Raw genomic sequence first — 72,089 nt, 5'->3', positions numbered from 1 at the left:
AGTTAAAAAGAGAGAAAGACCTCAATGGATGACTGAAGAAACTCTTAAAATGTTTCACGAGAGAAGGAAAGCAAAAGCAAAAGGAGATAGAAACACCGTCAGAACCCTAAATGCAATGATACAGTGACTAGTACATAGGGACAAAGAGAACTATTACAACAGTTGTTGTACAGAAATAGAAGAGGACAACAAAAAGGGAAGAACAAGAGCCCTATTCCAAAAGATTAGAGAAATTAAAGGGAATTTTAAAACAAGGATAGGGATGTTGAATAATCAACAGGGGAATACACTGACTGACAGAGAATTTTAGAATGTGAGGTGAAAGCTGCTCTTAAAATACTTGGAAGAAACAAATCACCAGGAACAGATGGCATACCAATAGAGCTGCTGCAAGCTACTGAGACTGAATCTGTATCTGTCCAAATTTTGACAAACATTTGTCAGCAAATATGGAAAACTAAACAATGGCCCACAGACTGGAAGCTTTCAATATATTTCCCATTTCCAAAGAAAGGTGAATGCAGTAATTATTGAACTATTGCCTTAATATCCCATGCAAGTAAAGTAATGCTCAAGATTCTGCAACAAAGTCTCTTACCATATATGGAGCGGGAAATGCCAGATGTCCAAGCTGGATTTAGAAGGGGAAGAGGCACCAGAGATCATATTGCAAACATACGTTGGATAATAGAATGGACCAAGGAATTTCAGAAGAGAATCACCCTGTGCTTTATAGATTACAGCAAAGCCTTTGATTGTGTAGATCATGAAAAACTATGGAATGCCTTAAAATAAATGGGGGTGCCACAGCATCTGATTGTTCTGATGGGCAACCTATACTCTGGACAAGAGGCTACTGTAAGGACAGAATACGGAGAAATCGATTGGTTCCCAATTGGAAAAGGCATGAGACGGGTGTATTTTATCACCCTATCTGTTTAATCTATATGCAGAACATATACGGAAAGCAGGATTGGACCAAGATGAAGGAGGTGTGAGAATTGGAGGGAGAAATATCAATTTAAGATATGCAGATGATACCATACTCTTAGCAGAAACCAGTAATGATTTCAAACGAATGCTGATGAAAGTTAGAGAAGAAAACAGAAAAGCAGGACTACAGCTCAACGTCAAGAAGACTAAAGTAATGACAACAGAAGATTTATGTAACTTTAAAGTTGGCAAAGAGGACACTGAACTTGTCAAGGATTATCAATACAGTCCTTAACCAAAAGGGAGACAATGATCAAGAAATCAGAAGAAGTCTAGGATTGGGGAGGGCAGCTGTGAGAGAACTAGAAAAGGTCCTCAAATGCAAAGATGTAACACTGAACACTAAAGTCAGGATCATTTAGACCATGGTATTCCCGATCTCTATGTATGGATTTGAAAGTCTGACAGTGAAAAAAAGCGGATAAGAGAAAAATAAACTCATTTGAAATGTGGTGTTGGAGGAGAGCTTTGCGCATACTATGGACTAAAAAAGACAAATAATTGGGTGTTAGAACAAATTAAATCAGAGCTATCACTAGAATGTTGAAATTGAGGTTATCAAACTTTGGACACATAATGAGAAGACATGATTAACTAGAAAAGACAATAATGCTGGGAAAAACAGAAAGAAGTAGAAAAAGGGGAAGGCCAAACAAGAGATGGATTGATTCCATAAAGGAAGCCATAGACCTGAATTTACAAGATCTGAACAGGATGGTTCACGACAGATTCTTTTGGAGGTAGCTGATTCATAGGGTCGCCATAAGTCATTACAACAACAACATACTTTCTATTATATGTGAAGGGAATTTTGTGTATGTTCAGAGTGCAGGCCTTAATTCCTAAGAAATGTGTTAGGGGTCAAACATTTAAAGCTGTGTGAAGACCATGCCATCTGCCCTGGAAACCCTGTTGCTTAATTGGATCTAATGTATAGATCTATGGCTATTTATTGGGGGTGCTGGCCTCAGAATATGCTTAGAGGGTCCAAAGTAGGGTTGCCAGGTATCCGGTTTCCCCCAGATACTCCTTTTTTTGTGGTTATCTCCGGGTCTCCGGATGAGTCACCTTAATCTCTGGATTCTTAGCTTTCATTTAAAAAAAATAAGTTCCTAGGTAGTCTGCTTCAAAGGATATAAAGCAAAATGTCAGCCGCTCTCCTCCGCAACTTCTTTTTGTACCGGCTGCTCTAAAACCTGTCCCTTTCCGGTTTTTAGTAAATAAATGAAGTCAAGGTTGTGATTGACAATAACAATAGCAAAACTCCACTTCAGCTTCTGAGAACAGTTTCCTTTTCCTGCTTGTCTCACATCAGGAATTCAGTAAATATATAGCTTTCAGCAGCATGAAGAGTACTTTCTCTGTACAGGATTGGGACTTGCTTCTCAGTAAACATGCATAGGATTGCACTCCAACAGACAATCACAGCAGGATCTTGGTAGGCATAAGTATACATGCAGGGTTTTTTTTTTTTTTGCAAAAAATGGCATATTATACATTTTATCTTCCAAATAATTTTTGAACAGAAGTTTAAAAAAGTGTACATGCTGCAGTTATACTTTTCTAATTAAGGAGTCAAACAAGTTTAAATTTTACTGGACTGTTGAAGAGGGCAGTTTATTTGTTTTATTCATAACCTGTTTTGAAAACCTTCCCAACATTAATTAATTAATTATATCCTGCCCTTTCTCCCAGTAGGAGCCCAAGGTTCCCATTGTTTTTGGGAGTAAAGCTGCAGTACTAATCCCACGTACCTGGGAGTTAACCCCATTGAATTCAGTAGGACTTACTTTTGAGTAGACATCGTTAGGATTGTGCTGAAAATCAGTGGGACTTCTGAGTGAACATAGGAAAGAATTGAGTTGTAAATCTTTCTCTCCCCCTCCAATCTTTTTTTTTGAACAGTTAGGCAGGGCTTAGTTAAATGCCACTGCTTTTATTGGGCAGGAAACTAATACTTTAAAAAAATGTTCTGCAATGGCCAACTGGTTTTGACAATAAACTATTATATGAGGTGTATGTATTTTTACATCTCGAGTGTGTGTGTATATGGAATATTTCCAACAACCCTGTGAGGTAGGGTTGGAAACCAAGGCAGTTCACAACAAGAAATAAAGCCATTTAAAATCCAATAACCATAAAACAAATATAAAACAGATGCAAAACAGGTTAAAGTGGCATGATTCTGAAATTTGTATTGGGTGAGTGAAGTTCCTTATCATTGAATTGCAGTCCTGTGCATGCTTCCCTGTCTGTGTAAGCCCCATTGAATACACTGGGACTTGCTTCTCAGTAAACATGCATAGGATTGCACTATAAATATCTTTATAGGTTGTGTAAATAATAAATATCTCTGGCAGTCCTGTTTATATAAATATTTCACACTACAGTTGTAAATTATTATTTCCTTTACATTTTAAGGGTGCCCTTCTTCCTTGGAGTGGTCATGGTCCCCCTCTGTTGTTTTCACCCTGAGGGGCAGATTAGGTTGAGAGATGGTGCGTAGCCCATGGTCATCCAGAAAACCTTGTAGCTTATTTCCATTTTAAAATTTAATTAAAATGATTTATACACAGGCAAAGTTTATGAAGTAATGCAGATCCATATAATACATTTAAAGCACATCCAATTCACATTTAATGTGCATGACTTCCCCCAAAGAATCCTGGGAAGTGTAGTTTCCCCCTCACAGTTAGAGTTCCCACCATCGTTAACCAACTACAGTTCCCATAATTCTGTGATGGGATTTATGTGCTTCAAATGTATGTTGAATATACTTTAAATGCATGGTGTGGATCTGCCCTAGTATGCTGTGCATTAATTAGAGAGCTGAAAAGAACAATTTTAAAAGATACTTTTTAAAACAGGGCTGTAGCTCAGTGGTAGGGCACATGCTTTGCATGCAAAGGTGCAAAATTAAATATATGGAAAAGACTATTGCCTGGAATCCTGGAGAGCCAATGCTAGTCCATGTCATCATCAGTACTGAGCTAGATGGTACCAAATGGCCTGACTTGGTATAAAAGAGGAAAGTGACCCAAGGGCCACAGTGACTCCGAAATTCATTTATGTATTTTATTTACAACATTTATATACCGCTTTATTGAAAATAAAAACCTCAAAGCAATTTACAGAAGGAATTAAAACAATAAAATTATTGGCAAAAACAGTTAAAGACAGGTATTTAAAAACATTCCAAATAATAAAACCAACAATGAGTTAAAAACAGATATAAAAAACATAATAGCTTCTACATGCTGAGGTAGGCTTGCCTAAATAAAAATGTTTTTAGCAGGTGCCAAAATGAGTACAATGTAAATAGGCAGGGAGTTCCAAAGTGTAGGTACTGCTACATAAAGGACTGGTTTCTTACAAGAGCAGAACAAGTACTATGTGGAACCCAAAACATGGAAAGAACACCTTGAACTTGGCCTGGTAGCAAATCGGCAACCAGTTCAGATTTAAGAGCACAGACATTATGTGCTGATAGGGTCTCACTCATGTCAACTATCATGCCGCAGTGTTCTGCACTAACTGCAGGGCTGGGTCAGGTTGTGCTGCATGGGGATTTCTGTGACCTTGGCTGAATGGCTACCAGGATTTTTTTAGTTTTAATTAGGAACCCTGACTGGTTGTGGATGCTGTGTTTTCTGTCTTACTCATAGGAATCTTGTTGTGGTTGGTATGGCATTGCATTTACAATATCATCACTGTCTTTTCTTTTTCTTTTTTTGTTTGCATTTCATTTACCTCTGACCTTACTCCCTTACATCCATAGAAACAACAACAGTGGTTCCATGTGGTCAGCTCAGCCCCCTTAAACCCACTGATGATGCACCTTGTTGGTTTCATGACAGTTTGCTCCTTGCCCAATAGTGGTGAAAGAGAATTCACATACTGGGAAGTGTGGCTTCAATTACTGTTCCCAGTCTACTGTCTGTGAAGGTAGACCAACCCGTGTGTGTTTTCTCTCTGTCAATTATTACTCGCTGGGCTTGGGTTGGCTGTCAAAGTGAGTTTATAGTCAAGCCTTACCAACAGCACAATCCTAACTATTTACTCAGAAGTAAGTCCTATTGAGTTCTATGGAGCTTAGTCCTTTAGTAAATGTGTTTAGAATTGCAACCTTCAGGGACATCCATCTTTACTCCTGAGTGCTCCCATCTAACACCTCCACAACATTAGGTTCCCTTCTTTCTACAATGGCCTTCTGGTGACTGGCCTGGCCTGAGGGCAGTTCAGCCTTCTTAGAAGAAGCAAGTAGGCTAGATTAAATGTTCCTTACCCAAGCTCTCTAAGCAGGTCAGAAGAAATGATCCCGTCACTTCAGCTGGACCTAGAAACACCCTCATTTAGCTAAGATTTCTATCTTAATTTCCAATCAGAGAAATTTTTTTGTTTGAATGGTGTGCTCCAAGCAACTGTGGCTGATGCTTAATGTATAATGCTTAATGACATCACTAGGGCATGCCCTCATGACATCACTAGGACTCACCCCTGAAATCTCAGGGTTTGGGATGCTTCTGACCTGGCAACCCAAGTCCAGAGGGATTTTTTAATTAGTGACTCAATTTGGTGTTGAAAACACGTTGCTCCAGGACTGAAATCTAGCACAAATTAATCCCATATACGTTCTGAGAAAAATGATACTATGTGTGTGCGCGAGTGCTTGTGTACGTGTCCAGCTTCAACTGCATAGCCTTGCTCTTTATTTTCTTTTTAGCCCTGTCTAATTCCAGAACAATTCTGTGATCTTAAAGTTCTAGCATTAGAGGATTCAGTGTTTTTAATCTTTATTGTATGCAATGCAGTTTTTATATGCAGTTCTGAAATTAAGAGTTTTAGAGATTATTATGATTTTGCTTTTTAATTCATGTATTTACTGATGGGTGGGCAGGCTAGTATTAATTTTGCTAGGCTTGTAACTTGTGTAAATATATTTACAAGGCTGTATTCATTCCCTTTTTTATTTTTTAGTCTGAACTACTTTCGCCTCAATCCAAATGTCAGGGCTTGTACATGGTAAAGTAGTTTCCACATGCAAACAATTTGAATGAAAAAATGGACACCCAGTAACAATTCTTTTAAAAAGGCCCTGATGTCTTCCCTTTTCTCTCTCCAGTGCTCTACACTGTTCTTTTCTACTTTGCCTCCAACTGTCCTTTTCTATGCTGTTTCTGTCCTAATTCCTTTGCCTTGTGTGGCCCATCTCCACCACTACATAAACTCAGAACAATAATCACATTCCCATCTAGCCTGTGTCTTTGCACATGTAACTTTAGTAAGAAAAACAGAAACTGAAAGTGCAGAACTTCCGAGAAGCAAGAGTTTGTCATTAGGCTGGGCAGAGCCATTTTAATGAGATGAAAAACTGAAAGGAATGGCCATATTTGATTGGTAGGTAACTCAACAAGTATGAGTATAATAGTCAATTAATTTTAATGAGTTTGTAAGTGTAGGTTTAGCATGTTTGTAATAAGATGGAATGGAATGAAATATAAATTTGGATTTTTTTAAAATGTTTTTTTAAAAATTGATTTAAATTACAAAAATCCATTTTTTAAAAATCACTGATTTTTATCCACCCTGGAATAAATATTTTCCAAGGCAATGTAGGTACAGTAAGGATTAACATGTAGCAGCAGAGCAGCTTTACATCTCAGTCCTAAATATAAACTTCTTAACTTCAATATGGTTTCTTCCAATTAAGAATACTTAAATAGTTGAAATTATTAAGATGACCCTATACAAGCATCTGTAGCAAATATTTTAGGTTTAGCGTATCTTGCCTAAGTATGGGCTTAGATTAGTCCCCCTCCCGTATATAAAGCATTTTTTTAAAAGTTGTTGATAACCCTACAGCCAATTCTCAGACTGTGGGATGGGACACTGCCAAGAGTGTAAGTGCAAGGCAGCTGAATGGATGGATGTAATACTCAATGGAGGCATAGGTTCCTGCCAGAAGCAAAGGTTCCCTCTCAGCAATGGAAGCTCAGTATTACAATCATCAAAATGGCTATGTTATCATGGAAGGTGCAGTGTCACAGCCAGGCCCGGCACCAGAGAATGGCCAGGTTGGGCCCTGAAGGGCCCCTCCTTAGAGTGGGAGCGTGGCACTCCCATCCTGCAACCCAATGCTGCTGCAGATTGCGGAGCGGGACCTCCCAGGCACCCACCCACACAGGCAGTACAAGCTTCAATAAGCCCACACGCATGCCCCACCTACCTCTCCCATCAGTGTGCATGCCATGTGTGCGTGCCTGTCATCACCCAAGATGGTGGCGGGGGCTTCTTTAAGAGGTTGATGCCCTGGCTGCCCTCTTGGTTAATGGCAGGCATGCCGTGCACACTGACTGAGAGGTAGATGGGGTGGGCGGGCTTATTAGGCCCACACTGCCTGCATCGGGAGGGGGTGTTGTGCTACGGTGCCATGGGCATGGGGCAGGCTGGTGCCCAAGGGCCCAGTCATGTCAGGTGCTGGCCCTGGTCACAGCAGCTCCTCCCTGTTTCTGTCTTCTTCTCTGGCTGTTCTAGCACCCCAGTCAATAGATTCTTACACACAGAAGTCAGTAGAGTGTGAAGATTTTGTGTGATCACACACTAAAGACATAGCTGCCTTCCAGCAAGTTGCTGCCAGCATATACTGCATCCCTGGACAACCAGTAGGACCCTATGACTCAGATATATGTGTGTGTATTACTACCATTCCCAAGAGTGTTTATTGAATTACACTCCTTGTGTGTCTATGTACTCCCTTGTGACTCAGGCAGCAGAGTAATTATTTTCCCTTTTCTGCTAATAAAAAATCAATTTGTTTGGTTCCATTACCTGGGTGGAGAGTTTAGAGGGCTATCAAAAAACCATTTCACACCTGGATCTTTGGCTGCTACGCCTGACATCATCTACACTTCATGTATAGGGAATAGTTTTGTTTGGTATGCATTTACATGATGCAAACGTATAGCTTGGCCTGTGTAGAACATGGGCCAAAGTAAGTCTGTATTAAATCACAGAACAAAATTCTGTACTAAAACACAAAACAAAAATCCCCAGAATTCTGCACCATTGTAACCAAAATTTTGTCAGGTAAAGCTGAGTTCTATAACTTTTATAAATTATGGACATCAAGCCCTTTTATATATAATTTATGTTATTTTACACAATATATTTTGTTTCAGCTACTCATGAGAAAGCGCAAAAACTAAGCAAGACACAGACATAACATAAGAAGAGCCCTTCTAGATCAAACCAAAAGCCCATGTAGCTCAGTATCCTGTTTTCCCAATGGCAGCCAAGTTCCTATAGGAAGCCTGCAAATGACATGACCACCATAGCACTCTCCCACTCATGGTCCCCAGCAACTGGTTTTCAGAGGCATACCACCTCTGATGCTGGAGGTGGTACACCACCATAATGACTAGTAGCCATTAATAGCCATTATCTCCATGAGTTTGTTTAATCACCGTTTGAAGCTGTCCAAGTTGGTAGCTATCACTACATCTTGTGCTATGCATCTTGTAGGCACATTACTCAGCTTCACATACAGCTTCTGAGATTTCATCAAGGATTGCCCATAAATTTCCAAGCCTCTTATTATAGCCTTAAGGACTACAACTTCAACTGTTCAGAAATATCAGTGGCAAACAGTCTAGCCTCCCTGCAGGCTTCTTTATGAGGTGCTGATTTTTGGATTCAGGTTCTTGATGCTGATCATGTTAGTTTGTGCTAACTATGACTATAATATTTTTCATTGTCAATCAGGTGACTGAATTAGAAATTGCACTTTTCACTTGGATTTATGGGATGTGGTATCTGTATGTCTTTGCTCTGATGTTCCTATATGCGTGCTCACACAAAAATATGGTGATATGAGATTTGATATAGCTGTGACTTAGTAGGAAATCAGTTACTATTAATTAAAAGTCTGGGGCTTCTGTATGTTTGAAGTCTTAAGAACCCTATCATTACAAGCCTAGTTGTGTTGAGCATGCAATTGTGAACAAGCTAATGAATGCTCTTATATTGAGTGTATCTGGGGAAGACTTATATTGTGGGTCTTTTGGATATTTCTATTTCCTATTCTAGTCATGCAGAGATATAGTGTAGGGTGAGCAGAAGGTAGCCTTGGAATATACTGGAAGATATCTGGGTGATGTGCAGTAGATCACTATTTCACTATTTTGTACCAGGCTTCAGTTAGTGGACCTCAAGTTTCTAGTAAAAAAAAGATTCCTTTAGCATGAATCCTCCTTACTCCTGCTGTAGCCAGTGTGTAGTACTTGGATTGATAATCCTGAACCAGATCAAGTATGTAAAGTCACCTGTTTGGATTGTACATTTATTGATCATCTGTGTTGCAATTGTTTTTAAGATGTTTTTAGTGTTTTGTCATTTGTTTGCCACCCTGGGCTCCTTATGGGAGGAAGGGTGGGATATAAATTTAATAAACAATAATAATAACTTTGGTTTGTTCTATTTTTTAAAAAAATGAAATAGAAGATTCTCAGGGTGATAAAGCCAGCATTTGCAGTATGACTGCAGAATGCACCCACCATGGCTGTGAGGCAATTTCAATCCCTCATATCTGCTTCTAATCACTAAGATGCATTAGAGATCCATTCCATGCCACACCACTTATAGCAGTAATGTTGGGATGCACAAAAAAGTAGGCTAGTTTCATAGTTACTGAACATTATGTGCAACTCTGTATACTGTATTGGGGTGGCTAACTTATTCTGAGATGAGAACATATTGACACATGCTCAACCTTCTGGGGGAGGGACACGTTAAAGTGGGTGTGATCAAAGTGTAAAAGTAGTTGTAGCTTTTTAAAAACACTTTTGAGAGGTCTTGGGAGAGTAAGAAATTATTTTGGGAATGGTCTGAATTTTTTTCCAGTTGACAATTTTGGGGGACCTTGGGTGGGGATGCATAAAGTATTTTGGTATCACAGCGTGGGGCCAGTTGGAGGGGAATTAAATTTTTTTTTAAAAAAAATTTACATTTAAATACAAAGTATTGTTTTTTAAAAAATTGGGGGGGCACAAAAAACATTTGGCGTTATGGTGTCATGGCAAGGGACGCATAGGCACTGTTAAAAAAAAAAAGACCAGTGGGGGGGTCTTTGGGGACCACAAAAACTTCTTTGGGGCCATATGTAGGCCACGGGTATATACAATAGCGTATACATAATACTAAGAGCCAAACTAGATGTGATGTTAAATGAATTTTTAACATCAGTTTGGGGGAGAAGGTCATTTTTGGAATTGTAGCAGGTGTGAAGCAGCTTCGCCAGAGGTGGTAGTCCAGGGTCACGGTGTGTGTGAATATGTTTGTGTGTCTTAGACCCCTTACTTTTTTGGGAGCTGAGCAGTATGTTAGCCGCTGAAAAGAGTCTTCTAACATGCTTCTTTATCCGTTGCTGCTGATTGGAGCCAATCAGAGTGAAAGGAGGTGAGTCAGCCACTGAGAAGACTCTTAGTAGCTAATACATTTATGCTGATTGGCTTCTTGGAATGTCCGTTGTTGTGAGAGAAGGTATTAATCTCATTCTCAACCCAGCAGCAAAATTAAAAGGGGGGGGAGGAGGAGAAAGGTGTGTGTTTTTTTTCCAGCCCGAAGCCAGGAGTACTGGAGGAAGAGACAAAGAAAGAAAAATGCTTGGGGGGGGGGAGGGAGGGAAGAAAGCGTGTTTCAGCTTCTAATGATGTGTGTGTGTGTGTGTGTGTGTGTGTGTGTGTGTATGTGTTATGCATGGTAAAGTGAAATGCAAATGAATATGCCTAAGAATGTGTGCGTATTGCAGCCAACACCAGAGGTAAGGATCAAAAATTTCCATGCTTAAGTTTCTCCTAAAACTCATAAGCTCTGCCCAAATGGAGCTACACTGAGGATAGAGACACACTTATTTATTTTTTATTTTATTTATTTATTTATTTCATTTTTAAACCGCCCATAGCGAGTAGCTCTCTGGGCGGTGAACAAAACAAGATTAAAATACAAAGTTTACAATAAAATTACAATAAAATCAGCAACAAGTTAAACGAAAAACATTAAATGAAACACATTGAACATTAAAATGCCTGGGAGTATAGCCAGGTCTTAACCTGGCGCCTAAAAGAAAGTACCGAAGGCGCCAGGCGTATCTCCTCAGGTAGGCTGTTCCACAGTTCGGGGGCCACCACAGAAAAGGCCCTAGATCTAATAACAATCCTCCGGGCATCCTGATGAGTTGGTACCCGGAGGAGGGCCTTGGATACTGAACCAAGTGAACGGGTAGGTTCATATCGGGAGAGGCGTTCCAGTTCCAGTGCTTCTCCACCTCTGTTTTCTGAAAATGGGGACACACAACGCTAGTCAAACTCCAACCCTTTTTACTCTAAAACTTGATTGGATCAACTTAAGTGCATTTAAAAAAAAAAAGTCAGGTTCAAACAGATTTCTCAACTGATTGGTAGATCAACCCATTGCCCTTACAAGTGTGGCCAATGGAAATGCTTTGCTGTAGACTCAGGCAGAGACAGTGGGCTCATCCAGATGACTGCAAAATGTGTGACACGCCCATTATGTGTGTTCATTATTTTTCAGTCGTCCAAATGACGTTTCGCGCTGTTACGCATTTTCGCGGGTTAAATCCGCTCCTTGCAATACCAGCAAAAATGCGATTTGCTGTTTAAAATCGGGAAACATCCGCTGTGCCTTCAGGAGTTAGGATGCAATACTGCAGACTTTACAGCTGATGGGTGGTTCTTGGGCGTTTCCCCTTGCCCCTTCTCCTCATTCCAGTCAATCACGTATCTGCACTTATGCGCATGTGCGAGAATAAGCCCGGGAAAATTGAACCAATCATCGCAATGGTGGGGTGTTGGGGGGGGGTCTGCAACTACTGCGCAGATGCATTTTAGTTTTTGCCAGCCTGCAAACTGGGCGGCCACTCTGGGTGAGATCTGCAATGCACAGCAAGCGAGAAAGGGGGGGTCGGTTTCAGCCTGCCTTGGGAAAGCTTTGTCAATTTCATTCTACTTGCTGGGGGTTTTGCTTCAAATCAGAAAAGCATACATTTGTTTAAGTGTAATATCACAAATACAAACAAGAAAAGGGCTGCTGGTCGGTTTCACACCTGCTCAGAAAGCTTTGTCAATTTCATTCTCGGTGGGAAGGAAAGGGAGAAGGAAGGGGGTTGACACGTTTCTTGCTTTTTTGGAGAAATAAGTGCAATTGCCAGCGTGTGTATCTCCTTAAATATCAATAAAGGCAGAAAAGCATACATTCATTTAAGCATAATATCGCAAATACAAACAAGGCAGGCGTGAAACCAACCAGCAGCCTTTCCTTCCGAGGCGAGAACTCCTTTACAGCCATATTGTGCTTCGTTGCAAAGGGGGAGAGGTGCATACGTAATTTTTTTGCTGACCAATTGGTTGATAGGGGGAGGTTTTAGAGGCGGAGCTTGGAAAAAGCGAAAAGAATGTAGGGGTCTTACCGCTGCATGTGCGGGTGCAAAAAAAGTGTTTTTTAATTGGGAAAGAGTGAACTAAAAGGCAAAATGAGGACTATCAGATGACAAACCGAATATGGAAACTGTGGATTATCCCGCTCCGTTTGGATAAGCCCAGTGATTGGCCCAACACTTTGCTGTGGGTAGTCCTGAAAGATCTGAAATCAGCAGTGGAGAAGTGAGGTATGTCCAGCCAACAGCAGAATTGCTTCAAATCGTTTTTGAAGTTATTAGTGTGCCCGCAGACTGAATCTTAGTTCAGCATCCAAGAAGGGAAACTCAGCAAAGGAAGTTTTTTACTTTACAGAATAATGATGATGATGAAAAACTTCCTGAATGAGCTAAAACCACTCTCTTTTTCTAACATTCTAGATATGTGTGGAAGGAGGAGGGGTGGAAAAATCTCTTCCTACCTTGCAGAAGGTGGCAAAGTTCAAAAGGTTACGAATTCCCATGCACAATGAGTGTACACTGCTTTGAGAATTTGAATTCCTTCATTTAGGAAAAACAGGCTTTGTTTTAACCCAGCAGCAAAAAAGCCCCCAGAGATGGGGGGGGGGAGCCTATGTATCTAGCAGTTTTTTAAAAGTTTGTGTTTTCCTTTATTGCTGTAGGGCTTTCCGAGTCAGTTATGTAGGCCCCATTGAGTTTCAATTGCCAGCAAGCCTTTATTAGTTCCTACTTCAAAAAGCCAAGACAAGTTGTGGAGAGTGAGAATTCTGAATAATTCTGTGTAATTGCAGAAGAGGCTGAATCCTGATGATAGCAGTATCATTAAGCAGTTTAGTAGCAGCAGGAGATAAACATATAGACACTGAATTCATTAATTCAAGCAATATCTCTGACAGTGAGAAAGGACAGTCAAATGGTGACTGTGATTGAGAAGCAGAAAGCAGTACTGAAGCCTGACCAGATTATTCCCTAATCTTAGAAGGCTGCATGTGATTATCATGAAGGGATCTTGCACTTCTGAATGTGCGCCTTTGCTCCTGTGCTTAGCGTCATTGGAGGATTCCCTCCTATAGTACAAATACTCACTTCAGAGAAAGGATTTTCCCCAGAACTGCAGCAAGGGTTAAATCACCTCTCCTTGTCTGCTGCAATTTATTCCCCAAGATGCTATTTGCATTTCTGAGAACCTGCACCTTAAAAGCAAAGGCACCAGCCTACTTTGGCCCTAAGGCTGCCTGTTTAGAGTAAGCATTCCCTAAATGGTTAGACGAAATTCTCTACCTGTGAATCGCTATGGCTGGCATAGTTAGCCATGCATAAAGGTCACTGGCAACTCATGGTTAGCGGCTGGCAAACTGTTCCCAGTGGCACAGTGCCAGCTCCTCACCATCTGTGGTTAGAGGTTAATGAACAGCCTACAGTACACAGCGTGAGGGTCATTAAACAGCAGCCTGACAAGCTAGGCCTGCCAAACAAAAGGGGCTGATTCACACAGTATTTGCCCAGCAATAATATTTGCTTGAGAGAGAAGGAATGTTTGTGAAGAGTAACTGTGGGGGAGGGAGGACTGTTGGGGACTGGGCAGTTATGGTGCTGAGTCCAGGTCAAAGAGGAAGTGAACCTAGGAGAGTGTGTGATTCTCCCACCTTCTGGGGTGCCCAGTCTGGGTTTCCATCCATTGAACAAGAAAATGGTTCCCAGGTTGATAGGAAGAACGAGTTCAGGAAAGTAACCCTACAGATCAAGTGTGCGTGTTGAGCTGGTACACTTAATATTGACAACTTTTTTTTTCTGGGAGAGTTTCTTTGTCTTTAGGAACACAGGATAGCTGCATATCAAGCAGAAGTACAACAGGTGCAGCATTTTCTGTCCTGCAGATGCAATGGTGGGGAAAACATTTTGCTTGTTGGATTTCTGCCTATCTTGCAGTTGTTAAAGGCACAGGAAAAAGTTGGTATTCCTAAATGCACTTATAGGTGGAACTATAGAGAGGTAAAATTGTCCTAGGAATGGAACAAGCTCAACAATAAAAAAATAGCTGAAATTCCATCTGCTTCACCCATTCAGACAGTTGCATATCAATTTGATAGAAGTGTACAGCTTTACAAATACTCCATGGGAGGGAGGGGGGCCCATTAGCCTAAGAGCTCCTTCTCCATAGGGTAGTCAGATGAAAAAGAGGACAGGGATTCTGTACATGTTATGAGGAAGAGGGACTGCATGATAGGTTACCTCAACTCATATTCCTTCTTTCTCACAAATATTAAAGGTGCAGGAGCCCTGACCCCTCTTTCATCCAGCCACTCTACTTAACCAGGAGATACAGGTGAGCCAAGGATATGCAGACTAATTTGAATCAAAAGCCCGATTAGCAAAAGCAAAAGCTTTTTCTGCTGTTTACTGAGGGTTGTTTCTGGATATTTTTATGAACTGATGTATTTTTATTATGTGTTTTTTGTTTATGTTTTATGCTCTTAAAAATTGTAAGTCACTTGGAGACCTTTTTTCGTGTAGCAACTGGCTAATAAGTTCAATTAATAATAATAAGTAGCCTACCTCCTTAACATGCTGGTGTGACAGCTCAAGGAAGGGTAGTGAGAGATGAGTGGCCTGTCCCCCCCCCCCATGTCTTATATGTTTAACAGGCAGAAATTAAACTGCTGCTCTTCGCATTATTCAGTAATGATTACTGGATCTCCATGTGCCATATCTTTTAAATTTCTACTTGTCATCCAGCTGAAAAAGCCACATTACCTCTCTCAGGCAAAAGGTGGCAAGCCTAGAAGAAATGGTCCCTTCCTGAGTCAAAGCTGAACCAGTGGTTTGATCCAGTAATATCAGGACAGACTTCCTTCTAGACTCTAAGGCTCATCAACAAGGGACAATTATGTAAGTCCTTGTATCCCTACCATTGCCATTACCTGGGACAGTTGATCTCGTAAATCTTTATGGATGTGCAGTGAGCATTTAAAGATACATCTCCCTTTCGTTTCTTTGTTTGGTTAAGATACATGAAAGTACTGTTCCTTCTTTATTATTGTTTCTAGAGTAACTGTTTCCATGTACAAATTCTGACAATTTTCTTTCAATCATGTTCAGGACAATCCTGTAGGGTGGGTTAGGCCAAGAGAGGGATGTGGTTGACAAGCATACCTTGATTTGGTCAACTGTTATTTTTATCCCATACTTCTACCAAGGAGCATAGGGCAATATATGTGGTTCTCCCATCTGCCCCCAATTATTTTATTATAACTCTGAAATAGGTGAAAAACAAAACTGTTAACTAAAAGAGGACAAAAGAGGGAGGACTACTGACTATCAGTAGTGTTTGTTTTCAGAGACAGAACAGAGATGTTCTTTCTAGCCAGCAGGGTCAAGGGTAATGGGAGCTGTAGTCCAACAACATCAGAAGGATCACAGGTTCCCTCTACCCTTAGTGATGCATTGAAACATTGTTCCATGCAGTTCCTAGTGAGACTAGGACATAGGTCTAGGGCTACGTAACACTTCATAGAACAGAACTGATAGTTGCACAGAATTCATCAGTTTTGATGGGTTCAGAAATGGCAGAAGTGGATTAAAGATCCCCTTATCAACTTTTGTTAGCTCAGCATACTGAAATGTTACAGGCCTGGTTCAGACATCACACTATACCAGGGATGGGGAATCTGTGACTCTCTAGATATAGTTGGATTGCAGCTGCCATCATTCCTGACCATTGATGATGCTGACTGGGGCTGATGGGACTTAGAGTCCAACATCATCTGGAGAACCACAGGTTTCCCACTCCTGCATTTAACCATAGTTTTAGGATGATGAGCTGCACTCTGCAATAAGCTTCAGTTTCACATGCTCCCCATCTCCTCTGTCATGGCCATGAGGAAGAGTTTAGAAGCTGCCACTTCCATATTTGCTTATCCACAGCTGGTCCTGTCATCTGAATTAACACACTTTGGTTATTACTAACTGTACTTGGCTTGCACTTAGTTTATTTCAGACAAACCATAGTTAAGATTAACCACAGTTTGTAAGTTCAAATGACTGGGCAAGTTGTGATTAAGCAAAAATTGGAGCAAAACTTTAGAACTACTCCTTGCAGCTGTGCTGAGACAAGAAGGAAGAACATGAGCCCATGGCTCTGGTTCCCATAATATTAAACCACAGTTTATTAAACTATGGTTTAATAAACCACGGGTTAGTGTTATGTGTGAACCTTGCCCAGTAGCTTAAATCATGAGGCAAGAGCAACAAAACAAAGTTGAGGGGACAGCCATGGTTTGTTCGATAATCTGTGGTAGTTAACTCATGGTTTGTTAAAAAAAACCATAGCTTAAGCAAACTATAGCTTTGCATTATGAACGAACCAGGACACTGTGGTGTGTTCTTGTCATGATAAATTTAGTATGACATCCAAATGCAGCCACAGATACCATGACTGTGATCTTTAAATCAAGAAAGCCTGCATTTAAACTACAGGTTTCATTTCCCCACAGGAGCCACAAACCTGTAACTTTGTCCCTTTTATGTCTTTCCATTTTTAGTGGGGTGGATTGCTGATGTGTTGGGAAATATTACAAGTCCTCCACTCCCCTCTTACCAACCGGGTCTTTCAGACACTTGGAGTTATAGAAACCCTATTATTACTAATGCAACATTTGCAAAATCATGAGTCATTATCTGCAACGCATGGGATGGGCTCAGAAGTTTTGAAAACAATTGAACGTTGATATAGTTTCTATTTGCCATTTAGTTTCTGACCCTAGAGCATGCTGCTTATTTCAAGCTTTCCCAAGCAAATATGGGGGGGGGGCAGGAAGTCCGGATCTTCTTACCTTAGAAAATGGGAAAAAGAAATTTTCAGGATTGTAAGGAATGCTGAGGAGAAGAGCCCATGGAAACAGGATTTTAAGGTGAATTACCAAATCCATTTGAATACAAAAGCATATATTTGAAATATGCTACCTGTTCCTAAATGCCTTTCCAGGTTTCCTGTGGAAGTTATTCCTGAAGGATAACAATGTTCACAAGCATCTGGGTTTTCAGAGGATTGTATGCATTTGTAGAAGATCTAACAATCGCTAGAAGGTATGAGCAAACAAAGGATAGTTATTATCAGGGCTGTGGAGTCGGTACACCAAACCTTCAACTCCAACTCCGACTCCTCTATTTTTCTACTGTCCGACTCCGACTCCACCCAAAATTGCTTCTTGTCAATCAAAATTTATTTGGGAGTCGGTACATTTCTACCGACACCGACTCCTCCCAAAATTGCTTCCGACTCCACCCAAAATTGCTCCCGACTCCACGACTCCGACTCTGACTCCCCAGCCCCGGTTATTATCACCAATATGCCCCATTTGTGAACTTTCCTGGGACGTTGACTAGCCTCATGGATAAAATGTTTGATGTGCAACTGGTGTGACCCATCATGGGATTCTTGCCTTCTGAAATTCATTGCCATTATAAAATCTATATAACTAGTAAATCCATCACTGGCTGCCTCTGTAAATAATCCTTTCCCAATCCAAGGAATTTTAAAGTATATGAAGAGAAATTACAACAACCCTACATTATGCTGTATGTGTTGCTTGTTTTGTCTTCAGACTGATTGCACATTCCAACCACATTCACATCATACATTTATTCCATTATTACTCCACTTTAAGCAATCATGGCTTCAGCCAAAGAATCCTCCGAAGTGCTACAATTCCCATGTTGTTTAACAGTCAGTCTCTCTTCCCAGAGAACTCTGGGAATTGTGGTTCTGTGAGGCAAATTGGGGTCTCCTAACAACTCTCAGCACCCTTCACAAACTGTAGTTCCCAGGATTCTTTGGGTGTAGTTATGACTGTTTAAAGTGGAACAATAGTGGAATAAATGTATGGTATGAATGTTGTGCCCTCTGTGCAGGGCCAGCCCTACCACTAGGTAGAGTGAAGCTGCGGTCAGTGGGAGGCTTACCACCAGCCCTCTTGGCTTTTCCTTCTGACCTGAGCTCTCCCAGCTGTTGGAGGACAAAACTGTGTGTGCCACATGGCAAGTTAGCATTCCTTAAATTAGCCTGCTGCCTTCAGGTGTGATGGAGGACATTGTCCCACCACCAGTGCTGAAGCAAGAATCAACTGCCAGTCTAGCTGGTGTCTGTATGTGAAATAGGTGGAGGGGGTGCCGTCATTTGCCTCAGGCAGCAAAATCTCTTGAACTGGCTCTGTCTCTCAAAGTATGCAGAGAGTGGGACTGATCGTATGTAGCTTGGTTTACTCCTTTTGGGGTGCTGACTTCTATTAAGAAGTAAACTTAATGCCCCAAATTTTGAACGAGGGGTAAATGTTGCACTTGTTGGTTTTTCAAGTAAATGGGATTTGGATTAACTGTGTGTCAGATTTCAGCACTTTATGTGTTTATTTAATTTCTTTAACTGTTCTGAGTTATACTTCATGTCCCCTGAGTGAGGCATATAAAATACAATACTTTATACTTTTCTAATCACCAGGCTATCTTGGGGTATATGTACCAAATTTTAGTTCTCTCTCCGCAGTAGAAGTGCCTAACAATGTTGACACCTGATGAGTGAGTCAGTCCCAAACGTCTTTATCAGAGGCTGCAGTCCTAACTGTGAGTAAGACCTATTGAACTCAGTGGGGCTTCCTTCTGAATAGATATGTATAGGATTGCATTGTGAATAAAGTTTGAAATTAATAAAGCACTTCTTGCCTCAGGCTGCCAGCTCTAATATTTTCCATTTCAGTTTTGTTTTGTTTTTGGACACACATGACTTTTTCTCATATGCACTTAATGCATGTACATTATAAATTCTGTAGTGTTGGTTTTGGAATGATATCAAGCACATTTAAAATGCCTTTACATAATCCTATTTACTGTGTAGGTAATCCATGGAAATTATTTTCTAAAACCAGTGTATTTAAATATGATTGCTGTACAGGCATGAAGTACAAAAGAAAGTATCCTAGGCTATAGTGCACTTTCCCAGCATTCCCCATTCTAGGTGTGTCTCTTGTTCATAGCAATATCTGTGGCATCCTAGGATGTGAAGGTGGAAAGGCTGAGAGAGAGAGTGACTGAACACAGTGCAATAAAATGAGAATTGGTGTCTGAGTAAATGTAAAACAAGTAATTATTGTACAAGTTCTTATTCCTGTTTCCGTATGAGAATCAATCTTTACAATCAGGCCATCAAATTTTCTGAGTTACAGCTTTACTGGCCTTTTTTTCTTATAAGCTGACTCTGGGGAAAACCTTTATTCATCTCAGTTCTCTTCTTTGCCCCAAATTTAAATACTAGAATGGGAGAGGGAAAGTAGACCAGGAGCATGGGGAGGTGTTGTATTAAGCCCCTGCAGACACCCTTTGTATTGCACATTCTTGATGATTTGTGCTCATGCTGTTGTTGGGGCACTCACACATGATTCCGCTTTCAATATTGTTTGAGCCTGCAAAGGTTTTGGGGCGGTCACAGTGCTTCATTTCCAATCAGTGCATATGCATATCCCATAACTTCCTGCTGAAATTCCATAGCTTTTTATACCACCAATATTCTGGTTTATTTTTCTCCCACTTTTCTTGAGCTATAGCCCCTCTGTACAGCCATAATGTGGTAGCACTGGGAAAGCATCACAGAACAAACTAAAGCAGATTAAGTCCCTCACTACTGCACTATTATTTTGTCAAGAACATGTTGCAGAATACATCTGCATGAAAACACCAGTCTGGAGGAGACAGCAGTCTTATGTTTTTGAATCCCCAATTTGCCAGCTTTCATATGCTGGAGTAGGCACAGCCAGCATCCTCCCTAGCCCTGCTGCTCACCCCTTTAAATCTTCTGAAGTACCTGCAATACTTCCTTTATATTGGCAGGGCTAGCAGTATTTTTCTTTAACACTCAGAAACAGCATCTGATTTCTGCATAAACAATTTCAGAGATTGTTTCATAGCTGTATTCTTTTGTGCTTGTTTTAGTCTTTTTTAGAATTTTTGAAGGTAAGAAAAAAAGGGCTTGCAGTATTTTAAAATTTCCTGCTACTAACCAGGTTTCTTTCCTCCTGCTTGTAATATATGAGGAGCCACCATTTTCTGTATTGCAAAGAATTTTAAAGGGATTTAAAGGGAAGAAAGATTGGCACATTCTTCATGCTGGCAAACTCCCAAAAAGTTGAGCCATAACTATGACCCTATGGGTCGAACATTTAGCTAAACCATCAGTGAAATTACAGGACTGAACCAATGGTATGAGGTGCTCCACCTAATGTCTTCTGAGCTCACATACATATATACATAAATACGCATTTGTACACACATTCTGCAGCACCAGCAGCAAACTGCATCCACACATGTCCGTATCATGATGGCTTTGCAATGGTTTCTACAGTCCTAACCTTGGGTCAGGCGTTGTTCTCTTCTCTGGAACAAAGCATTTTCCTATTGTTGGAAAATGTATTGTGCGGGCAATGACCTCAGTATAGCTTACCCTTCTTCCACCAAGAAGCCTTGGCAGCAGTCCTGTTTCTTGTAGGATAACTTTCAGAAAATAAACAGCCACCACCCAGAGAGACTGGGAGAGCATGTGGGGTTTATTTTTGGCTGAAGGCTGAAGAAGCACAGGAAGGTTGCCCTCCAGCTCACCCCTTTGCTTGTCATCATGTTCCTGTTCAGCTTATGATGCCCCTGCCTGGTGCACAAATCTTGCATTTAAAACCTATATAGTAGCTCAATGACAGGGCTGGGGGATTTATATATGGTTGGTGAACGAGCACTGAGTGGAATTCCAAGTTTTTATTTATTAAGTTTATTACAAAATTCTACCCTGCCTTTCTGTATAAAGTCCTCAAGGCAGCTTACAGTACAGTAAAAAAATAAAAATAAAAATAAATAAATCAAAGACTAATAAAAAATTAATAACACAAGAATAAAACAGCAGTGCAGGATAAAAAAGTAGAGCCATCAACATCTTCATATTCATCATATGCCCATACTCATAGTAAATTTAAATCTGTGAGTGCCAATTAGTTGAATGTGAAAAAGGGGCACCCAAAACATAAAGTAGTGGATTATGCATACTCAGGGGACTCACATATAAGTCTGTTAATTAAATTTGTGCTGTGACTTTTCTGGGACCTGTGAGTTTCCAGGATTTAGGGAATCTTGATACAGAGATGAGAAAATATTAGATTCACTAATGTGTTTACTTTAACGCACCTGCAGAGGGCTCCAAACTTGATCAGAGCAGTGTGCATGTCTATACATGAGTGTGAGTGTACCACATGTGTGCGTGCCACACACACTCTTAACCCTTCCCCTGAGAGCAATGTTCCTGATCAAAATCCCTGCCAGCTGCTTTTATTCCTAAAGAGGAAAAGATAAATGAATCCAGTATCCTTTCCCTGTAGGGAGAAAAGCAAGTGGCACTGACCCAGAAAACAGGTTGAAGCACCCCACTACTGCTCAGATCAAATCTGGAACCTGCTTTGGCTGTATCAAATAAACAAAAAACACATGTTAAATTCCTGTGAAAAGTGTTTTTATGAAGATAAGGTCTGTCAAAACATGGCATGTCAACTGGTCAACATTATTAGAGTTGGATATATGCTCCAAAGGGTGAAGCTGTTGACAAGAATATATGTTCGTGATTTTGATTTAGAAAAGTAGTGGTGGTAGGATTAATTAATCCTGAATTTAAAAAAGGTAACTGCATAAACATCCTCTTAATTTACCAACCAAGAGAGTGAATTTGAAAGAAAAACCGCCTCTATTGAGTTTCGGCATAATGTACTACAGGGATCGGAAACCTGTGGCCCTCCAGATGTGGTTGGACTCCAGCTCCTATCAGCCCCAGCCAGTATGACCTATGGCTAGGGATGATGGGAGCTGTATTCCAGCAACATCGGGAGGACTGCTGGTTCCCCATCCCTTGTGTAGTGAATAGAGATTTGGACAGTGGAGATTTGGGTTCATATCCTCAATTGGTCGTGGATGATCTTGGGACACTCACTAACTCTCTTGCCTCACTGTGAGGACTCTTCCTGAAAGTTGAGGTAGAAATGTTTAAAATAAACTTTCTGTAGCCCACCTCCAAAGGTCATTGTGAGGATAAAATGAGAGAAATGGGGTGTGAGGGTATAGGAGGGTGCAGTACAAATATGATTGATAAGTATTATAACATGGGCATGACCAGTACATAATCTATTTGATGTCCACTGAAGTAATACTGGGTGTTTGGGGCCCTTTATACCAAAAGGAGGTTATGGATACCTGAGGGGCCTACTGCAACCTGTTTGCAAGGAATTTTGAGGATAACATTGCTTATTTTCATCGGGATCTTATCCGTACTATTATAGTAGGTCAATCTTAAGAGGTATCCAGAGCACTGGGCTGGCCCAGTTTTGTTGGATGTTTGAGTTCACATGGCTCAAGAATGTGGACAAAATGTCTGGATGAGTATGGACAACTACTTGCATTCTTGGCCCTTGACGCTTGTAGCTGGTAAAATCTACTAGGGAAGGGATAGCCAGCTGTGTCAAGGAGGTGGTCAGTGCCTCCTTGTGAGAGGGGATGGTTGCAAGACCACTCCTAAGAAAACTTCTCTGGACCTGAGAGATCTGAATAATTATAGGCCGGTTGTAAACGTCCTGTTCCTGGGCAAGGTTCTTGAGCAGGAAATTGCTGATCAGTTCCAGGTACTCTTGGATGAGACTGATTTTCTGGTTCCAGTTCAATCAGGGTTTACAGACTGGTTTTGGCACTGAGGTCACCTTAGCCGATGACCTGTTTTGGCAGAGGGACAGGTTGATACTCCTTGACCTCTCAAAGCATTTCATACCATCAAAAATTGTATCTTTCTGGAGTGGCAGTGTGAGTGGGGGGCACTGTTTTATTGCCATTCTGTTCCTACTTAGATGGTCAGCTCGAGAAGATGGTGCTTGGAGGGTATTTATTTGACCCTGTGGAGCCTCCAATGTTGGGTTCTGTTTGGTTTGATCTCTCCCCCCCCCCCGCTTTTCAGCATCTACAGTAAACTGAGTGGGGTTATTCCATGGCTTTAGTGTGTTTTCATCAGTATGTTTCTCCTTTACATCACAAGCAGGTGTGGTGGTGGATGTGCTGAGATGTATTTTCGGGTGTAATATTCCGGAGGACATCATTCATTACTTGCTATATTGCCCATTGTACACCGATCCCAGACAGAAATTCCTGGCCCAACTTATTTATCCCCCCCAGGTTAAATGCCCCAAGGAACTGGTAGTAGAGCTCCTAAATGACAAATTCAAACACGTGACTATCTCCGTAGCTAATTTCGCCTTGGCAGCTAAGAAGCTACGCGTAGCTTACACTCAGAAACAGAAACCCTGAAATTTTTTAATGTTTTATCTTATTCGCTAGGCATATTATGGGTCTCATGACGGATGATTTTACCTTATTCTCTTATCACATCTTGTGGTATTTGTTGTGCTTGCAATGGCCTTTGGCTAAAATGCAATAAACTGAACTGAACTGCTGAATCAGTGCCTGGCTTCAGAAATGGACTGGATGAGGGCCAACAAACTGAAGCTCAACCCAGATAAGACAAAGACACTATTAGTATGTGGTTCCTTAGTCTGGATGGATGGGGTACAGTCTGTTGTACATGGGATCATACTCCCCCTGAAGGAGCAGTTGTGAAGATTGGTGGCACTCTTGGATCCATCAGTGTAATTGAAGACACAAGTGGCCTCCATGACATGGAGTATTTTCTACCAGCTTTGACTGGTGGTCCAGCTGAGACCTTACCTGAATGGGGGATAGCCTGGCTTCAGTGGTGTGTGCTCTGGTGGTGATTTATACGTTACATTACTGCAACACATTGTACATTGAGCTGCCTTCAAAGACAGCTTGAAAATTACAGCTTGTGCATGGTGCAGCAGCCAGATTATTGATCAGGACCAAGTGGTCTGAATATACTGGTCTACCTGCACTGGCTGCCATTTTCTTTCTGAACCCAAGTCAAAGTGCTGGTATTGACCTCTAAAGCCTTGCATGGATTAAGGCCCCTGTACTTCATGGACCACGTTTCGCCATATGAACCTATCTTTTCCCTGAAATCAACATTTGAGGTCCTTCTCTGTGTGCCTCCTCCAAGAAATATTTGGAAGATGACAATAAAAGAAAAGGCCTTTTCTGTGGGAGTTCCCCAGTTATGGAATGCTCTCACCAGGGAAGTTCACCTAGTGCCAACTGTCACCTTTTTCAGAGGAATTTAAGTATTAATAGTCTCACTTTTAGTGGCTCTTTCTGGTGTTCGTTCATACATTGGGTGAGATTGGAAATTCTTGGTTTTGGCTATTTTGGATGAACACTTATAGCATATTTATATTGTTTTATGGATATTTTATGTAATTTTGTATTTTACTTTACTTTAAAATTGCTTTGGGATGCCTTTCAGTGTGTGAAGGAATAAATAAATTTAATAAACAAAACAGGAAGATGTCTATAGGTGGCACAGAGCTTACTCCTTGCATCCTGACCCCAAACCAAATAGGATTGGCTGGTGAAAGTATCATAGAATCATAGAATAGTAGAGTTGGAAGGGGCTTATAAGGCCATCAAGTCCAACCCTCTGTTCAATGCAGGAATCCAAATCAAAGCATTTCCGACAGATGGTTTTCCAGCTGCCTCTTGAATGCTTCAGTGTCAGAGAGCCCATTACCTCTCTAGGTAATTGTTTCCATTGTCGTATGGCTCTAACAGGAGGTTTTTTTCTGATGTCCAGTCGAAATCTGGCTTCCTGCAACTTGAGCCCATTATTCCGTGTTCTGCAGTCTGGGATGATCGAGAAGAGATCCCAGCCCTCCTCTGCGTGACAACCTTTCATGTACTTGAAGAGTGCTATCATATCTCCCCTTAGTCTTCTCTTCTGCAGGCTAAACATGCCCAATTCTTTCAGTCTCTCCTCATAGGGCTTTGTTTCCAGTCCCCTGATCATCCTTGTTGCCCTCCTCTGAACCTGTTCCAGTTTGTCTGCATCCTTCTTGAAGTGCGGTGACCACAACTGGACGCAGTATTCAAGATGAGGCCTAACCAGTGCTGAATAGAGCAGAACTAATACTTCACACGATTTGGAAACTATACTTCTGTTAATGCAGCCTAATATAGCATTTGCCTTTTTTGCAGCCACATTGAGCTGTTGGGTAATATTCAGCTTGTGATCAACAACAATTCCAAGATCCTTCTCACATGTCGTATTGCCGAGCCAAGTATCCCCCATCTTATAACTGCATTTCGTTTCTTTTTCCTAAGTGTAGAACTTTGCATTTATCCCTGTTGAATTTCATTCCATTGTTTTCAGCCCAATGCTCCAGCCTGTCAAGGTCCCTTTGAATTTTATTTATTTATTTATTACATTTATATACCGCCCCATAGCTGAAGCTCTCTGGGCGGTATACAGCAATTAAAAACATTAAAAACAAATATACAAATTTTAAAACACAAAAACAATTTAAAAACACAATTTAAAATTTTTAAAAAACAATTTAAAAACACATGCTAAAATGCCTGGGAGAAGAGGAAAATGTTGTTTCTGTCTTCCATGGTATTAGCTGTGCCCTCCAATTTTGTATCATCTGCAAATGTGGTAAGCATGCTCTGTACCTCCTTATCCAAGTCACTAATAAAAATGTTGAAGAACACTGGGCCCAGGACCGAGCCCTGTGGTACCCCACTCGTTATTTCCACCCAGTTTGAGAAGGAACCATTGATAAGCACTCTTTAAGTACAATTCTGGAGCCAACTGTGGATCCACCTGATAGTTGTTCCATCCAGCCCACATTTAGCTAGTTTGCTAATCAGAATATCATGGGAACCTCCATCTGTAGTTACATCTCCGGACTATACAGGAGAGAAGCCCTATTATTACTGGAACTTGTTGTTTCTACGTTATTGCTTGTTTTTATTGTTAGTCTCTTAATGTTTTGATGTTTACATGTTCTGCTTTGTACATCGCTTAGAGTGGCTGACAATTCAGCCAGATAAGCGACTAATAAGTCGAATAAATAAATAAAATTCTTGCAGTCGACCAGGGGGATTACCCGATCAAAAAATGAGATAAGATCAGTTTGGCAGGATTTGTTCTTCTTAAATCCATGTTGGCTCCTAGTAATCACTGCATTGTTTTCAAGGTGCTTACAGATTGACTGCTTTATAATCTGCTCCAGAGTTTTTCCAGGGATTGAAGTTAGGTTGACTGGTCTGTAGTTCCCTGGTTCCTTCTTTTTGCCCTTTTTGAAGATAGGGACAACATTAGCTCTCCTCCAGTCATCCGGCACTTCACCAGTCCTCCATGATTTTGCAAAGATAATAGACAGCGGTTCTGAGCGTCCTTCAGCCAGTTCCTTCAATACTCTAGGATGCAGTTTATCAGGCCCTGCTGATTTGAACTCGTTCAAAGTGATTGAAAGTAAGAGGTTTCCCCTCCACCATGCCCAGCTTTGTGCCCAGGTAATGTTCTTTCTGCCCCTCCCAACTCCATGTACTTTCATCTCTTTGTCCCCCAGCTCCCATTAATGATAGGGGAGTGTGATTCTAATCCAGGCAGAAGTTTGATCTTTAGGGGCAAAGCAAATTATATCCAGCAGATCAAAAGCAATCAATCTACCACTGAATCCACCTGTCTGTTGGTTTGCCAAAAGGACCTACCACTGGGATTGGCACCTTGCCTGTTTCAAACGCTGAATAACTTAACTACCCGGGCCATAGGCCAGCTATATTTCTTCTCTTGGTTCCTTCTATACCTGCCCTCCATCATTTTGAGTGGAAACTCCGTCAACCTGTGCAAAGTCTTGGGAGGTGGCACCTTGCCAAGCCATAGCAGAAAAAAACATGTTAAAAATGTAATGTCTCATGCTGGGGCTTGACTGATGGATGGCTCCCAGATAAAAATAGCCATGTGTTTGATCTGAATGGACAGGACAGCTTCTCACCCAAGGCCAAAAAAACCAAAATCATCAGCAAAGCCCCAATGCATACAGCTATGTGTGACTCAGGCAGAGACGGGGCACCTGGTGGGGTGTGTGTGGCAAGGTAACCTGGATACTCTTTTCTTCTTCCCTTCTTCTGACCTTCAGGATGAGCCACTGAGCATCTCCCACAATAGTTACTCTGTCTTCCTCCTGGCTGCAGTTCAGTGTTCCCTCAGCCAGCCAGCCTTCTTCTTTCCTTCCTTTCTCATTCTTTCTCTCTTTCTTTATAAGTCACTTTTCAGTGGTTCAGTCAGTACTCTAATCCAATAGGTGGTAGCCAACTAAGTTCTATTCAGAGCAGACCCATTGAAATTAATTAATATACCTAAGTCTTGTCCATTAATTTCAATGGGTCTACTCTCGGTAGGACTAACCCAATGTATATTGTGCTGTATTGCCATGTGCAGTATGGATGTGTCTCTAAATTTCACTGGGGTCTTTTGAGGTCTTAGGCAAAAGTACATGCTGACACCAACTGGGAAAGGTGAACCACAAACCGGATAGAATTTTGCCCCCAAAATCTACCGGAGGGATAAAGTTTTCCATATCAATTGACCTGTCCACTGAGATTGTATTTTAGAGCAATTTAATTTAATTGTCTGTTTGAATGGGCTGATGCTGCTTTTGTTTGTTATTTTAATTTGCTGTATTCTTTTGTATGCTTTATTTTATTGTTGTTGTTGTTGTTAAATCATATGTTCCTGTTTTACAAAAGTCTGTTGTAAGGTCTAGGATGTAAATAAATAAATTAATAGGTGACGGGGGATGTGCCTATTTCTCTGCCATTGACTCCCAACATTTTCACTTTCACAACCCATTCATGCAAAGCCTAGATCAGGGGTGGGGAACCTGTGGCCTTCCAGATACTGCTGAACTACCATTCCCATCATCCTCTACCATTGCCCATGTTGACTGGGGCTGACGGGAGTTGGAGTCCAACATTTGGAAGGTCACAGGTTCCCCACCCCTTGCTAAGAATGCTACAGGGTAGAGGTTTGAGGAGGAAGATAAAACATTAGAAATACAGGTTTAGATTAATGTTCTGACTTAATGAAGAGCACAGTTGCTCAATGAGTTGACAGAAAGACATAGTTCTCACAAGCAGCAGATAGAATGGTAAATCTGTTTCTCGGCTGTGCCACTGCAGGGGGGGTCTGACATGATCAAATGCTCTTCTGTACAAATTCCTGGCCTTTAGAAAACAGGTGTGTCAGGGAGAACTAGAAAACTTCTCTCTGATATCTTTCTCTGTGCAGAGGTTTTTGGTGGTTTTGTTTTCTGTTTGTGGTATGGAGAAGTACAGTATTCAGTCACATAAACTCCTACTTGTGCTCTGCAGTGATTAGTCAAGGTTACAGCACCAAATGCGGTTTCTTTCTAATGCAAGTAGCAAAAACTTTGCCTAATACCAGGGCCATGTGCAATCTCTTGTCACTTCATAGGTCATGGTTCCAAGTCTACACTAACAACAACAAAAGCCTGAAATTCTTTGCAAAGGTAATCCAAATTCTTGGCAAAGAAAAGCAGAATGTTGCAGACACTATGCCAACTTGCACGTTTGCCTTTTCTGCATAATTTGCTGGGCTGCTGCTTGTCAGGGAAAAGGCAAGGAGCTATGTAAGGTACAGAAGCCTCACCCACTAGCCACATACCCATTAAAGTATCTCAAAGGCACCAGGTAGCCCAGTGCCAGGAAACTGTTGCACTTTTAATCTTTTGGAATCCATTTCTTGCCCAATGAGAGAAGCAGAATGTGCTGCCTTTGTGGAAAACAGAGGGAAATGGGCAGGATGACCAAAATAATGCCTGTACAATCCATACTAACAGCTGGTATAGCACAGTGGGGAGGAGAGACTGGCTGGGAGTCCAGAGTCTGTGAGTTCAAATCCCCGCTTGTGTCTCCTGGGTATCAAGGGCCAGCTAAAGATCACCCCCATAGTGAGTGGCTCAGGGGTTACGTGCCCTGTCACCTGTGCAGCCGTGGGCAAGCTGCATAGTCCCAAGGAGCCCAGTTGCCCCATGCCTGGCAGTTGCGGACAAAGAAGGGGCTGGCTTGTGCAGCTGTGGCAAGCTGAGCAGGCCCTAGCCAGCTGGGGAGTACTAGCCTCAGAGTGAGGCAATGGTAAACCCCCTCTGAATACCGCTTACCATGAAATCCCTATTCATAGGGTCACCATAAGTCGGAATCGACTTGAAGGCAGTCCGTTTCCATTTTCCACACTCCATACTAATCAATCAGCTCCTCAATGACTCCTCTCTAGATAATCCTCATTTCAAAGCTCAGTGGAGTGGGAGGGAGGGAATAGTACAGATGAGAAAGGGGGAATTGACAGGTTTTCAATTAGACAGAAGGAAAATGTGAGTTCATGGAAGCGTGAGGATGAACATAAGAAGGGCCTTGCTGGATCAGACCAAAGACCCATCTAGTCCTGCATCTTGTTCCCACAGTCCAACCAGATGCCTATGGGAAGTCCACAAGCAGGACATGAGCTCAATAACCCTTTCCCACTCCTCTTGTAGATGACCCACTTTGTAGTTGGAGTAGTGGCTATGAAAGCACCATCCCTGCACAACTACTCTCCAGTTCTATGGCCATACCTCTGTTTAGACCTACCAGCCCCCAACTAGCAGGCCACAGGCTAACCTGACAGCTGTTCCTGTTGAGTTACAGCACATTGCCCTCTACCTCCACACCAGTGTTTGGAGTCACCAGAGAAGGGATGGAGTCTTGGGCTCCCGCAGGGGCAGCTCCAGGACAGAGCAGAATGAGGCAGCAGGTAGTATGACTGAAAAGATTAATAATTTTAAATATTTTAAGGGTGTGTTTTGAGATTTTGAAGGAAATGTGTGCCAACTTGCAATTTAATAATCAAAACCTACCGCTTCTTGTTAAGAAAAGACAATTTTTAATATTTGCCTTTTCATGTCCTGTACAATAACACACCAGAAATAAAATGCTTAAAAACAACAACCATGTCCTCAACTCTGAACAGCACTTATTAACAATTGCTCTCACAAATTGCTAATTTATCAACTGAATTAACTAATCTACCAATTTAAGACTTAGTCAATACCTATTTCATAACTTTTTGGAAGAAAACAAGAGACAGGGAAAAGAGACAGAGGGGAACACTCACTTCCTTAGCCCACAGCTCCGGGAGCACCTATCATTCCATGTGGTACATTTGACATTTAGCATTACTTGTCCCCTTGGTTCAGCAAATATGTTACCTCCATTGAAATAACTTCCCTGTTTTTCTTGTGTTCAGAAAACTGCTCCAATATCAAGCTATGCTTGCCCTCTTTTAGTGCTTCAACTGCTATTTAGCCATCAAAGACTTGGGTTACAGATGGAAAATTGTAGATCCCAGCTGTTGAAAATTTGTGCTTCAGGAGTCTATCATCAGCTCCAAGCACTGCAAACCGATAATATGTCTTGGTCCATATCTCTTGTATACATCATTAAATTGCCCTTTACACACACATTAAGACACACATTTCTTAGTGAGAGGGAATATTTAGGAATTGGTATCTTGCCTGTGTTTAAGACATGGTAAACTCGTATATCAGCATTAGCCAATCTGGTGCCATCCAGGTTTTTTGGATTATAGTGCTGACTGGGTCTGATGGGAGTTGTAGTCCAAAACATCGGGGGGGGGGCACCAGGTTAACAAAGACTATAGTATGTTGTGAGAGAGTTAGGGGTTGCACTCTTTCAGTGCATGATTACAAATGGCAGCTGGCTTAACAATTTTAATACATATTGTGAGTACAGAACTAAGGTCTCATAGTTATTATGAATTACTCATCTTGTTGATATTTTGTACTGGTAACTGGACCCTTTCCAGTTTCATGCTGAATGTTGGTTTTAAAGCAAATAAATGAATGAATGACAGAATTAATCCAGTGTTTTCCATATACCTGATATACTACCAGTGCTGTTGGATATATATATATAGTAGTCCAGGAATTCCTTCAGAGCACCTACTGGAGTCACTAAACAGCTTACCTGAGGAGATACGCCTGGCGCCTACGGTACTTTCTTTTAGGCGCCAGGTTAAGACCTGGCTATACTCCCAGGCATTTTAATGTTTAATGTTTAATGTTTTCATGTTTAACGTTGTTAGTTAACTTGCTGTTATGTGTTATTGATTTTATTATACTACTGTATTTTAATCCTGTTTGTACACCGCCCAGAGAGCTATTAGCTATGGGCGGTCTAAAAATGAAACGAAATAAATAAATAAAAATAAATAAATATAAATAAATAAATAACAGTGAGAACAGAGCTGAGGAAAATCTGTCAGATGGGAAGCACAGTTGCAACAGGCACAGAGCCTCTGAGCTGGAGTTTCCTATTCCCTCTCACCGGGCAGAGCTGTTGTCAGTTGTATTCGTCATAAAGCATCAGATGTTAAGAACTGGCTGGAGCCACCTGTGCTTTTGAAATATTAGGGCCCTTCAGGCAGCCATTACTGCCTGCTGCCTCCATTGTCCAGCCTGATACCATCCCTGTAGGAGTCCTTTGTGGTGCAGTCTGGACTCCTCCCCTTTTTTGGTTATCCCCACTAGGAGGCTGGGATGGTATGCCTGTGGCACAGCAGGGGTTGGTGTACCACAACTACTTCCCTGGCCTATTGCCTACCTAATGGGGTCTTCTAGGTCTTGGCAAAGGACTAACCACAGGGCTACAATATGGCCCAGCAGGAGGCAGGCCTTTAATTGTCTTGCACCTGAGTACAAGGCAGGTAACCCAGGATCTGCCATTGCTGGGAACCTGTAATTTTACCTCCTGAGTAATTGAATCCCTGACAGTTCCCCTTGTCCACCTGTACAAATCCCTGTTAAGGCTTTGAAGTCAGGGACTGGCCAGAGGGGCTTCATTAGCAAGATGTTACCGTTTGATTGCAGAGACTCTGTAGGGAGCTGGCCCTGCCCATTTTACTGACTGGCAGGGTTAAACCAAGGCAGGCCATGAGGAATGTGATGATTCAGTTGTGTGCAGGTTTTCCAGGTTAAGATTTAAAAAAACAAAACCAGGGAGTTGTATGACTGAGATAAAGAACACTCAGTATGTTCTGTAGCACTGTGATGTTATGGAATAAGGGTCATTTAGCAAATTGCATACACTGGCATTGTGGTTGAGCGTACATGAAGGAGTCTCTGTCTCTGTCAACCACTTTACCTCCACCCACAACCTCCCTGTGTGTGTGCTTTGTTCAGTAAGAGGAGTGGCTCCAGGGTATTCATAACTAATGCTAGTAGCCAGGGTGACCAGATATAAGAGCTCCCAGTCACATATGATTATCAGTTGTATAGAAAGGAGAATTTTGGCAGGTGCAGCTTACTGTGTGGGTAAGAAAAAGCTAAAATTCTATGTTTTCATACAGCTATTGAAGGTTCAAGATCTTTGTCCTTCTCTGTATCTGAACACCCAAGCACTCGCTAGTGCTTGACTGCATAACATGATGCTGCCTCTGTTGTTACTCTTGGTTACCTGTTTCAGTCATATTTTGAAGACACACCTTTTCCTCCAGGTTTTCCCTGATCATTAAAGCTGAGCTGGACCTTATGTTGTGTACGTTATAATGCTTTATTGCATCTCTATTCTTTTTATGGGTGTTCTTAGTAGTTTGCATTAATGGTTTTATTGTATATTTTGTAATATTTGTGTATTTATAATTAGCTGAACACCACTTAGGGTGCAATCAAATTCACCTTTCCACTAGGCTGGGGTGAGTTGGATGCTGCAGATCCCTGGCTGTGCCAGTGGGCTCCTGGATGTGCTGGGCTCTGCTGGCAGCAGCCCTCCACCACGGGTGAGCCATGGTGCCACCAGGGATCCGCCAGGGATGGCCAGTCAGGCGGATGAAAGGCCAGTGGAACCCCCACAATGGGGCATTCCAGGGATGTGACAGGGGGGGTACTTACACAAGATCCTTTTCATTTTCAGAGCCCTCCCAATCCCCCTGCAAACTCTGCTGGGCAAAAGCCCAGTGTAGTAAAATAATTTTAGTGATGACCCATTGTGGCCTATGGGGAGCACTTACAGAAGGCCTGTTTGTTGCAGCCAGTACTTCCCAATCAGCTCATGCACACAACTCCCAACAGAGCCAACATTCACCGGGGCTAGCAGCTCCCAAACAGAAGATGGATCCCGCAGAGCTTTCTAATGGCTCCTCCTCTGCCAGTCCCCCTTCTGCCGGCTCTCCAGCATTTGGATTACTCTGCTCAAGATATTTCACATATTATGCAGTATAGAAAGGCTCTTAACATAACATAATATAACATTCACTAATGGGCAAAAAACCCCTTGCGGTTTAAGAACATACCTATAGCCAACAGATATTTCTATCAAACTTTAAAAAGCAGGGAGATTGGGCAGCTATAGTGAATGCACCAGGGGAGCAGGAGACCTTACCTCCTCTCTGAGATATTGTACTGCCCTACAAATTTGTAAATATACAAACACAATTTAGGCTGGTCTTTCACAGTCCAGTCCACTTCCTTTGTAGCTTGGAAGAATTTGGTAACATGTGCCTCTGAGCATAAGGTGAGTGGAAGGGGATGGAGAGGGAGGGGCAAAGGGAGGAGCAGGGGAGGGCAGGTTTGATCATTTGCATGTTTTTTTGAGTTCAATGGGATGTACTCCTATACAGTCATGCTTAGGATAGGTGAAACTAACCTGGGGGAGGGGCAGGGAGGCCCTAATCCCCTCACAGAGCTACAATCCCCAGAACAGGGGCTGACTGTTAAACCACTCTGGCCACTGGAGCTCTGTCAGGGAAATAAGAATTTCCTAACAACTCTCAGCACCCTTCACAAACTACACTTCCCAGGATTCTTTGGGGGAAGCCATGACAGTTTACAGTGGAAATAAATGTCTGGCATGGGTGTGGCCCCCTGATTAGCCAAGCCAAACAGCTGTGAGTCTGGCTTTTAGAACACTAATGGTTCTTACTGAGCATGCCTAGCACTATAATAGACTTCAATGTTAAATTTCTTAAATTAATTAAAAATCAGCCATGCATTTTTTAAGCTTTTAAACTGCAGAAGATGAAGGTCAGAGTATGGGGCAAGGTCAGTAATAGGATTACAGGTACTCTGTGAACATGGCTGATTTTTAATTAATTTCAACAAATTGTGAGACCAGAAAAAAGAAGACAGAAAAAAGTCCAGCAAGGGTCTTGATTTCTCCGCCTCTTGTTTTACACTTTGAACTCTCAATTCTCTCTGAGCGTTTTGTGTACCGCTGTGAAATTTTAGAGGGTTGTTAAGCAACTATTTCAGAGTTCAGAACTACAAGTGTTGTAAGGTTTTGTTTTGAAATGAGCTTATGGGAAGCATCAGAATGGCATGAGGCTATTTACAATTTAACATTGCGGAATGTGAAAAATCCACGCTGCCTATCACTGTCATGGCTGTATAACTACAATTCTTCTGTTTTTGCTGTGCTCAGGCAGATTTGTTTCTTCACATTTTAAATCAGAAGTCTTATCTCCTTAACAATCTAAAGATTGGCTCAAACGTGCTAAATGGTCTTATATGAATGGATGGGATGGGACTGGGCAACTTCCTGGCAGTGGTTTACATGAGTAAGGGTTCAAAAAATGCCCCCCCACATCTCTGCAAATCACTACAAGGAAGTTGTATGACCCCATTAGCTCATGAAGATGTAATCAAAAAGACTGACCAGAAAAAAAAGAGGGGGAAACTCCAGTGCTCACTGGTACAAGAAATCTTTGTTGTAGCTCAAAGTGTTTCAGAGTGCAAAGACTCCTCCTTTGGAAGCTTACCCATTCCAAAAGTAAATAATTATTTTAACCTAATCAACTGCAGACACATCTTGGAAAAATATTGGAGCAGAACAAATTCTTTCCTTTCTCCACATCAAAAGTGAGCCTCAAAAGAGCACTCCACATGGGGGAGTTGGCACATATGTGATCTGGACCTATGGAACTGTGCTTTGGTAATTGGAGCAACAGTGAGGCAGTCCTCTTTGCCTCAATAGTGAGTCAAATGAAAGAGGAAGCTGATGATTGAAGTGAAACCATTAGGAATGATACCATATTTCTGTCTTCACTACTGACTTTCTTCATTTAAACACTAAGCTCAGCAGTGGGGCCTTTCTCCCATAAGTATTATCACTTGCAAAAATAATGGGATAGAGTCCTCTCATCCCCCAGGGAAATTTCTTGCCTAAGCACATATGTTAAAACTGAATGATAATATGATTAAGAAAGAATAAGGAGGGGCTTGGGCTCTTCCAGTGGCATGATTGAATCATTTGGTCTGTAAAACCTCTCTTTTGTAGCTTCACTGAGACCTATAAATCCTGTCATTCAACAGTTTTTGTTTTCTTGTTCCCCCCCCCTTCCAGGTCTGTTAAAGCCTCTCAGTTCCAATGTGCAGCCCCCTTTTGATTCCAGCTACATATACACAGCTTCTCTGGTGAGACATACGTAATGATGTAAAGCTTGAAGTCACTCACTCACCTGAGAGTAGGGATGGAAAGATTTGTCAATTTCTGTTCTCTCCATGTCTCATTTTTCAAATCTTAAATTCAGTTCTCCACATTTCTGCAGCAATTTATGATTTTTTTAAAAAAAGCTTTATGAAAATAATCCAGCATTTTAGTGCAAATTTCTCCTCATAAACATATTTTTGTAGGGTGTTTTGACTAATGTAGACATTTTTCCAAGCCATTTCTCATCATATAATGCATTTTTGCATGTTATTTTTACTCATATATAAATTTTACGCACACTTTCCCCTAATGTATTCCTGTTTGTAAACATTGTTTGGTTGACTAACTGCATTGCAAAATTCGATAAGTGTGAATTTTGAAGGATGGCTGTGTTTCAGTTCTCACATCATTTCAGAAGTGTGAATTTGATAGATTCGGCTTGAAAACACACTGAATCAAAATTGTCATCCATCCCTACCTGAGAGCCAGTGGCAGGTATCCTTATCTATCCCAAAGATACAAAAATGATAAGGGAAGTTGTGCCATCTGTTGGGTTTACATATTTTTTTCACCTTTCATTGGAACAACTGCTCTAAACATAAGGTTATCCAAGCTTTTGGGTATAGACCTTTAGAACTGATAGTTCATTCTCAGCTGCAGGCAGCAGAGACGAACGTTGCTTTAAAAAGCAACATATCAGTCCTGTAAGATATTGGACTAGTCACAAAAACATTTGAGATGCAAAAGATGTGGAATAGTAAGGGGCCTTTTGAGATGAGGCAAGACCACTTCTATTGATTGAAATGTTCTTATTAAAATATAATTTTCCTATTTTTCTTGTTCTCTGACAGCAGCACGATGACAACTGTCAAGCCCTGTTCATATATCCTGCATGAGCGAATGTGCATAGATAAGAGACCAGGATCATGGGAGCAGATCCTACCCTCAATCTATGCATGCTCAGTCATATGTCTACTGTATACAATCTGTGCGCATACAATTGTACTTGTGCAGGGCTCTTTCCTGGAAGCAATCCTAGAAAATCAGGGTTCCCAGTCACAGAGAGGTAGCCCTGCAAGCAAGACTTCATGCAAACCTGTTATCACAACATATCCAGGGGGAGCAAATGTGTAGATGGGGAACCTATATGCATTCAGTTGATTGTGTGCACATAGTCTACATGAGTATAACTCTGTGCACATGGACTCCCTCCTTCCTTGCAAGTAGAAATCCTGCTTTTAAAGGTTCCATCTTCAGAGAGACACCTATGTGTATACAGCCCTCTTTTCCTTTTTACCCTTAGAAAAGTTGTCATTAGCCCTTGCTTTGAGCCCAATGCACATTGCAGTTCAATATTTACAAATCAGTATTTTCATTAGTATTTTAAAAGAAAGTTGTACAATTTTCTCACAAACATTTGGGCCTTGGCCTGATCCTCATGGCTCATACATTAAGAACAAAGGCCAATAATTTGTTTCCCAATACAAAGCCACTCTGTAAAACTACAATAACAATTTAACCACTCTGTGATCTCCACTGCCAGCTCATTTCTGAATGTGCTACTTCTTAAGATAATTCAGCCTCCTTAAGGGGGTATTATTTGTTTTCCCCATCACCCCTAGTACTATTATAGGACCTATAGCAGGATGGCTGCTGGGGTGGCTGGTTATGCATTGCCAAAAGAAGAGGACAATTTTATACAATAATTTGTATGGATAGGCACAAATTTGGAAATAGTTACTATAATTTAAATAGAAATCCAATACATCTCAACATAATGGAGAAGACACCAGGTGACTTGTGTGCCTGCTCACTCAGCTGACCAGGTGCTGCTCACTGTTGATGGGCAACGTCAAAGCTCATACAAATAGCATACTCCTTCAAAGAGAGGACTGTCCTCTGACAGCCTTTCAAAATAGAGGACCGTAAAGTAGGATACACAGCCTCCTTAATGACTACAAGAACCTATCTGAGCAATTGTAACTTTTGCAAGCATGTTTGTGTGTCTTCATTTGTGTGTACAGGCAAGAAAGTATGCACAAATGTGTGTGTGTAAGTATAATCACATCAATTACACATTACTTTAAAAGAGTTTTTACCTAATGTACTTAGAACTGGCTACATTTTCTTTAGAAAAAGCAGTTTTGGCTTTTTCCCTGATGAGGACTGAGACTGCAGAGCAAGAGGATTTACCATTTCCCTGTGCCTTTTCTATCTAAAAATCACCTCCAGTGCTGCCGTTTGCCCCCAAAGGTACTGTTTGCTGCAAATAACAGCTGTGAGTGCTCTCTCACTCTCATGTGTGTGTGTTGGTGGTTTGCATGAGAGAAGGCTTAGTCCCCTTTCCTCTGTATTGATGTCCCAATACTCCAAGGCTGCTTGTTTTAAAGAAAGAGATGTTGGTGGTTCTTATTACATTAGTTAGAAAATGTAACATGTAGCTTGGTCCTTGGTTCTAGTGCTCCTTCCTCACCACATTCCTATTGCACTGCTAACTGCTGAGTAGGGATTTTAATCCAGGTCTCCTGAGTCTTAAGTCCAGAATTCTGTCCAGTACAGCACACTTTGGTGTTGTAGCATCACGTTGCTGACTCATGTTCAGCTTGTTAATTAAACCAGTCCCTAGAGGGCAAACCATACCTTAAATACAAAAGTATAATGAAGTAATTTAATTACACTAATAGCTGTCTTGGGATGCAGTATTGAGTAGAGAAGTGGTAGAGTGAGGGTGCTTAATTCTGGCAGTTACTTTCTTAGGGTGGCCAGATGTAAAAGCTCTCCTGGAAAAATGTGTGCCTTATTTTCCCTATCAAAATCTCTTCCAATACAGTTTTACCCCATGGAAAAAAGCAGCTTGGGGAAGATTATTTCAATCAGAAAAAAGCAGGCAGAAAAAGGTTTATGCACCCCCACTTGCCCACCAACACTCAAGATCTTAGCCTCCTGAGGCTGCTTTTCATTAAACAAGGAATCAAAATATTTGGGCTTTGTTACAGATACTTGTATATAATGCTGGATCTTGATGAACAGTGCAATCCAATGCATGTCTACTCAGAAGTAAGCTACATTGGGTTCAATGGGGCTTACTTCCTGTTAAGTCTGTATTGGCTGCAATCCTTAGTCACCTGCCTGGACCCAAGCCCCACTGAATTCAGTAGGACTTACTTCTGAGTAGACATGGTTCAGACTTTTCAAACATAGGTCCTATTAAATCATTGGGAAAACTGAATAATGACTTGAATTCCATTGATTAAATAGGACTTAAGCACAACTAACTTTGTCTAGAAAAGTTCCATCCCAATGTGTAATTTACTACTAAATCTGTCTCAGATTTGATTGCTACTTCCTAGCCTCTTATTCCTAATGTCTTTTATTTGAATTTTCTATTTTACAGTTAAGATGGTACAATAAGAAATACTACCAAAGTGCTACTTAATGATTGATTATTAACACATTTCTTTCCTCCTATGCACAACACTACATTCACCTTTGTTCCATTTCATTGTATTGTTGTGCTCCGTTCTCTCTAGATCATGGAGGAAAAGTTGACTGTTTTGCCTTCCTTTTAAATAACCAAGGTCCGCAGCAGGACATGTCTCTAGTTTTGTCCAGAAAGCTAAATAAAATGAAACACTGTTAAGCTAGCTGTGGTGACACCATGGCAGGGGAACTCCAACTACAATCCTGCATTTAATTACAAAACCATCTCACACATTGTATGTCAACATCGCTTGTCTATAGAAACACTTGCTCAACATTCATACAGAGGCAACACATTCAGGTCTGTCCACTTTTGCTCATGGAAACATGCTCCCACATGCACCTCTGTTGTCACATGGGGCAGATGCTGACACCATACGGATCTACTCAAAATATCAGCATTTAATTTGGGCCAACCCAGAATCACTTGATCTAACCTAACAGGTTGGAGCTAGGAGAACTGCCAAAATGTGAAGTTCAACAGTGCAACATCTGTGGGGTGGGGCCTAAATCCATAAGACGTGTCAGAAGAGCACAATGTAATGCAATGTAATAAAAGTAATAAAATATAATGGGATCCTCTTAACATATTAATTATGAAGTAACAGCCTCTCAGCCCCCACAAACCTTCAGCAATATGTGCAAGGGGCTCATACAATCACATAAAATAGACTAGGTATTCTGAACCATGATTCACTTTCTTTAGTAATAATCCGGACAGACTGAATGAGTAAAAGAAGGGAATTTCCCCACTGATGCAGGGCAGGTTTATAAGTGAAATGGTGATTCTGACCTTTATATTGATTTTGCATACAGCCAAGAATTAATCATGTAATTTATTAATGTTGGGAGGTTGTACATAAACATAGTGATACTGGTGCTGCAGATCCACTAGCAAGTGCTTCTGGGGCAAGATCATTCCATTCAGAATTCTCTTGCCATGCAAATTAGCCAAGAGAGATGATAGGATGATTGACTGAGTCACTTTTAGTAAATAACTTCATCTTGACTTGAGATAGCAAACATCCCCTTTGCTAATGCACACAAATATTTATTAGCTCTACTCACCCATAAAGCTTGCTGGGTAACCTTGGGCCAGTCACAGTCTCTCAGCCTAACCTACCTCACAGGGTTGTTGCAACGATAAAATGGCAAGAGAGGAGAACCATGTATACCACTTTGAGCTCCTTGGAGGAAAGATGGGGTATAAATATAGTAAACAAATGAAATAAAATAAATAGCCTTGTTTCTCAGCACAAAAAAACTTTCTGTTAATAGGTTGTATGAATCCACCCTCTGCAGTTTTCTATGTGGAAGCTGCTGTCTTTGAGGGCCTGTCAGACCAAATGTGGCCCTACAGACCTCTCTATCCAGCCCTTGTAACTCTTCCAAGCCACACCCCTTTCTCCAGATCACATGCCTGTTTTTCACCTTCCTTGAGTGTTTTTGCCTGGCTGGAATGTGCCCTTGAATTCTGATAATGCTTCTTGCTTGTCTCAATTGAGGATAGGAGTAGTGTTTGTGTGAGTGTAGAAACTAGTACATAGGTAAAATTTATGTGTGTTGTTTTACCTACTTTTGCCTGTGGTCTTGCCCCACCATCTGCATGTGGCCCTCTGAATGTTGCCCAGAAGGGAATGTGGCCCTCCAGCTGTAAAAGGTTCTCCATTCCTCGCCTGCGTAGAATACAATTGTCACATCCCATCATAAGTATATAGCATGTTCTGCTACTGAATGGCTCAGGATAGACTCATTCTGTATGAGCTGATGAGAAAATTCCCCTGGATTTTTTTAAAAGGCCTCCAAAGTAGTTGAATTGATAAATTGTTATATGGTGTCCAAATGGAAAAATGTTGGCAATGGGGACAAAGGAAAAAATAACAAAGGAAATAAGTAAGATAGGAACTTAGTACCTAATTAATTGATTGGGCAGAGCAACCAACCCCCTCTTACATTGGCATATAAGGGGGTTGGATTAAGAAGAGGCGTCCCTCTGCTCGGCTCTCCTACCCACTGAGTGGGGCATTCTGAGCACAGAAGGGGCAGGGCTGATCTGGCCATGGATCCAATGGATCCAGAAGCAGCCTCACTGCCGTCACTGGCTGTCATTGGACCTGATCTGGACCTATCACTGTTCCAACTTGCAGCTGGTGCAGGGATTGGCCCTGATAATTCTGCCTCCGCCCCCCACCTTCTGCCGTGATCACCATGAGCAGCCAGGCTGCAGATGCAGCACTAACTCTGCAGTTCTACAAAGGTCCACTGGTGGTAGGCAGCAGCTTGGGTTATGTGAATCTCTATTACTACAGGTTTTATCAAGGTATGTAGATGAACCCTAAGCTATGGTTATTGATATGTCAAGTTATGGTCCCAGAGGTATCTAATTGTCACTGAAAAGAATTAAGAGCATTCTGCAAATGCTGCTGCAATTGAAAAGTTAAGAGCAGGAGCTACAAACTAGAAATCCTTGCTTCAAATAGTCATAAAATCAGTGGTGGACCTAGGCAAACCACAGTCCCCTGCCACCCATCCGTAATATGGAGATAATGAAACTGGCCCATTTTAAGGGGTACTGCAAACTTACTGACAGAATATATGTGAAATACTTTGAACACTTTGGAAAAAAATTATATGCATCATCATCACCATCATCATGGCTGTACTCACATGTACAGAATACTGGAACCTCTTTTTTGGCTTCCCATGGAAATCATTGGGTACTGGATGTGTACCGGTACCTCATTCTCCCCCCCCCACAAAAAATGCACTACTGCTACTACTACTACTGTTATGATTATTATTTAGATGTATGTGGGCTTGGTTTGTAGTGTAAGTGATGGGACTTATGGGATCCAATAATTAATTCCACATCCCATTTAAAATAGAACACCTTCCTTTCTTATGGGAACTAGACCTTCTTTATGTGCCAAACACAGATTCAGGTCTTCTGTGCCTGGTGCTTTCTTTAAAAAAAAAAAAAAGTACTGTTAATAGATTATCATGAGGTCATCTGAAAAACTTATGAACATAAGCAGAATCCTTCTGGATCAGATTGAAGATCCATTCAGTCTTGCTTCCTGTTTCACACAGTGGCCAAAATACATGGAGGCATGAAGACAATAGCCACCCTTGCTGTTGCCTTCCAGCAGCCTCTGAACATCTAAATTCAACTTGGCTATCATAACTAATAGTTGTTGATAGACCTATCCTCCATTAGTTTGTGGCGACATTTTCTGGTCAATTAAAAGTTCCTTGTTTTCTCACTGCTAGGCTTCTCTGCGCAGACAGTTCCTTACAGTTCTCTTAGATCTTACCCATGCTCTCTATGATTTCTCAACAATTATTTTCAACTACAGGTTGTCATAGGGAATTAATGTCTATAGCACATAACTGCAGTACTGATCCCCCTCACCCACCATGAAGAGTGAGATAAAGATAGCTCAGCAAAGTGGAATCAACTCTAGTTACATGAGATTCTTGTCTACAAAAAAACAGGGTGTTGTCCATACATCAGTATTTTTTAAAAAGGGAGTCAGAATAGGAAAAGATTATCTTTTTATTGGATCAACTTTTGGATGAGCCATTGAAGTATCATGTAAGCAAATGAGACCATCCCAGTTTCAGGGCTCTGGGTGGGGCTACTTTCCAACCTCTATCACTTTGATTCCTTGTCAGTTATCCAGGAAAGCCAGGAGTGGAAAACCTGTGGACTCCCCAGATGTCATTTGACTCCAACTCACATCAGCCCCAGTCTGTATAGCCAATGGTCAAGGATGAGAAGAGTTGTAGTTCAGCAACATTTGAAGGGCCCATATGTTCCCCACCCCAATATAAGCCAGACAAGTAAAGGTTTTTTCCTGGTGCCATTTCTAGGCACGGTGGGGAGGGGGGATTAAAGATGTGCCAATAAGCTCCTCTCAGTTACATCCAACTTTTTATTTATTTATTATTTGATTTATATCTCACCCTTCCTCCCAGCAAGAGCCCAGGGCAGCAAACAAAAGCACTAAAAACATAATAAAAACAGACTTTAAAATCCATTAAAACAAAACATCTTTAAAAACATTTTTTTAAAAACTTTGAAGACTGGGATGAGATCTCAACTTAAAAGGCTTGTTGAAAGAGGAAGGTCTTCAATAGGGCCCTAAAAGATAACATTAGATAATGTCTAATGTTTAAGGGTAGGGAATTCCAAAGGGTTGGTGCTGCCACACTAAAGGTCCTTTTCCTATGTTGTGCAGAACGGATCTCCTGATAAGATGGTATCTGCAGGAGGCCCTCACCTTCAGAGTGCAATGATCGACTGGGTATATAAGTGATAAGATGGTCTTTCAGGTATTCTGCTCCCAAACTATAGGGCTTTGTACACCAAAACTAGAACCTTGAACTTGGCCCGGTAGCAAATGGGCAGCCAGTGCAGTTCTTTCAGCAGTGAGGTGACATGTTGGCAATACCCTGCCCCAGTGAACAGTCTCGCCACCGCATTTTGCACCAGCTGCAGCTTCTGGACCAACCTCAAGGGCAGCCCAACATAGAGCGCATTACAGTAATCCAGCCTGGAGGTTACCAGTACATGGACAACAGTGGTCAGGCTATCTCGGTCCAGAAATGGCTGCAGCTGTCTTACCAGCCAAAGCTGGTAAAAGGCACTCCTTGCCACGGAGGTCACCTGGGCCTCTAGCAACAAAGATGGATCCAGGAGCACCCCCAGACTATAGACCTGCTCTTTCAGAGGGAGTACAACCCCATCCAAAGCAGGCAACTGACCAATTATCCAAACTCAGGAACCACCAACCCACAGTGCCTCCGTCTTGCTAGGATTCAGACTCAATTTACTGGCCCTCATCCAGCCCACCACTGAGTCCAGGCAGCAGTCCAGAGCTTGCATGGCCTCTCCCGATTCAGATGTTACAGAGAAAAAGATCTGAGTATCGTCAGTGTACTGCTGACACCTCGCCCCAAATCTCCTGGTGACCACTCCCAAGGGCTTCATATAGATGTTAAACAGCATGGGGGACAAGATGGTACCCTGCGGCACCCCACAGCACAACTGCCAGGGTGCCAAAAGACAATCACCCAATGTTATTCTCTGAAAACAACTTTGGAGATAGGATTGGAACCACTGTAAAACATCTCAAAATGTTGGCCCAGAAGGATACCATGGTCAATAGTAACAAAAGCCGCTAAGAGATCAAGTAAGAGTCAGAGGGTCGCACTCCCCCTGTCCTTCTCCCAATAAAGGTCATCCATCAGGGCAACCAAGACCTCTTCAGTCCCATAACCAGCCCTGAACCCAGATTGTAATGGGTCAAGATAATCTGTTTCATCCTAGAATACTTACAATTGCTGCACCCCAACCCTGTCAATCACCTTCCCTAAGAAGGAGGTATTTGCGACCAGTCGGTAATTGTCACAGACCAATGGGTCCAGGGTGCACTTTTTCAGGAGTTGTTGGATCACCCCCATTTCAGGGCAGCTGGAACCACTCCCTCCTGCAATGATGCATTGACCACACCCTGGATCCACTCGATCAAACCACCTCGGCAAGCTCTAATAAGCCAAGAAGGGCAAGGGTCGAGAGAACACGTTGCTGGCCGCATCATCGCAAGCACCTTGTGTACGTCATCAGGCCACATCAACTGAAACCGTTCCCAAGAAGTTGCAGCAGACGTTGCACTGGACACCTCATTGGGGACTACAGTAGATGTGGATGGGGCATCAAGACTGCTGTGGAGGTGAGCAACTTTACCCTCAAAGTGCCTTGCAAACAATTCACAGTGGGCCTCCGAAGGGTCTAAAACTCACTTTCCTGGAGCTGATGTCAACAGACCCCTGACAATACAGAAAAGCTCCACTGGACAGCTACTTGAGGATGCGATGGAGGCAGAAAAGTGGGCCTTCTTTGCCACCGTCACCGCCACACGGTAGGCATGGTTATGTTTTACTTGTGCTCAATCAGCCTCACAGCATGTGTTTCACCACTTGTGCTCTAGCCGTTGTCCAGCCTGTTTCATTGCCGTTAGCTCACTGGTGTACCAAGGTGCAAACCGGGCTCCACAATGCTGGAGAGGGCGCTCAGGGGCAACCATGTCAAGAGCCCAACACACCTTGCTGTTCCACAGCATGGCAATGGCTTCAGCAGGGCCACCTGCTCTATCCAGGACATTCAGGAATCCAGTGGATTCCATTAGTCTCCAGCGGCAGACCATCTTCATCTGTCCACCAGTTTGTTTGTTTGTTTGTTTTTGGCAACTTGTTTATTTATTTTAGGGCTTTATACCACATCCTCTAATAGAATTTCTAGGTATGCATGTACTACTGAGGTAAATTCCATCTGACTTTCACTGCAATCCTGTATATGTCTACTTGGAAGTAATTCCCATAGGGTTGCACTATTAAGAGTGCTCTTTTTACATGCCCCGAAAGCAGGTCTACCGGTTTAAAAATCATTCCCCTAAGAAACAAGGCTCAGAGCTTGAGGATCCCTTCATAAATATTGGTTGCACTATTTTGGATACTCCCTTTTTTGTTCACATTTCATCTCTTGGTGCTTTTCCCCCTGAATTACTGAATGGCACCCTGATTTTGGAGTATACTTCCTAGGCAGTCTAACTCTGATGTCTTTTCAGTGTCAGGCAAAGATATTTTAATTTTTCCAGGCCTTTTAGATTTTTTTGTTTTTGTTTTATGCATTAATGTATCTGGCCACAACTTTCTACCACTGCTGTTATTGTATGCTGTTTATACTTGTATGATTTTGTTATTTAGATTTTTATTGTTTTTCTTTACCTTATTAGCCATTTGGAGAGGCAATGGCCTGAGGTATGTACCTACCTAAAACCTTAGATCTTCTGAGGCCTTTCTCCAGGTCCCCCCTCTGAGGGAGGCTCGGAGGGCAGTGACAAGGGAGAGGGCCTTTTCAATTGTGGCTCTCCATCTATGGAATATGCTCCTCAGTGAGGTCTGCTTGGTGGCTTCATTAACATCTTCTCTGCACCAGGTAAAGACGTATCTTTTCTTCCAGGCATTTGATAGACTGAGATGATGTTGTTTGTTATTGGTATGCTGCTAAAGTTTCCTGTGGCTGTATGAGGGTGTTGTTGTTTTACTGTTTTGTCTTTATAGTATGATACATCTTACCTCATTTTTTTGATCAGAAAACTTCCCTGGTAGATTGGGGGAATGCTGTGGACATATTATATCTCAGCTTCAGCAAAGCTTTTGACAAAGTGGCCCATGATATTTTGATTAGCAAGCTAGCTAAATGTGGGCTGAATGGAACAACAATCAGGTGGATCCACAGTTGGCTACAGAATCGTATCCAAAGGGTGCTTATCAGTGACTCCTTCTCAAACTGGGGGAGGTAAAGAGTTGGGGTACCGCAGGGCTCAGTCCTAGGCCCAGTGCTCTTCAACATTTTTATTAATGACTTGGATGAGGAGATGCAGGAAATGCTTATCACATTTCCAGATGATACAAAATTGGGAGGGATAGTTAATACCCTGGAGGACAAACAAAATTCACAGTGAACTTGATAGACTGGAGCATTGGGCTGAAAACATCAGAATAAAATTTGACAGGGATAAATTCAAAGGTATACACCTAGGAAGAAGGAACCAAGTGCACAGTTATAAGATGGGGGATACTTGGCTCAGCAATGCTACATGCGAGAAGGACCTTGGAACTGTTGTTGATCACAAGCTGAATGTGAGCCAACAGTGTGATGTGGCTGCAAAAAAGGCAAATGCTATTTTAGGCTGCATTAACAGAAGTATAGTTTCCAAATCTTGTGAAATATTGGTTCCCCTCTATTTGGCACTGGTTAGGCCTCATCTCAAGTATTGAATCCAGTTCTGGACACCACACTTTAAGAAAGATGCAGACAAAATGGAACAGGTTCAGAGGAGGGCAACAAGGATGATCAGGGGATTGGCAACAAAGCCCTATGAGGAGAGACTGAAAGAACTGGGCATGTTTAGCCATGAAAAGAGAAGACCGGGAGGAGATATGATAGCACTCTTCAAGTACATGAAAGGTTGTCACACAGAGGAGGGCCAGGATCTCTTACCAATCGTCCCAGACTGCAGGACATGGAATAATGGGCTCAAGTTGCAGGAAGCCAGATTGTGACAGGACATCAGAAAAAAACTTCCTAACTGTTAGAGCAATATGACAATGGAACCAGAGGTAGTAGGCTCTCTGACACTGGAGGCATTCAAGATGTAGCTGGACAGCCATCTGTCGAGAATGCTTTGATTTGGATTCCTGCATTGAGCAGGGGATTGGACTTGATGGTCTTATAGGCCCCTTCCAATTCTGCTATTCTATGCTTCTATATTGTTTTTGTTTTTAATACTATTGTAAGTCGCTTGGAGTATCAAGCAATTAATAAATAATAATAAAGAGTGGTAGCAGTAGTAATGGGATATAAATCATCTTACCAACTAGAAACCAATGTAAATGAACTTACTGTTTCCAATGTGCATAACATCTATCACTGTTGAATTTCACACTTTGGAAATATATATTTCCCAAGCTTTCCTAAGCTGGTAATTGCACCATAGTGTGATGTCATCTTTACCCTCTTCCCAATAATTGGCTGCCTTGCCATTTTTTATAGTCATCTTGTACACTATGTGCCCATGTTCCTCCTCCTAATAGCAGTATTAGGAACATAGGAAGCTGCCTTATACTGACAGGTAGTGGCACTAGCTGTCCAGGGTTTCAGACAAGGCTTCTTCCCAGTCATGCCTGGAAATGCCAGGGATTGAAGCTATGATCTTTTGTATATTAAGCATGTACTACAGAGTTATGGCCCTTCCCCTAAGGGTTACACAGAAATCTGCCTGATACTGAGTCAGATAATTGGTCTATCTAGCTCAGTATCTAAGATGCATCCAAACTCACAGGAAGACAATGATAAACCACCTCTAAATACCTCTTACCATGAAAACCTTTTGAACAGAGTATCCAAAATGCAACATGAGATAGTGCTGGAAGATGAGACCCCCAGGTCAGATGGCACTCAGCGAGCTACTGGGGAAGAACAAAGTACAAGTATGGGTAGTGCTGTGACTAATGACGCCACTGGGTCAAAACCAAATGGAAGCCCAGAGGCTGATGCGCACAGATGCGAAAGGAGAGTCCGGAATTGTATGATGAACACAACAGGAACATGGAATGTGAGAAGCATGAACCAGGGAAAGTTAGAAGTTGTCAAGCATGAAATGGAATGTATCAACATCACAATACTTGTCGTGAGTGAATTAAAATGGATGGGAATGGGACATTTTCAATTGGGCAATTGCAAAATATCTCATGCAGGAAATGAGAAATTAAGAAGAAACGGGGTTGCTTTAATAGTGAGAAGTGATGTAGCAAAAGCAATTAGGAGCTATAACGCAAGGTCTGAGTGAGTGATATCAATGAGATTAAACAGGAAACCTGTTAACATAACCATCATGCAAGTCTATGCTCCAACAGCAAATGCAGAAGAAGAGGAATTGGAGAGATTTTATGCAGAAGTATAGGAGAAAATTGATCACACACCAAAACAAGATGTGCTGATAATCATGGGGGACTGGAATGCAAATGTAGGGAACAGAGAAGAACTAGGAATTGTGGGGAAATGCAGCTTAGGAGACAGAAACGAAGCAGGAGAAAGACTTATTGAATTCTGTGAAGCCAATCATTTGTTTCTTGAGAACACATTTTTTGAGCAACTGAAAAGATGACTGTACGCGTTGACAACACCAAATGGTCAATATAAGAATCAAATTGATTATAATTGGTAGCAGAAGATGGAGAAGTTCTACACTTTCTGCAAAAACAAGACCAGGAGCAGACTGCAGTACAGATCATGAACTGGTCATATCGAAAATCAGAGTAAAGCTAAAGAAGAAGAACAAAGCAATCATAATGCCAAAATACAAAATATTTTATGCAGGAAATGAGAAATTAAGAAGAAACGGGGTTGTTTTAATAGTAAGAAATGATGTAGCAAAAGCAATTAAGAGCTATAACACAAGGTCTGAGCGAGTGATATCAATGAGATTAAACGGGAAACCTATTAACATAACCATCATCCAAGTCTATGCTCCAATGGCAAACACAGAAGAAGAGGAATTCGAGAGATTTTATGCAGAAATACAGGAAGAAATTGATCACACACCAAAACAAGATGTTCTGATCATCATGGGGGACTGGAATGCAAAAGTAGGGAACAGAGAAGAACTAGGAATTGTGGAGAAATGGGGCTTAGGAGATAGAAATGAAGCAGGAGAAAGACTTATTGAATTTTGTGAAGCCAATAATTTGTTTCTTGCAAACACATTTTTTGAGCAACTGAAAAGACGACTGTACACATGGGCATCACCAAATGGTCAATATAGGAATCAAATTGATTATATAACTGGTAGCAGAAGAAGGAGAAGTTCCATACTTTCTCTGAAAACAAGACCAGGAGCAGACTGTGGTACTGGTAATAGCAAAACTCAGAGTAAAGCTAAAGAACAACAACAAAGCAATTATAATGCCAAACCTCAATTTAAATAACATCCCAGAAGAATATAAAGATCAAACAAGGAACAGATTTGAGGCTTTAAACTTAGTTGATAGAGAACCAGAAGAACTATGGATTGAAGTCAGAGACATTATCAGGGAAGAATGCAAAAAGACAATACCTCAAGCTAAAAAGAGAGAAAGACCTCAATGGATGACTGACAAAACTCTTAAAATAGTTAAAGAAAGAAAGCAAAATCCAAAGGAGAACCCTAAATGCAATAATACAGCAACTACTACGTGGGGACAAAGAGAACTATGACAATAGTTATTTTATAGAAATAGAAGAGGAGAACAAAAAGGATAGAACAAGAGCCCTATTCCAAAAGATTACAGAAATGAAAGGGAAATTTAAACCACAAGTAGGGATGTTGAATAAGGGGAACACACTGACTGACTGAGATGAAATAAAAGGAAGATGGAAGCAATACACTTAAGAACTCTATAAAAGAGATGCCAGGATGACAGATTCATTCATGGAGGAACTGTATGATGAAGAACCAGAAATTTTAGAAGGTGAGGTGAAAGCTGCTCTTAAAATACTTGGAAGAAACAAATCACCAGGAACAGATGGCATACCAATAGAGTTGCTACAAGCTACTGAGACTGAATCTGTCCAAATTTTGGTGAACATTTATCAACAAATCTGGAAAACTAAACAATGGCCCACAGACTGGACATGTTCAATATACATCCCAATTCCAAAGAAAGGGGATCCCAGGGAATGCAGTAATTATCGAACTATTGCCTTAATATCCCATGCAAGTAAAGTAATGCTCAAGATTCTGCAACAAAGGCTCTTACCATATATGGAGCAAGAAATGCCAGATGTCCAAGATGGATTTATAAAAGGAAGAGGTACCAGAGATCATATCGTGAACTTAGGTTGGATAATGGAACGGTCCAAGGGATTTCAGAAGAAAATCACCCTGTGCTTTATAGATTACAGCAAAGCCTTTGAATGTGTACAACATGAAAAACTATGGAATACTTTAAAAGAAATAGGGGTGCCACAGAATCTGATTGTCCTGATGCACAACCTATACTCTGCACAAGAGACTACTGTAAGGACAGAATATGGAGAAACCGATTGCTTCCCAATCGGAAAGGGTGTGAGACAGGGGTGTATTTTATCACCCTATCTGTTTAATCTATATGCAGAACATATCATACGGAAAGCAGGATTGGGCCAAGGTGAAGGTGTGAAAATTGGAGGGAGAAATATCAATAATTTAAGATATGCCGACGATACCTTACTACTGGAAAAAACCAGTAATGATTTTAAATGAATGCTGATGAAAGTTAAAGAGGAAAGCACAAAAGCAGGACTACAGCTGAACATCAAGAAGACTAAAGTAATGACAACAGAAAATTTATGTAACTTTTAAAGTTGATAGTGAAGATATTGAACTTGTCAAGGATTATCAATACCTTGGCACAGTCATTAACCAAAACGAAGACAATAGTCAAGAAATTAGAAGAAGGCTAGGACTGGGGAGGGCAGCTATGAGAGAACTAGAAAAGGTTCTCAAATACAGAGATGTATCACTGAACACTAAAGTCAGGATCATTCAGACCATGGTGTTCCTGATCTCTATGTACGGATGTGAAAGCTGGACAGTGAAAAAAATGGATAAGAGAAAAATCAACTCATTTGAAATGTGGTGTTGGAGGACAGCATTGTGGATACCATGGACGGCGAAAAAGACAAATAATTGGGTGTTAGAACAAATTAAACCAGAACTGTCACTAGAAGCTAAAATGATGAACCTGAAGTTATCATACTTTGGACACATAATGGAGATGATTCACTAGAAAAGACCATAATGCTTGGAAAAACAGAAGGGAGTAGAAAAAGAGGAAGGCCAAACAAGAGATGGATTGATTCCATAAAGGAAGCCACAGACCTGAACTTACAAGATCTGAACAGGGTGGTTTATAAGATGCTATTGGAGGTCACTGATTCACAGGGTCGCCGTAAGTCATAATCGACTTGAAGGCACATAACAACAAAGCTCAGTATCAGGCTGTAGCTTTCCAGGGGGTCAGGGGTCCTTCCCAACCCTGCCTTGAGATGCCTCTGAAATTAAAAATTCCTTTCGTGTGCTTCAGGCAGTCAGGTGACCACAGGCCATTGCTGTCATAGTGTCCTGACACTTTGATACCCATTCACAACAGCTGTGGCTGGATGCCTTGGGGAATGAAACAGCATGGCTGTGTTTTCAGGGAGCTTCTACAGGGCCTCACAAAGGCAAGAAGAACTTTTTACTGCACTCTTTAAATCCAATTTGCCCTGAAACCTTTTAGTTGCTGCCTTCCTGTCTGCTTATCTAGTAGCTTTTCCTGGCTTATACCATAGTGTCTCAATTGTGCCTTCACTGGGTATCAGAATGGGGTGAGATCCCACTTAAGTCCTGGTGGTAATCCTAGCAATAGCATTCTCACTGAAATAATGGATTCCTAAGGAGTCTGTTTGCATTTGTTGAAAGAATAATTCTATTTTTTTAGCATCTCCTCCTATGTCAAAGATTTCTTGCTTTTGTTCATGTTTCAGAACAGTACACAGGAACAGAGCCTGCTCAAACAGCATCTGAATTTTGGAACTTTACACTCTCTTACTCAAACAGAAGCTAGCCCAATAAAAAGGCATCACCTTTGCCAATTTTGTATTGTCCACAGTTTTCAAGGGGCAATTGTGCACCACTGATACACAGTATATACTAGCAAGTTGATTTTATTTCTGGTTGTTTTATTTACTATCCCAACCCTTTCTGAATAATTCTTAACAGCAAGTAAGAAGTAATTCCTGTTCTGTCTTGGTGCCGGGAACATGGAATAGAGCCAGCACTGGATGAGAGTGATAGACAGACTCTCGATGAATAATATAATTGGATGCCAACCTTAGTAGGACCAGTTGAGCCAGTCTAGCTGCTCCTAATGGCAAAGAGGCAGGCTTCTTTTTGACATGACTAAGAGAGCAAGTTGGTGATACTCATACAGAGGCTGGTTCATCCCCTCACCACTAATGTTCTATGCACATGCCAAAGTAGGATCTTCATAGGGAATTTAGGGTTGGTTAATGGTATCCTTCACCTAGAATAACTCACAGTAAGGCAGTGCTTCCTACAGGTTGTTTTGTGCTCTAGGCCAACAGGGGGTGCTGTGTGGTAGATCTGGAAGCTGGAAGCAAATCCTGCAGGTGCATAGGTATATCAAGAGCCGGCTATTCTGTCTCCAAGTACTGACATGATCTCACACTTGGGGGTTCTCTAGTAATTCTAGAGTCTTTCTGCCTGTGTGTGCGTACATGCATGTGTACAACTACATGCCTTGGCTGGCAGATATTTCAAACAACAGCGCAGATGAAGTCTCTTAAGGAGCCCAGATGCCGTTTTCTGGCAAAGCATCTTTCAGTGAAAGAGAGGTCTGGGACTGAATAGGAAGTAAAACTCTCTCCAAGGTAAAAGACCCTCCAGAGATTCAAGAGGAAACAAACACCAAAGAATGGCCCAAAAGCAAGAAAAGGCCCTGCATAAATTTATTAAATTGGGAAGCATGATGTGGAAGCAAAGGAAATACTACTAATGGTTGCTTTTATTGCAAGTTCTTGTATAAATTGATTTCATACTGGCATCTCTTGCTCTCAGATATCTGAAACTTTGACTTCCTTCTACTTCCAAATTGTCCACACCACTAGGTAATTTTTAAATTGTTTTGAATTTTTTTAATTGTGTTTTAAATTGTTTTTAAAAGATGTGTTTTAAAATATGTATATTTGTTTTTGATGTTTTTAGTTGCTGTAAACCGCCCAGAGAGCTTTGGCTATGGGGCGGTATACAAATACAATAAATAAATAAATAAATTGCCCAGATGATCAGAGGTCAAGCAAACTGATGTTTAACTGGCAGACAGCAAATCACTACAAGCTCCAATATAACTTGTTCAGCAAGCATGGCAGGTGGGCAGCCTTGTCAGCATATGGGAATCACTCCCAAATATTTGGGAGAGGGGAAGAGGGAGAATGCTAACTTCTAGAAGGTTAGCAGAGTGCTGCACTTGCTTTGCCCCCCACTTGCTTCTTCATATTCCAGAGGTTCCCATGGCTCCAGTTGGCCCTGCATACAGGGAGGAGCTAACATGAGAATGATTGTCTCACCTGACCTTGTTGTAATTCCCATAGGGAGAGACTGTTTATTTACTCCAGCCTTCCCAAATCTGGTGTCCTCTAGATGTTTTAGACTACAACGCCCATCAGCCCCAGCCAGTATGGCAAGGGTCAGAGATGATGGGAGTTGTAGTCTAACAACATTGAGAGGACACCAGGTTGGAGAAGGCTGGTTTATACCCTTAGTGGGCCAAAGGAGCATGAAAACTGAGTCAGGACTTTTTAAAGCTGTGCAACATGGGTGAAGCTATCATCTGTATAATAACAGAAAAATAAAAAATAATGCTTGTTTGAGCTCTTTCTTTTACTGTTTGGGACTGATCCAGATATTTCCAGTAGGCAGATTTCAAGATGCCAGTCCTTTCATCTCCCTTACACATTCTTATGCACATGTAGAGGTCTGTGGGCAGCTGCTCTCCTCAGCATTACACAATATTGTTGTTTTTCCCCAACTAGGAGATAGAGGACACCAGGAAGGGGAGACTAAAAATTTGGCATGGCTTGTTGGCTATAGGACCATAAGCATTCTGGGCTAAGGTTTCCCCAAATTGTGGGCTGCAATCCCACTGGTATTGCTGGAAGGGAAATGTGGTGTTGCAGTGGACCAATTATCTCAGGGTAAAGTGTAAGGGTTGCTCTGGACTACTGACAGAAAGCAAATGTGAGATTGAGCTATCTGTTTTTGCACTTCTGTGTAATTTCTAGAATACTTATATTTGCTCCACTTTAGGGAGATGCTTGATTTATAGACATAGACAGTGTACACACCTCCACTTCAAAAGTTACTCAGAAGTGTAAAAATTAGGAAGTGGAATCTCTCCTCTGCTTCCTGTTATCTCTGCTTGTCAAATGTTTTAACTGGCTCTACGGAAGGAGTTATGCAGGAGGCAGGATGATGAAGTGGCACAAAGTAATGTAGGTGTTGAGCAAGGGGAAGAATGAAATAGAATGGTGTATTGTATAGGATTTGGTGCAAAGGAAAGGAGAATGATAAGGAGTATAGGAACCGGATAGATATACCCAGTGGTGGTGTTTTGTTTTCGTTTGCTTGCTTTTTTCAGTGGGTGTGGATGTGGGCGTGGAAAATCTGATAGGTTTAGAACAAGTGTGGGGAAACTTTGACCCTCCAGATGTAGCTGAACTATAACTCCCATCATCCCTGGCCATTGCTATGCTGGCTGGGGTTAATGGGAGTTATAGTTTAGCAACATCTGGAGGGCCAAAGGTTCCCCACACCTGGTTTAGAAGGAGAGCATAGTTTCATAAAGTTTGAGAAACACCATCATATGTGAATTCAACAGTTGCACATGCATGTATGATCATTTACGTACATAAATATATATGGCCAGGATAGTTGCATGGTGCTTCCCTATAACATTTGGATAGCACCTTTCAGGACAGACTCTTGCCCCCAAAAGTCTAGTTTAGCCTTCATACAAGGAGATCCAACGTTCATAAAGAACTCTGGCTTAGCTATAGTGCTGAGATGGCCAAAAAGTGAGGGTCACTATAAACCTATAAGCCAAAAGAAGCAGTGTTTATAAAGAAACTTTTCAGTTTTTATACCAGAATTGTTTATATTAAGGACTTAATGTGTCGCTTGGGATGACTAGGTGGATGGCTATTGCTCATGTTCATGACTGTCTTATGTAGGGCTGGGAAAGAATTTTTCCCAGGACAGACAAACCAATGATTCCAGTTTTGCTTTCCCGTACAGTTGTGTCCTGAGCTATGTGTTGGTACTGTTATGCAGTGTACATGCCCTCTGTGGCCCATGGTGGTATGGAATGTTTATAGGTTGATCTAGAGGGAGTAGGGATGGTAAGTGATCAGTCCTGCCCTGCAGCAGAGGGTTGTTGGACCCTTACAACTCAATGTAGCAGAATCTCTGCAAAACACAGCTAAGGCCACCATGTTGTGGATACCACTTCGAATGACCATGTAGCAAAGAGCACTTCATCTGCAGCTGACAGTTCATTAGACAGTGCACACATTTTTTTTCTGTGCCACAGAGCACAGTGAGATGTACAGAAATTGCCCAAAGCCATAAATTGTATTATAATATCCTCATATTAATTTGTAAGATGTAAAGGAACTTTATAGCATGGGTAGTCCATTTGGTGCCCTCCAGATGTTGTGGTCTGCAACTCCCCTCATTCCTGAACATTGGCCATACTGGCTGGGGCTGATGGGAGTCCAAAACTTCTGGAGTTCACCATGTTGGCTACCACTGCCTTACAGCAGTGAAAAATGATGAGTGGTATTCAATGCTAGTTCTACTCAGTGTAGACCCGTTGAAGTTCATGAATACTATTAAACTTCATTAATCTCAGTGGATCTACTCTAAGTCAGATTTAGTTAAAAACCACCCATTATCAATTTCATTTCATATTTAAAATCTGTTTTGTGTTACTTTACAGTTCCCCAAAGAAGTTCCTGTAGGACTCCACACACATTGGATGTTTATCTGGATATTTGTATATACAAAATACTATTTTTTATGTATCCTTGTGGAAGAGCTGCTTTTGGGTGTTTGAACTGTAACATGCAGATCAGCACGACTCTGTCAAATAGCACAGGACAGGAAGGCAAATCATATATGTTCCAGGGTTCCTTTTGGCAGTAACGTAAGTACTCAAATGCCAATTTTTCTCCAGTTCAGTTTGAGCCTGTTTCCCCTAGTTGAGCCACATCAGGCATGGCAATTATTTGTTTTGTTAAATTACACACATGAACACACATAGACACGCAAAAACACAATCATAGGCCACTCTCTCCCCTCTCCTCCCTCCCATGTGATAGATACACATACACATTCATTTGACAGAAATATACTCAGTTCACATACACAAGGCCCAGGTGTGACTCATCTATTGTGGATTTTGCACTGGGCGCACTGCCAAAACATTTCAAACCAAACCTAGGCAGGTTTTGCTCAGCCCAGAGGGATGTTGGCTCTCTCAAGGAATTCGGCACACAGGAGCAAACAAGACCCTGCCAATCAGAGCAGGAATTATGTGGGCTCAGTTTCCACTTGGAAATATTTCAGGAACCCAGCAATGAAGTGAATTTAGATCTTAAATATGAGCAAGTGCTCACATTTAGACTGGAGCCTGTGGTCTCATCCTCAGAATATGTTTAGAGTGCCAGGACTCAGCCCTGATATATATACACAAAAATATTGCTAGGAGTGGTAATAAAAGAGAAAATGCTTCAAAGATATGCAGAGTGTTTCCTTCTTTGTTTTGATGCTTATCAAAAATGTAGTAAAATGTGTTATTTAAAAAAACACCAACAAAACTTAAATTTTCTGTTGAGAAACCAGAGCCTGTCCCACGGATTAGGGGACAAGGCTTCTAAATCAGGGTGGCTCCCAGACAGGTTTCAGCCACATCATCTTCCTTTTAGGGAATTAATAACTAAAGCTCAATTCACATAAAATGACTAGTCAAGCAGGAAAAGGAATCCTAGAGAAAGAAGAAATGAAGCAAACTGAAGGAAGGCACATTGGTTTGTTAGGGGAAAAAAAACCAAAAATCAAAAGTAGTGTCGTCTTTTATTACATGGGTAGCGAACTGGATGTGGCCAGTTGGTCCTTCTCTTCCCCCATCCCCACAGAACAAGTTCCATAGGAAGGGCAGGGCCACCCACCTGTCAATCATATGCTGTCACAATGACATCAGGCAGCCCTGCACTGATTGGCAGTGCTTGTAAAGCATTGTGCATGGTGCTTTGCAGAGTCAGCAGTACCAGAACACCTCCTTTTGACTCTGTCATGTCAGGTATAGGGCAGGCGGGCATGGCATTGCTGAAACATCCTGCTAGGCCAAATGGGAAGGTCTAGCAGGCCAAATTCAGCCCTCAGTCTGGAGGTTCCTCAGGGAGGAAGCTACTGAGTTCACCAAAACTCCTCTTTAGAATAGATGTATGAGTGCAGTCTGGTGTGGTTAAGCATTGGTTGAGGGCCTGAGGCCTACAACATTTAAGGGGGCCCACTGCCAAGGGCTCCCATCTGAGCTCCTTGGCATTTGCACATTTGCCCGCCCTTTCCCTCTATCTCAGAATGGGAGAACAAGGTGGCAAGAAATAGGAGAAACAGCATTTGCCGCCTGCTTATTCCCTCACTTGCCAGCTTTCTCCTTGGCAGTGACAGGCAAGAGCAGTGAGGAAGAACAGTAGCATCAGCACAGCAACTGATGACAACTGCAGCAAAGAAGAGCAAGGCCCATACTGAAGGAAGGTGGCTCATTGAGAATATGCTGCCCACTAGCCCACCAAAACCTGAAATTGGCAACATCTAGGTGGAAAGACCAGAGATCATTCTCATGAATGGCCGGGTGCTTTAGTATAAGGCTTTCCCTGCTGAACACTCTCCTTTACTCTCTCCATCATACCTGGCTTCTGGCACAGTGCCCAGGGTGGGGTTGCTTGTATGCCACATCATCAAAATGATTCATCTTTTTCTCCCCTCCCCCCCCCATCAGAAGGGCTGATGTGGTTGAATGACATCAGCTCACAACCCTCAAACAACCTCAGTGGAGATCAGGAGACTGCACTAAAAGCATTGGCCCAATCTGATCCAAACAGTAGGGATCACAATAATTTACAGAAATCCACTGATGGCAGAAAATCTGCCACCAGATGCATTCCCACAAGATTCTCCCTACAGTCCTCTGGGCTCTTTTCTTTTGTAACATCTCATCTACCGTTTCCCTTGTTTAGCCTAAAGTAAAATAACTACATAACACAAACCAATCTGACCTTCCATTATAAAAGAGCCTGTTCTACCCCATCAAATCCATGGACAAGATCTGGCATAAACTAATAACTCAACATTAAATACTCTCCCATGGTTACAGATTTTTTAAAGAAATGTAGACCCTCTGTGTTATGTCCATCTGTCCTCATCCCCATTCCCTGTATCACACCTTGTTTGACTTGTTTCCTCTTCAAAAGAGGAAATTGTTAAGACAAATCACCCATATAATCCAGTTGGTGCAGGATGGGGTATCCTTAGCAATGTGCAGTGCACATCCTCACACACTGCATGTCTCTTTAAGACTGGGTTCCCCAACATGATGTCATGGGTGCCACAGTATCCCCATTGCACTATCCAGTGCCTCTTTCCCCCTCAAAAATAAGTTTTGTTTTGTTTTTTGGCTTTTTGTTGGTTGATTAGTTGTAGAATTGTCTGTGGGGAGTGTTGCCAGCTATTTTTGGAGCGTGTATTATTTGGAGGGAGTAGGTATTTTGCCTGCTTGAGGGGCATAGGGTTCGGAGCATCACAAGTTTGGGGCATTTATTTGTTTATGTTTGGTTCCTTAAATTTCTAAATGCGACCCCGGGACCAAAAATGCTGGGGACCTCTGCTTTAAGAACTCAGAAGCAAGGTAAAAGAGGAGCATGCAAAAGAGATAACTCTTGCCCTGTTGGTAATTGTCCTTTTGTCCGCACCTCTCCCATCTGCTGTAACAAGAAAAACTCCAGCAGGAGAAAAAGACTCTTGGATATGTTAGGTGGGAGGTGGTGGGGAACTGCCTCCCTCTGAGCTCTTAAAAGTGACAGAGGCACTTTTCACATGCTGTGGTATAGCTAGGTAATGTTACACCCCCTAATTGGCCTTCCGTTAGAAGACCATGTGTATTTCTTCAGTTGTGAAGCACACAATTAACATTTCTCTTCTCCCTCCTCCCCACCCACACCATCCCATGCTTACAACTGCTTTTACAGTCCTGGTATGTTAGAGCAAAACACAAACAAAAATTTGCCAACCGTGTTCTTAAAAAAAGAAGAATACTCTTAAGCGTGTGCAGTTTCACATAGAGCACCATAATGACTATAGGAATAAAATGCTGTTTGCTTCTGCTACCCCGATGATAAACATACTTAGGACACAGTCCAACTGGCATTTACGCCAGGCCGAGGAGATACAGGATGTGGCAGAGGAGGGAGGATGTCGGCACAACCGGGTTGCACCAGCAGAAGTCCCCCCTCCTAGGGCACAGCTGCAGTGCAGCCAGGGAATTCCGTGGCCATCCCACCACAGCAGGGCCCAGCAAGCTCAGCCAAGACGGGTGCAAGTGAAGCCGGTGGAAGGCCAAAAAGAGGACCATTCTGGTGTATGTCGGGGGTGGAACCGAGGGGAGTGAGATTTTTGCTGCATCCTGAGCCAATTCAGCTCGGTCCTGTGGCCCTCAGTCTTGGTAGCCAACATGCCAGGAAAAGGGATAGCAGAAGGAAACATGACTTTCTGTTCCTTCCACCAATCCCAACTGGCGCAGTATCCTCCCCTCCCGGTGGCTCCTGCACAGAGGTAGAAAAAGTAAAAGTAAAAATAATAAAATGAGTACCATGCCCAGCCAAGTTGCCCCAACTATAATTTTCTTTAAAAATATAGATGATTTTTAGAAAAAAATAAGAGGAAGAAAGGAATGCTATAATGACCAGCTAGGATCAGCCCTGGTGGGCCCTGGCATGCCTAAGTTGGTCCAAGTGGTGGCATAGGGCCTGTTTGCTGCTGCTCCCATTATCTGTCACTCTCTGGGGTATCATTGGAAGAGGCTAGACTTCAGCCAAGGGTCAAGCTCTAGTTGCACTGCTGTTCATATCTCCAAAAACTATGTTGGCTGAACATGTAAAGGGGGAGAAGTATCTTCATCTTGGCCTTAGACACCTGAGATGTATATTTTAGGACTCACCCTATTTTCTCTGATGTTGTTTAGGTTGTTTTTAACTGCTTTTAGTTATGTGTTTAAAATTGTTTTAACCTGTCCAGGACTTTTGGGTAAAGGGCAGGTTGTGGTTGTTATTATTATTTACAAAAAAAGCTCTGGAAGGTTCAATGTTGCTAGGGTCCCCAGGAAGCTGTGTACATCTCTACCATGATTTAAAATTTTTTTTCCTGGCCTGACCATTGGAGATTGCTGTAGTAATGAACTGGTACTCCACAATGGTGGAGGAAGTAGGATCAGACCATAACAAAGTAAGAAACACTGAAAACCTCCTAGAACAGCTGATCCTGGTAAACAAGGCCTTATGAGTCATACTCAGCAGGAATGTAGAAAATGTGGGGCTAATGTGCCACGTGAGGCTCAGACATGACAGAGCATGCCATGGCAACTGGGGCTCATAGTCCTCATACAAACAAGCTTGGTTGGTAGGAATAAGACCTTGGAAGAACAAAGAGAGATTGCAGGGTGATTGGATGCCCAAGGGTGCTCATTAGGAGCGTGGGCAGGCAAAGAGAACAAGCTCATGTCACCCAACGCCTTCTTATAGCCTCTGGAATGCTAGTAAGAGTTTAGGGAAGAAGCATATGCAAAGCATATGCAATGCATTCTGGGAAAGTGAACATGCTGCTTGTTCCTTTGCTTTCCCATTATCTTCTCCAGTGTTATCAGAGGAAGACAGGCACATTGGAACAATAGCTGGTAGATAGACCCGAACTTAATATGTGTCAGAACTAAGCCCCGAATATGTCTTTTTTCCTTTCCAGACCCGTGCCATGCAAATATGAAAGCAATAATAAAGACCAAACTGCCTCTCATAATGTTCAACTTGAATGCTTTCCCATCATATCACTTCTGAGTCATCACAGCCAATTCTTTTCTGAGAAGAGAGAGAAAAGCTTTGACAGCATTTGTTTAATCAAGGCTGTATTCTTATGCATTATATGAAGAACATTTAGCTACGCCTAACTTTGTATGGGGTGGGGGGAGCTAACCCATGGGTCATTGTTGGAGCTCCCATCAGTCTCAGCCTATCCCTTGTGTAGTGAGTGGAGTATCAGACTGCGGCCCCATCTGCATTATACATTTGAAGTAGTATTGTACCACTTTAAACAGTCATGAGTTCCTCCAAAGGATCATAGGAACTGTAGTTTGTTAAGGGTGCTGAAAGTTGGTAGGAGGCCCCTATTCACCTTACAGAGCTAATATTCCCAGAGTTCCCTGGGAAGAGGGATTGATTGTTAAACCACTCAACTGTAGCTCTGTGAGCAGAATAGGGGATTACTAATTATTCTAAGTGCCCTTAACAAACTACAGTTCCCAGGATTCTTTGGGGGAAGCTATGTTTAAAGTGGTATGATACTGCTTTAAATATATTTATTTATTGTATTTGTATACCGTCCCATAGCCGAAGCAGTTAACAGTAACTAAAAACATTAAAAACAAATATACAAATTTAAAACAATCTTTTAAAAACAATTAATATATAGTGCAGCTGGGGACTTAGACAGTGGAGATCTGAGTTCATATTCCAGAACAACTCATGTTTGGTCATAAGTGACTCACTGAGTGATCGTAGGGCACTCACTAAGGGCTCATTCACGCGGGAGCTGAACTTTTCTGTAAAGACACAGCTTTTGCCATCACGATAGATTTGCAAAGTTCACACTTCCTGCCTTCAAATCTGCTGTTTTCCTTGCACACAAGTAGGTGTTCCTCTGGAAAGGTTTAGTATCGCTGTTTCCTTGTGGCCCCGCCCCTAATTTTACATGCTTACTCCCTCCAGAATATCCATATTGCTAATGGAGAAGGGGAATGGTTTTTTGGTCAGGTTTTATTTATTTATTTATTTATTTATTTATTATTTAATTTGTATCCCACCCTTCCTCCTATCAGGAGCCCAGGGTGGCAAACAAAGCGCTAAAAACACTTTAAAACATCATGAAAACAGATCTGAAAATACATTAAAACAAAACGGTATGAAAAACATTTAAAAAAACAATTTTTAAAGGGTTAAAAACATTATTAAAAAACATATTAAGCAATTCTAACACAGACGCAGCCTGGGATAGGTCTCAACCTAAAAGGCTTGTTGAAAGAGGAAAGTCTTCAAAAGGTGTCAAAAAGATAGCAGAGATGGTGCCTGCCTAATATTCAAAGGGAGGGAATTCCACAGGGTAGGTGCTGCCACACTAAAGGTCCGTTTCCTATATTGTGCAGAACGAACCTCCTGAGGCCCTCAGCTGCAGAGCGCAGTGATCAGCTGGGTATATAAGGGGTAAGACGGTCTTTCAGGTATCCTGGTCCCGAGCTGTATAGGGCTTTGTACAGCAAAACTAGAACCTTGAATGTGGCCCAGTAGCAAATTGTTCATTGTTTCTTGTCAATTGCATGCCTCTCCTGGTGGAAGAGCTTGGGGGTGCAATTGACATGAAGTGTAAAGCAAAGTAGGCAACAGCTGCCGCAGCTTTTGCATGCAGCAGAGAGAGAGGGAGCTGGCAATAGTGCATAAGAGAGCCCGCACACTAAAAAAACATTGAGGCCAAGCACCTACATGGAGGAGCGCCTGAGATGGTTTTTCCTTTCCTTTTTGCATTATAATTGGATTGGATTGATACGGGGAAACTGTGTGATAGCTGCTGATTGCCTACACCGTCATGTGAACCATGCAAATTAAATAGGGATGCAAGTAGCCCCATTCTCACAGTAAGTCGCTGTGTGAACGAGCCCTAACTCTCTTGCCTATTGTGAGAACTTTCCCTGAAAGACAAAGTAGAAATATTTAAAATAAACCCTTTCTCACATGGGTTGCTGACCTGTAGGCCCCCGATGATGTTGGACTGCAGTCCCCACCAGCCTCAGCAAACATGGCCAGCGATCAGGGATAAAGGGAGTTTGAATGTGTTGGAAGTGTGGAAAGAACAACTCCTATTTAGTCCTCTTTGCATACCCAAGGGGAGATAGAGGATCCTCCAGTTGGCTAGGCTGCCTAATATTTCTTCTGTTGTCAACTGATACACTCAAGGAGCTGACCTCACTTCCATCCTCTTGGACCAGCCAAGGGAGAGCAGACATTTATTTATTTATTAATTAAATTTATATTGCGCCCTTCCTCCCAGTAGGCGCCCATGGCGGCAAACAAAAACACATCTTCCCTTTGTCTCTCTCCTCTAGCATGGGAGCAATGATTAAGCCTGGTCATTGCCCCTGCAACTTAGTTAGCCAGAACTAGAACCTTTCCTACCAAGTATATATTTCTTTCAATAAAGTAGTTTTTCTTATTTTACTAAGTCTAAAGTCTCAGTGATTCAAAGCAAGGTAAAAGCTTGCTTTCTCTCAGGTAAACCACACACACTCGCTCTGCACAGAAATGCTGAGCAAGCTACACTCAGCTAAACTCTGCAAATGTTACCAATACTCCAACAGAATGCAACAACATTGGGGTGTGGGGGTGACCACCCCTTCTATATAGGATCAAACTACCAGTTGTATTGGGGATTATGACATACTAACTGGAAATGTAGCAGGAGGTCTTGAAATGGGAGGAGATTATACAAAATACCCATATGAAATATAAACAAGATTTTCTGGAGTCTTTTAATAAATTGGGGGAGGGGGAAATGTTGCTAAGTTCATCCCAGAGAATTCAAATTTAAAAGAGCTTACACTTCACATAAATATGTATATTTTATTCAAATCTTAGACATTTATTAACACATTACTACATCTCTCAAGTTGTTTTTAATATGCCTCAGATGTCATAGAGTTGCCAGCACCCATCCATCATTTTTCTGGTCCAAACCATAAAACTGCCTTGTAACAAATAATCAGTATCAGAGATATTAAAAGCCAAAAAACTTTAGAGTTAGCCAAAGATTTATTATTACTATTATTATTTTGCAATGGCCTCATCCCTGGAGAAACCAGGATTCTGCCTAGTGTACAGCTTTAGCTCTGACATCCAAAGCTGGCAGCTCTACATATCTACATACTTAAGCAAGTTGATGGAAGGATTGCTGTCCTTTTCTCCCTCCTGCAACGTCCAGCACCCCAAAAAATGTTCAGCCAGGGGGCCCTATTGAACAACGTGGAATTCGGTGGGGTGGGGTTGCTGAAGGAGGGAAGGAAGAAACAGGGAACTTTCCTTTCTTGAACTTCTTTAAGTTACATTAATGTCCAAACCCAATTTGGGATGAGTCCCCCAGCAGCCCCCTGCACTCCAACCCACATTGTTCAGAAGCTTTGTGAAGAGGGTGGGGTCTGGTAGAGGGGACACAAAATGTTTCTTCCAGGAACTTCCTGAAGTTAACATATCATAAGATCCAAGCCTTAATTTGTGTGTATCATCATCATGAACCAATTACATCAAAATCAACAACTTTCTGTGCATTTGTTCTTCATCAAATAAGTTCCTATAATATAAGATCATTTTAAATGATTATGGCCTCCTGGGGCCTACACGTAACGATGGAAACCAAACACTGTAAGAAAAACTATAAGCATGCTATCAGCCCTGCTCCTGCCCATGCTGACTCAGTGACAGTAGTGGCGTGGCAGTAGCGGTCCATGGAGATGGGTGTGACTGGGAGTGTAGGGGGTGCGGCTGAGCCAGGTCAGGGTACTGTAGCAGAGGGTACTGGTTGCTGCATAACAAGAGAGCAAACATGGTATCTCTTTCCCGCTTATGACACATGCAGCACAGGCCATATCTCTCTCTTGATAATTCCCTTGGAGCTGACAACAGTCCAGCACAAGCTGAAGAGCACCCAGCACCTTTATTATTGGCATGAATGGTGCAGCAGCTAAAAAAGCAGGCTGCTTGAAGGAAAACCTAAACCACCATGTTTGCAAAGTATATTATCTTAAGTTCTGACTACAAGAAAGAATAACAGAGCTGAACAGCAAACATTGGAGCACCACACTAACTGGCCTTGTTTTATGTTGGTACAAAACATGACCCTGTTAATAGTATAAAGTACCTTTATACCTGTTTGCCACCAAAGCCATTTGTTTGATTCAGGAAAGTTGTGGGTTATGCTACCCAAATGACAGTTCGTGACTGCCTAATATCGTCCATAAGATGTTGATATAGCTTTTGAAACCCAGTAGTTTGTCAGCAAGGACAGAGTTCTAAAGAAAGCATGCTTGCACTGACCAATCACAAGATCTTTTACATCAGGGATAGTAAAGCTCTGGCCCTGGAGATACTGTTGAACTACAACTCCCATCACCCCTGCCCATTGGCCATACTAACTCAGGTTGATGGAGCTGGAGTACAACACCTGGAGGGCCACAGCTTGATTGTCAGTGTTTTACACACATTTTGAAGGCTGGAACGTGCTACCAGGATCACTAAGAGATTATCAAAGCATGCCTCACGTCTCTGCACTTAAAAACTAAGAGTGAGGAATAGCATGGGAGATAAAAAAGATAGTAGCCATAACTTATCTTTCTATATGTACTGCCTTCAAGTCGATCCTGACTTATGGCTACCCTATGAATAGGGTTTTCATGGTAAGCAGTATTCAGAGGGGGTTTACTATTGCCTCCCACTGAGGCTAGTCCTCCCCAGCTGGCTAGGGCCTGCTCAGCTTGCCACAGCTGCGCAAGCCAGTCCCTTCCTTGTCCCAGAGCTTGGGAAAGTTACTTTTTTTGAACTACAATTCCCATCAGCCCAATCCAGTGGCCATGCTGGCTGGGGCTGATGGGAGTTGTAGTTCAAAAAAGTAACTTTTCCAAACTCTGCCTTGTCCACAACTGCCAGCTGGGGGGCAACTGGGCTCCTTGGGACTATGCAGCTTGCCCACGGCTGCACAGGTGGCAGGGCACATAAACCCTGAGCCACTCACTGTGGGGGTGGTCTTTAGCTGGCCCTTGACACCCAGGAGACCCGAGTGGGGATTTGAACTCACAGACTCTGGACTCGCAGCCAAGCTGTCCTCACTGTGCTATACCAGCCCCTATCTTTCTATATACCTGGATAGAATTAGGCTGCTTCCAAACCAGTGGCTCATTGACCTGCCCAATCATTGCTCCTCCTTTATAAGGTCTGTTATTGACTTTCCACACTATTGGGAGTACTGTATTTTTTCTATGTGTACATGCTGCTATGTTCCATCCACAACAGTGGGCATGACATAGCTGTTGAGGATGTGGAAAGAGAAGCTCTGGTTCACTTGAGTGGCTGTTTGAAACTCAACTCAAATTCACTTCAGCCTTTGCGGTGTCACCCTGTTTAATTTTGTTAATCAGTCTTTTTAATTAGTGCTAAAATGGGTTTTTCAACTATATTAATGAAATACTGCTTAAGTGAAAGAACATGATGAGTGGAAAACCCCTTTTGGTCATTGCTATTTAGCAATAATAGTTAATGATAGGGACCAGAAAGATGATGATGACTACATTTGAAGTATTTTTGCTGTGCCTGTTCACCTCTGTAAATAAATTTCAGTTATGTTTTAAATTATGTTCAGAATTGTATTTGTTTTAAGTTATGTTCTTTGTATGTTTCTATGGATAAAATCCATAGAAAAAGGGAGGAGTTTTTTAAAAGTTAAAATAAAATAACCCTGTCAATTTATAAAATGGTGTGGACAGAGGAAGATATTGTCACTCGTCACTGATTGTATCACTACAGCACCCAGTAGGGGCCCACATAGCATTATGATATAAAAAATGGTTCTACCTGGAAGAAGACTGGCATTTTCTAAGGTACAAAATATTGTACAGTGGATGCTAGGACAGTGGAGAAAGAGATTTCTCCATTGTGGTGCTCCAGTCTTTAGAAAGCTCTACTCGGGAAAGCTCCCTCTGCTTCTGGCACCTGCTTTGCTGAACTTTCAGTGCTGGGCTAAACTTTTAAATGCTGAGGACTTTAATGCTTGGGTAATTTTAATTGGATGCTGCTGCTTAGCCTTATCTGCAATTTCATCTGCTGTTTTACTGTCTGCCTGCTGCTTCTGTTTTTGTTTTGTATTTGGCAGTTATTTTGCTTTTTTAATATATTATTGTTTAATGAGCTGCCTTGAAAATTCTCAAGAATTTCTTTAAAATATGTCAGTCTTTTAAATAAATATATAATAAATACAATAAAGCCTTGGTCAGGTTTTATTGGATACATTCCTGAAAAGGAAAATGACTGGCAACAGCCAAGTACACATTGTCTCTTATGGAGAGATGTGATGAGGATGCAAATATTTAGTCGATCCCTGAAATTTGATGTAGAAAACAACTTCTGAAAGAGTTTATAATTATTACTAGATAGGCTGATGCACTGTAACCATGAAGCTATACAGATACCATCTCACAGTTTCATTGTTTTCTTCATTCTTTCTTGTTTGATCCAAAAATAAACAAATACACACACACACACACACCCCATGGATCAGATATATGGACTGTGCACAACAAATTCAAAACAACATTATTGTGCTATATACTGATCGAAAGACCTATAGGTAGGCACACAGCAAAATGTTACAGCTTTTTCCTTCTCCCTGGGTGACTTCAGGCTTTGATTTCTATAAAAGATTTACTGAAACTACAGTTGCTCACTTTTTTCACCAATGGTAAGTTAGATCATTGGAAGTTTCAGCAGCAGTTCCAGGTATCTGGTTAAAGGGACACTCTGGGTGGTTACAGGATTCAGAGCAATTACTACTGTTCCTGATAGCTCCTGATCTTTTCAGTAGCCTCTTGAATCTATTATGTATTGCAAGGAACTATGGGAGAGACAGAACAATGTGCACATTAGGAACATACCTGGGGAAAGTAGGAATTGGTAAATCTAAAAAAAAAATTCTGCAGGTAAAAAGTAATCAAAGTTTCCACAATTGTATGCACTTATTGCAGATTTTTTTTACAAGTATGCAGTGGGCTCTGTTGTCTAAGGGGAGCTGCAGGGATTTTTTTCAAAAGTGTACAGCGTTGTCTGTTGTCTAAGGGGAATGAGGTGGGGAGGAGATGGTAATGTGGCCACTTTTCAAAGAAGAGCATCTGAGTTGCATCAGAACATGTCCTTTTCAAGCATCTGGAGGATGTGTTAAGCAATTGTTGATGATAGCTGGTGATGGAAAAGGTTCTTCACCAACAAAAGCCTGTAAAATGCCTAATCTGTGCCAGAGACAAGGGAGCCAATGATGCGAGATCACAGGGAATCACATTATCTATCTAGGGCACTTAATCAACAACAAACAAGTTTGACAGGCCTAAAGAAGGGATGAAGCAATTATTGAAAAGGGAAGAAGGACCCATAGAGCTATTTGGAGAGTGATCTGTACATCAGATGGTTAACTATGGCTCTCCAGAAAGTATCAGAATTCAGTTCCCATCAGCCCCAGGCAGCATGGCCAATGGTCCAGCAGCATCTGGAGGGCTGTAATTTAGCCATCCCTGCTGTACAGTAACACATATGAGCAAAGCCATCCCTAACCTAATAAAAAATGGCATATAAAATATATCACAAAATAAATCCTAAGCATTTAAAGCAAGTCAGTAAAACAGCAGCCAATTGAAAAGATGCACACTGTGGTATATAAAAAGACAAATCAGCCAAACAGGCAAAAGGGGGGAAAGTCATCAGAGGGGGCTAAATGAGCCTTTCTCAGAAGAGAGTTCAAACCATGGCGAAAGCCTCCTCCTGAATCCCTGCCAGATGCACCTTGCTTCTTGGCAGGAATGAGAGAAGGGCTCCTCCAGAAGCTGTCTTTAAGGTAATTTGGTACCAAGTCATTTAGAGCTTTATGGATCACAACCAGAAATTGTGCCCAGAAATTAACCCTGAGGGTGTTGTAATACAGGAGTAAAACATTTGTTTTAACTTGTCCCAGTCAGCAGTCTGGCTGCAGCATTCTGAATCAGTTGCAGACACTTCATAGGCAGTCCCATGTAATAGCTTGTTACAGTAATCCAAACAAAATGAAACTAAGGCATATGGCATCTCTAGGATTGGGCCCACTTGGTGCCCCGGCTGTTTAACAGCACTCCTGTGTACCACTGAAGCCTGGGCAACCAGATTCAGGACCATACCCAAACTGCAAACCTGAGTTTTCAAGTGGAGTGCAACCCCATCTGTCAGGCCCAGGAACCAGACCAGGGGTTGTAAGTAATTCAGTTTTTATTAGAGTAATGTCCAAACAAAGACTGCGTCTTCTCATGAAGCAGTACAGAAATACAGGTCCTGCGGCATTGAGAGAAAGTTGACAGAGCAAGGAGCTGCTTCCCGCCTGTTCTTTAAGAAGGGGCCAAACGGGCGCGCAACCTTTCGCTCCTCCTTAACTGCCCCTCAGGTACCACCCGCCTTCCCCCCCTTCTCTCTTGTCTTTTCAGATGTCTTCGTGTGCGCGGTGAAGGGGGAAGCATCGGCCTCTCCTCTTCTGAAGTTTCCGATTCCAGTATGGGGGATGGGGGGGCTGATGGTAAACTGCCTCGCGGCTTTTCTGCCTTGGGCAGCCCTCCCTCTTCTCCCTCCTGTTCTGAGCTTCGGAGAAGGGGAGGCGTGGGAATGTCCAGGGAAGATTCTGAAACTCCAAAGCTCTCAGGCTCCCCGTTGCTAGGCAACCCTATCTCTGGCATTTCCTCTGCTTCGTCTTCACTCCACTCGGGCAAAGTTGCTCCCCCTCCTCCCTGCCATCCGTCTGAATCCTCTCCTTCCAACCCCCCGGGACCCCAACTCTGCCTCCCAACATCATCCCCTCTCCCAAGCTGCCCCCCCCTTTTGCTGACTTGGGGCGGTGGGGAAAACGTTGATGGAAAAGTTTTACCAAATCTGGAGCATGCACGTCAGCTGCATCTTCCCAGGATCTATCAGCTGGTCCGTAGCCTTTCCAGTGAATCAAGTACTGCAACTTGCGGCGTCTTATTCTGGAGTCTAGGATTTCCCCAACTTCAAACTCAATCTGCTCATTTACCAGGAGTGGAGCTCCGGGAGGCTCCTCCGGACACAACTCACTGGGAGGGGCGGCTTTCGTTAACAGGGATCGATGGAACACAGGATGTATTTTAAACGTGTCAGGTAGCTTCAGTCGGTACGCCACGGGATTAATTTGAGTTTCTATTTCAAAAGGACCCACCCTCTTGTCTTGTAATTTTCTACATTTGCCCGGCATCTGGAGGAAGCGGGTGGACAGCCAGACCTGGTCTCCCGGCTGAAGGGGGGGGCCCTCCTTCCTGTGCAGATCAGCAACTCGCTTGTACTCCATTTTGGCTTCGTTTAACTGCTGTTTCAATGTCTGTTGCGCCGCTTGCAATTCCTTAAGGAAGTTCTCTGCGGCCGGTACCAGCATCCCCTCTGAGCTGCTTGGAAAGACTTTGGGATGGAATCCATAATTAGCGAAGAACAGGGTTTGCTGAGTGCTGGCGTGCAGGGAGTTGTTGTAGGCAAACTCTGCAAAATGCAAATATGATACCCAGTCAGTCTGTTGATAGGACATATAACTACGTAAATATCTTTCCAGAACGGCATTCAAGCGTTCCGTCTGACCGTCTGTCTGGGGGTGATGGGCGGAGGAGAGTTTTAATTCCGTCTGCAGCTGTTTCCACATTGCTCTCCAAAATTTGGCTGTGAACTGAGTTCCTCGGTCTGAGACTACGCTGTTTGGCAATCCATGCAGCCGGTAGACTTCTTTGATGAATAACTTGGCCGTTTCTTTAGCCTCTAAGGCCCCTGCACAAGGAAGAAAATGCGCCATTTTGGTGAGTAAATCTACCACTACTAGGATGGCTGTCATTCCTTGGGACTTGGGTAGATCAGTTATAAAATCCATGGAGAGGTCCTTCCAGGGTTCGTGTGGGACAGGTAATGGTTGTAACAGTCCTGCTGGTTTTCCTGTTTGTGTTTTTGTCCGCAGACAGACAGAGCAGGACTTCACATAGCTCTCAATATCCCGACGCATTTTAGGCCACCAGAAGTCCTTGGCCACGTTCTGAATGGTTTTGTAAATCCCAAAGTGTCCCGCTGTGATGGAATCATGGCACTGGCGTAGGATTCTGAGCCTTAATTCCCCTTCTGGCACATATCTGGCTGTTTTGAACCATAACAGTCCATTTCTCCAGTGGAAAGTTACTTCTGAGTCTTGATCTTGTCCCGTCTCCTGCCTATATCTTAGCATGTCTACATCTTCTTGTTGTGCCTTTTTGAGTTCCTCTTCCCATGAAGGCTGGCATGATCCCAACGTTAATTTCTCTGGCGGGATCACATACTGAGGCTGGTCATCGGATTCACTTTCTTTGAATTGTGGCTGTC

The sequence above is a fragment of the Rhineura floridana genome, chromosome 6, assembly GCF_030035675.1.
Source record: "Rhineura floridana isolate rRhiFlo1 chromosome 6, rRhiFlo1.hap2, whole genome shotgun sequence".
NCBI lineage: Eukaryota > Metazoa > Chordata > Lepidosauria > Squamata > Rhineuridae > Rhineura > Rhineura floridana.
This window is presented reverse-complemented; position numbering follows the sequence as displayed.